The following is a 69675-nucleotide window of genomic DNA, read 5'->3' on the forward strand; positions in this document are numbered from 1 at the left end:
ATCAGTGACCCCATGAGCTGTGTCTGCCTCCCAGCCTGCCCAGCACTGCCCTGGGATGCCCCCGTGCTCCAGGGTCCACAGTGGTGCCCAACAACTGGGCACTCGCTCTGCAGAGCAGCACTGCCAGCTGGGGCTGGGGCTGGGGCTGGGAGGGTGCTTCCCCTGAGTGTCTTCTAGGCCAGCTTCAGGCACATGGCTTCTGGACGTGAGTGTGATCTTCACTGTGCACAAGGAGCTGAGAGACCACAAACAGGCACAGGGCTGGAACATTGCCTGCAAGGTCCCTCCTGGTCTAGCACCTCACAGGACTGGCACAGAACTGGCTGCTGTGTGTCAGAGAGGCTGGGAGTCCAGCAGCAGTGCCATGGGCTTGAAGGATCACAACCAGCTCACTTCTACCTGGGCAGATTCTGGCCCAAGAAGGGGGTGTTTTGTAGGTATGGTATTAGGAGGGCAGTGGTGCCTCAGAAGCTCTAAGTCCAGGAGGAAGCAAATGGCTGTTAAACTGCCTGTGAGTTGACCTCTTTCTGAAGTAGCTGACAGGTCATCCCTTGACTCCTGGCTGGGATCTGTGCCTTTAGGGTCACATCTACGGGTCTTAATGACAGGCCAGCAGATGCACCTGCTTTGCACATAGTTTGTGAGATCCTCTCTCCCTAAGTACCTGGTAGGCCCCATTGAGGAAGAGGTCTTGAACAGGTGTTGTCATGTCAGAGGTTTCAGCTTTTGCCTCATTCATCCTTCAGGGCTGCTTTCAGTTTTCTACACAGAGGGCGGCCACTGCCTCCCAGATGCCTGGGGGAACACAAAGCCTTCATGAGGCCATAAAAAAGTTACTCTGGGTCCATAGGAGCCATTCTGGAACCAAAACGTGTAGGCAGGAAGCGCACTTTTGTGGTGTTGCAGAGCTGCTGGGCACATTGTGCAGGGTGCTCCGACAGCCTTTGTGTCCTTCTCCATGCTGGCTTAGGAGCTGCTTCTTTCTCAGGAACAGAGGAGCCAACAGAGGTGAGACACATACTCTGAGTTCATGAAAGCCATCAGAAAGCTGCCCCTAAGACGATGATTGATATGGGGGAAAAGGAGGAGCCTGGCCAGGAGAGATGTGAGATTTGGGGGAGGAAAGAGGAGCTTGGACAGCAGAAGCTAACGATTTTGGAGAGGTAAGAATATTCAGGTAATGTTGATCACACCATAAAGCTGACTTAAAGCAGTCATGTGAGGCCCTTACCCTATTTTAACCTGTTATGTTAATACCTAAATCTAAATGCCACTCCACACCCTGACAGGAATCCACTGCTCTAACTTTTGACCACAATATCCCTTGAAGCCAAAATTAGTCCATAACCTCTTTCCATTACCTTTACTCTCTCGCTCACCCTGATCCCTGCCATTAACACTAGCATTGAAGTGCTCTATTTAACCCTAGTCTTCTTGCAGACCTAAACAAAACCCTCAGCCAAAGAGCTTGCCCATACCCTAACCACAGACCTGACACCCCAAGCAGAACACTAAACCCTCCCACTAAACATCTGCTTAATCTCTCACCCAGAAAGGTTCGCATAGTCCCTAATGCCATACATGAAAAACTATCATCCAAAGCCTGTCTTCCTGTGCATTAACCTTCTCACCTTTAACCCTTTTCCTGACCCTTAACTTTAGGTTCTTGTTCCCTTGGGGGAGGGCAGGAACCGTGAGATCGCGGTGCAGTCACAGGGCATTCAAAGATGAATGTGAAGGGCCATGGATCTGAGCAGCTTGTAGGTCACAAGGAGGAGATGGGTGGGAATGCTCTGATGAGCTCAGCTCTGCCTCAGGATCTCCTGCCCCAGCAGGAAGAATGTGACTGTGGAAGGGACTGTGAGGTCACCTCTGTCTCTGCAGTTGATAGGGCAGCAGCAGCAACGTGTCACGGAAAGGGACTGTGAGGTCACTTCTGTCTGAAGTAGCTGACAGGTCACACTTCTACCTAGGATCTGTACTTTTCAGCTGACATCTGACAGTGGTCCTGCTAGGCCAGCAGAAGGCACCTGGTTGGCATGCTGACTGTGGGATCCCCTCTGCCTCCATCCCCAAGAGGACCCAGACAGAAAGAAGGCCTGAATGTGGGTTGTCCTGTCCCCTCTGCTTGAGTACCGGACAGCAGCTGGCGCAAGGCTTGGTTGTGTCTACACAAGAAGCTTCAAGGCCAGCAGCAGGACCACGGTTTGGAAGATGCTGGTGAGGTGACTTCTGTCTGGTTGGCTGACAGGCCACTAGAAGGCCGATGGGTTGGGATGCCTATTTCAGGAGTGGTTTCCACCCTGGTGGAGCTTTCTTTGGTAGTAGGAAAGAGCAGGAGTGAAAAAACTGCCAGAAAGTGCACCTTGGAAGGTTGGCGCTGGCCATGAAGAGGAAGAAATGTCCCTCAAAGGGTTGTGCTGTGGTGCTAGAGATCACTCAAAGAGTGTCTATGATCAGACCATGGCTTTGTGTTTTAAGGAACAGCTGGTGAGGGTTGACAAGACATTGGTGAAGCGACGGAAATGCCGGGATGAGAGCAAGGTGGTGAACAGAGATGGGTGTCTGCAGCCTTCAAGGAAATAGGGCAAGGTGTGGGGCAGCATAGGGAAGCCTGGAGAGGACAAAGAGGTGGGTGCTGGCAAGAAGAGAAGGCCCCAACAGCCCTGACATTTTTGTCCCCTTGGATAGAGCTTCTGAGGAGATGAGATATAGTCATTGCAAGGGGGCTCATTGCTTTCTTGAGACCCTGTGCAGAGGCAGGGAAGTGTCATGCCATTGTTCTTCTCCTGGTATCACACTGCCCACCACATCCCACAGACCCCCAGCATGAGCCCTGAGCCAGACGTGGGGGTGCAGGATCTTCCCTCCCAGTCGCTTTTACTTCACCGCAACAACTTCCCTCCCAGTGGCTGGAGTCAGGACCTGGCCCTTTTACTTCACCACCACAAACCCACAGTTTTCTCAGCACAGTGCTTTGCCTATCTGTAAACATGGCCACCAATTATCTGCCCTAACAAGTCCCTGAGGAGAATCTCTTGGTAACGGCCCTCAGTGGGGCCCATTAATACTCCAAGTCACTTCAACTTTTCCTTCTGACTTTACTTTCTCAAGCAATTGCATCATTCTCCTCTCAGTACCTGAGGTTCACAGGCTGAGCACCAAAATCCACCATGGAATTCATTAAAATGCAGAAACACTTAAGGAAACAGGTCTCCCATAGTTTTATTCAGGTCTTCAAGACTTGGACAGCTAATTGGAGAGCTTTCATGGTGTAGTTAAGGAGGAAGATTTCAAAAAGCACCTAATAAAAATCTTTTCTCATTTTAAAGGGTGGAGTTTGTTGCATTTCAGCTTTGAGCATCTTTCTTCAATTGATATTAATCCAGGGCTTCTCCTGTGGAAACATCCATAGGGAGGAAAAGCAGACTCTTGAGGTCTGACAGTGCATGGACAACCTTGCTCCTCACCACCCCAACCCTGACATTTCTGTCATTGCCCACCTGGCACTTGCATCACTTTTCCTTACACCAGACTTCTGCACTGAAGTCTGCAGCTGGATGTTACAGCCCCTTTGCACCAGCTCCCACCTGCTTTCCTTAGAGACCTGGCTGCACACAGGCACAGAAGGGTTTTTCCTTATTTTAAAACAAACAGCAGGAATACATGCAGCAATTTTCCAAACAGCAAACAAGGTCCTCATCTTGTATGTCTCCAGTGAGGTTTACCTCACTGGTTTATCCTCACAAAAGGATGACTGTAAATTAAGTATTTTATACTGATTGATAGGAAATTAAAAGTATTAAGATTAGTATTATTCCATATGATCCTAATTCAATGATAAATGATGAGGAGCTTGCTACAGAAACAATTAGGCAGACTGCTAATAGATGGGCAAGCTTGAACTCAATGAAGCTCAAAGCAGCAGCTGGGTCAGTGAGAGCGGTCTGAATGATCAGAGTAAGAGGAGGGCAAAGCAGGAGAACCATGGGAAGTGCATAGATCCAGACAGGCAGCTGGAAAGGGGACATTCAACAGGGATTGTTTATTCAAGATGGGTGGAAGTACCTGGAAGATGAGGGAGTACACCATGATGGACAAAGCGATGACAGTGCAAGTACAGGTGACCATCAGTATTTCTTCTCCTGTGATGAATATAGATCCTGAAAATTCACCTGAAGAAGGATGTAGATCACTGGTGAAGGAACTGTCTTTTTGTGCCATCACCAATGCGGATTACAAAAACACTTCCACACAACAATAATATATCCCACCCCATCTTTGTCATCCTGTGGGGCAGGGGAGATAGAGCCAACAGCCAAGGGACATATTTGGGTGTCAAAGAGGGGGCCCAGCAGAGACAAGGAGTCAAGGCAGTGGGTGGGGGAGGCCAGGAGAAGCAGCCCAAGGGGTGGTGCTGCTTGTGAGCACACGTTTTTGCCAGTAGCCTGAGTGGGCAGCAGCTGTGCGGACATGAGAGGAGGCCAGGAAGCACATGCCAAGGGCGCTCCTGTCAGCAGAGATAAGCCTGGGGCCGAGGGCAAAGGGAGAGGCAGGTGCAGGGCAGGGGGCTGCAAAGGCACTGCTGACCTCCTTGCCCCTGCAGCAGCCATGCTGGGCCTCAGCAAATGTGCTGGCCAGCACACACTGGGAGGTACTGGCATGCATCAGAGAGCAGCAAGAAGGGCGCTGGAGAGGGCCAGGGCGACGTGGTTGGCAGAGCCCCATGCAGGGGCTGGCTGGGGGTCCCCTCTGCTGCAGCCACCGCACGGAGCATGGCAGGAGGAGGGCAGGCAGGGCTCGTGGCCAAGGGGCAGAGCCTGGCCCTGGACACTCCATGACCGCCTTGCAGGTCCTGACAGGCTGCGGTGAGGGGACGAATGCCCTGGGCCCCCTTCATGCTCTGCCCAGGCCAGCAAGGGCCCAGAGCAGCCTCCTCTCCCCTGCCCCTGCAGCTCTGGGCTCCCTTCCCCAGCCCTGGCTCTGCAGCACCAAGCCCTGCTGGGAGCCCTCCCCTGCATGCTCCCACCGCTCCCTGAAGCTGCTGTTGCCCTCTGCCAGGCAATGCCCAACCCAGCCCAACCCCTGCCCACCTCTCTCCACCTCCCTGCCCTCTCCCCAACACAGCCCAACCCAGCCCAGCCCAGCAGCCCAGGCTGAGCTGGCCCCAGGGCAGTGCCCACCGCAGGCTGCTGGCAGGGCTCTGGGCATGGCCACCACAGCCCAAAGCCCCTCGCAAGGCACCGCAGCTGCTGGGACAAAGGCGGCTCTGGGCCTCCCCAGAAGCCCCCGGGCTGGGACAGCCATGGCTCAGGAAATGGAGGTCCATGAAGCTGGAGGAGCCCTGGTCTCTTGCTTGGGAGATCCCCAGCACAGAGTCCCTGTGCCTCTCAGGACCAGCCCCGCTCCCCAGGCCAGCACAAGAGGCCTGCCCCAGGCACAGAGCAGCTCCAGATTCCTCTCCGGGATGTGATTTGCCCTCAGGCCCAGCAGCACTGGGACACTCCCAGGCCAGTGAAAGGCCAGCTACTATTTGCTAGGCTATGTACAACCAAGAAGGCATCCCACAGTCCTTCAGTGATCACTATGGGACTCTGATCAATGGTGAAGCCCAGAAAAACAAGAGGCCTGTCCAGGGAAGGTGTCCTTGGTCGTATTTCTGACACTGTCTTTGGCAGACGAGTGCAGAGATGTGGCAGAGATGCCACTGTAGAGACATCAGGACTGTCACCAAGGTACCTGTGATCTGAGGGCTAAGAGAAATGCAAGGGAACAAGAGAACAAAGTGGAAGCCAAAAGAGAGCAGCAGTGAAAAGGCCACGTCCTGCTGCTGGCCATGGCCATGGCTCCAGGGAAGCAGCAGCCCCGACCCGAAGGCAGCAGAGAGGCAGAGCCCAGCGGGCAGTGAGGGGCAGCCCTGAGGGCCACCGGGGCTGCTCCTCCATGTGGCAGCTGGGCTCTTGGTCCTGAGCTCCTCGTGCATGTTGGGGCTGCTCCCCCAGCTGCAGAAGAGATGGGAGGAGATGGGACATGAGACCAGTAAATTTCTACTCTCTTCTTTATTGGCATTATCTGCATGAGAAGCCCAGTTCTATAAGTACATTAGAGGATTGGGTCAAAACTAAAAAAAAAATACATATCGGACACCAAGAATAACATTAAGTCAAATTCACAAGCTTTAGACAATATTAAGAAAGAAATAAAATTAAAGAAGATTGTCCTAACAGTTTATTTCAGAAAATATCAGTGTCCTGATAGGATTATTGGCACATGACTTATGTTGAAGAAGAATGTGTGCAAATACTTGCTTGAAGCATGTATCCAAAGAGTTTCCTCACTGCATCCTTGAGCTCCTGGTTCCTCGTGCTGTAGATGAGGGGGTTCACTGCTGGAGGCACCACCGTGTACACAACTGCCACTAGCAGGTCCTTGGATGAGGTGGAGTACGAGGGGAGCTTCAGGTAGGTAGGCAAGCCAGTGCTCACAAACAGGGAGATCACGGCCAGGTGAGGGAGGCACGTGGAAATAGTGGCAGTGTCCACTCTGTTGGTCCTCCCTGCCTCTCCCAGGAGGCCAGTCCAGCCCAGACCCTCCCCAGCTCTCCACACCTCCTTGCCGTCTCCCCAGCCCAGCCCAGCCCAGTCCAGCCCAGCCCAGCCCAGCAATGCAGCCCAGGCTGGGCTGGCCCCAAAGCAGCAAATGGAGAAGTGGAGGTCAGTGGCAGTGTCCCTGCTGCTGCTGCCATCTGCAGGAGACCCCCCTGTATGCTACTCACCAGGGAAGCCAGCAACCACCAAGGCGAGCCCCGATCCCCAGCACAGCACACCAAAACACTGCTGGCCCTGGGCTCCTCAGGCAGCACCACTGCACATACACAGCACCCTGCTCTGCTTCCAGCACACCCCATGTCCCACACAGCCTTCCCCCAGGCCAGCACGTCTGGGCTGGCCTGAGCAGCCATTCCTGCAGCCCCTACTGACCATGTTGCCCACAGCCCCCGAGCTGGCGGTGCTGCTCTGCAGAGTGAGGGGGCTGTGGTTAGCGGGGCCGTGGGGGCACTCTGCAGGGCCGTGCTGGTCAGGCTGGGAAGGCAGAGCCAGGTGGTGGGGGGCGCTGCCACTGACTGCCTCCCACACAAGCTCTTCTGAGGCCATTGAGCACAACTGTAAGGAGACCAGCTTCATCCTCTTGACGGCCTCCCCTCAGGTATTTATATATACATTAATGAGGTCTCCCCGCAGTCTTCTCTTTTCCAGGATAAACAGGCCCAGTTCTCTCAGCCTGTCCTCGTGCGAGAGGTGCTCCAGGCCCCTCATCATCTTTGCAGCCCTCCTCTGAACTTGCTCCAGTAGTTCAACGTCCCTCTTGTACTGGGGAGCCCAGAACTGGACACAATACTCCAGGTGGGGCCTCACCAGGGCTGAGCAGAGGAGGAGGATCACTTCCCTTGACCTGCTGGCAACACTCTTCCGAATGCAGCCCAAGATACCGTTGCCCTTCTTGGCCACAAGGGCACATTGCTGACTCATGGGCAGCCTGCTGTCCACCAGGATTCCCAGGTCCCTCTCTGCAGAGCTGCACTCCAGCAGGACCCCCCCCAAGCCTGTACTGGTTCATGGGGTTTTTCATACCTATGTGCAGGACCCTGCACTTGCCCTTGTTGAACTTCATGGGATTCCTCTTGGCCCAACCCTCCAGACTGTTGAGGTCCCTCTGAATGGCAGCACAGCCCTGTGGGGTATCAGCCACTCCTCCCTGCTTTGTGTCATCAGCAAACTTGCTGGGGGTGCCCTCCGTTCCATCGTCCAAGTTGCTGATGAATGAGTTGAACAAGACTGGACCCAGTACTGACTGCTGGGGGACACCACTAGCTACAGGCCGCCAACTAGATTCTGCACCACTAAGCACAACTCTCTGAGCTCTGTTGTCCAGCCAATTGTCTGTCCACATCACCGTCCACTCATCTAGGCTGCACTTCCTGAGCTTGTTAATGAGGATGTTATGGGAGACAGTGTCAAGAGCCTTACTGAAGTCAAGGTAGAAAACATCCACTGCTCTCCCCTCATCTACCCAGCTAGTCATCTCATCATAGAAGGATATCAGACTGCTGAAACATGACTTCCCCTTGGTGAATCCATGCTGACTATTTCTGATCACCGTCTTCTCCTCCACATGCTTGGAGATGACCTCCAGCATGAGCTGCTCCATCACCTTTCCAGGGATGTCAGTGAGGCTGGCTGCAGTTGCCAGAGTCCTCCTTACCCTTTCTGAAGACTGGCATGATATTGGCTCTCCTCCAGTCCTCAGACACCTCTTCTGTTCTCCAAAACCTTTCAAAGATGATGGAGAGTGGTCTAGCAATAACATCGGCCAGCTCCCTCAGCACCAGTGGGTGCATTCCTTCAGGGCCCATGGATTTGTGGATGTCAGGTTTGCTTAGCTGACCTCTGACCTGATCTTCTTCAACCAAGGGAAAGTCCTCTTTTCTGCAGACTTCCTCTCTTGTCTCCAGGATCTGCGATTCCTGAGGGCTGATCTGAGCAGTAAATACTGAAGCAAAAAAGGCATTTAGTAACTCTGCCTTCTCCGTATCGTTTGTCAACAGGGCACCCACCCCATTCAGCAGCGGGCTGACATTTTCAAGTCTTTCATTTTCAACTGATGTATTTGAAGAAGCCCTTCTTGTTGACCTTGACATTCCTTGCCAGATCTATTTCTAAATGGGCCTTGGCCTTCCTTGTCACATTCCTGCATACTCTGACAACATCCCTATCTTCCTCCCAAGTGACCTGCCCCTTTTTCCACATACTGTAAACTTCCTTCTTCTGTCTGAGCTTCACCAGGAGCTCCCTGCTCATCCATGCAGGTCTCCTGCCCCCTTTGCTTGCCCTCTTGCTCATGGGGAGGCACCCAGCTTGACCTTGGAGGTAGTGATGTTTGAATACTGACCAGCTGTCTTGGAACGCCCTTCCGTCCAGGGCACTAACCCATGGAATTCTTCCAAGTAGATACCTGAAGAGGCCAAAATTTGCTCTCATGAAACCCAGGGTCGCAATCCTACTTTATACCCTGCTTCCTTCTCGCAAGATCCTGAATTCTGGCATATCATGGTCGCTGCAGTCAGGGCTGCCTCTGACCCTCATATCTCCAACTAGTCTTTCCTCATTCATCAGTACAAGGTCCAGCAGCACAACTCTCCTTGTTGGCTCTCAACTCGCTCTTCATTCACCCCTAGGCAGAGCTCCACGTATTCCAGTTGCTCTCTCACATAAAGAGCAACTCCACCACCTCGCCTTCCTGGCTGGTCTTTCCTAAAAAGCACGTAGCCTTCCATGACAGCATTCCAGTCATGCAAGCTATCCCACCATGTCTCTGTGATTGCAGTGAGATCATAGCCTTGTGACCGCATGCAGATCTCCAGTTCTTCCTGTTTGTTTCCCATAGTAGGCGCATTAGTATACAAGCGTTTCAGGGAGCTGAAATGCTTATCTCTCGTGCTGTGTGTGTATGTATAGAAACACTTGAGATGTCTTTCACTCAACTCAGCCCCTTGTAGGGCAGACCCTGCTGTCCCTGGTATTCCTCACCAAAAGATGAGGGTGCAGAGCTTACCAAGAAGGCTTGCCTGTCACTGTCCTCTGCTGCCTTGGATTTCGGGTCTGCTTCCTTCCTGGTTTGCTTCCTCTTCTGGGTCCCCAGATTCTTCTTCCTCCCACCCCCCCTTCTTTTTCCTCACTCTTCCTTTTATTTTCCCTATCTCTAGCTTATGTTCCTAACGCTAACACTTTCATATCCTACTGTTATCTGTTACACGCCCTCCCCTTCCCCCAAAGTGACATTTAGCATGATTTGGGTGCAGAGTTGACTACTATAGTCACATGTTTATCACGTACTTCATTGAGCTCATTATCATATTCAGAGGTGTTAACATCAACATTAATTTTACAAATAATCATGCAAAAGCTTTCACTCTGGGCACTATAGCTGTCAATGTTTTGTTTTGTCACCAAACAGGGTCATCCTGCCACTAGAACACTCCCTCCTTCAGCCACCTCTCACACCAAGCTTGTGGCTCACCATCTTTAAGTTTATATAAGAGAAAGTAGGAACAAGCAGTTCAACTCCCCTTTGCCCAGTGTTGGTGCTTATCAGTGACACAAACAAGTCTAACTACTCTCCACACATGGAATATCCTGAGTTGGAAGGGATTCTGAAGAATCACAGAATCTATGGATCATATGGATCATAGAGTCCACACCATTTCCAAAGCCTTTTGGGGTGATTCACTAGATCCACTAATTTCACTAGAGGAATAGCAAATAATTCACCAGACTCCTTTCTCTATGCCTGATGTGCTACCTGGTACAGCAGAGCTCTTATTTGCCTGTAGAAGGGAATGAATAATGTCATATCTTTGTGGAAAACACTATCACAACTACAGCAAAGGAATAAGAAATAAAAACAAAATAAAAATAAATAAAAATAAAAATAAAAATAAAAATAAAAATAAAAATAAAAATTAAAATTAAAATTAAAATTAAAATTAAAAATAGAACATCAGGGCTAGTAACAAGTTACATTATGAGTGATATGCAGAAGAAACCAGGAAGTTCAATGCCTCTGAAAAACATCTCATCATCAGTTTCCACACTGCATCCTTGAGCTCCTGGTTCCTCATGCTGTAGATGAGGGGGTTCACTGCTGGAGGCACCACTGAGTACAGAACTGCAAGCAAAAGATTCAGGGATGAGGAGGACATGGAGAAGGGTTTCAGGTAGGCAAATGTGCCAGTGCTGATGAACAGGGAGACCACAGCCAGGTGAGGGAGGCACGTGGAAAAGGCTTTGTGCCATCCCTGCTCTGAGGGCATCCTCAGCACAGCCCTGAATATCTACACATAGGACAGCACAAGGAAAACAAAACACAAAAAGAGTAAACATAAAGTAATCACAACAAGCCCAGCTTCTCTGAGGTAGGCATCTGAGCAGGAGAGCTTGAGGATCTGGGGAATTTCACAGAAGAACTGGTCCACTGCATTGCCTTGGCAGAGGGGGAGGGAAAATGTATTGGCAGTGTGCAGCACAGCATAGAGAAAAGTACTGCCCCAGGGAGCTGCTGCCATGTTGACACAAGTTCTGCTGTCCATTATTGTCCCGTAGTGCAGGGGTTTGCAGATGGCAACGTAGCGGTCATAGGCCATGATGGTGAGAAGAGAAAACTCTGCTGCGACAAAGAAAGCAAACATAAAGACCTGGGTAGCACAACCAAAGAAGGAAATGGCCCTGTTGTCCCACAGGGAATTGGCCATGGCTTTGGGGACAGTGGTGGTAATAGTGCCCAGGTCGAGGAGGGCGAGGTTGAGGAGGAAGAAGTACATGGGATGTGGAGGCGGTGGTCGCAGGCTACGGCTGTGAGGATGAGGCCGTTGCCCAGGAGGGCAGCCAGGTAGATGCCCAGGAAGAGCCCGAAGTGCAGGAGCTGCAGCTCGCGTGTGTCTGCGAATGGCAGGAGGAGGAACTCCGTGGGGAAGCTGCTGTTGGACATTTGCTTCCTCTGGGCATGCTTGGCTGTCCATGGAGGAAAAGACAGACACAAGTTAGGTAGACTTATGTGAGCAAAACCTCTAACACGTTTCACAGAACCCTCCTCAGCAACTGCCTCTTCCCTGTGAGGTCTGTTTTTTCTTTCTAAGGGTGCCTCAGGGACCAGGCAGATTCTCTGTGAGATCAGAAGTCAGTCCTACTTTACAGCATCTGGTAAAGAGCACCAGGGATGGATCTCACGTGCACACTGGCCAGAGGTATCTCCCTATTTGCAGATCCTGAGTAGAACATCTTTCAATAAACAACGACGGTGGTTTTGGTGCTCTCTCAAGGTGAAAGGGTGTGGAGCAAAACTGTGAGTTTCCTCAAGGACCGACAGACCTTTCAGTGTAATGTTCTCTGATCTTCAGTCATTCATTTAAACCTGACAACTCCATTACCATCCCCCTAGCTACTCTTTAAAGCAGGAAAGTGAAAGCAGAAACCCCAGAGAGTGCCTTCCCTTCAGGTACAGCAGATGTTGGTCTTCCTTGTGAAGAATCTGCCCCGGACATGCAGTGCGGGTGCTGTAGAACAGTGAGCAGCCTGATCTACGGAGCAGCCTCTGGGCAGCAGCAGGACCCTGCCCTCCTCTGTCACAGCTCCTTCCTTTCCTTCCACCCTCAGCTTCTCCCCTCAGTGCCCTAGGCAGCTCCCCAGGCAGGCTGAGTGCTGAGGCTGAGTGCTGAGCCTAGCAGGCAGCAGAGGCCCTGCCCCGGCACACAGCCCCTCGGGCACAGCAGGGACCCTGCTCTGCACCACAGCCCTGGCCACCCCTGCCTGCACCCCGGATGCACAGCCTGAAGCTAGAAATGCAAGAAGAAATCCTCATGTCCTGTCCCTCTGACAGGTTTGGCAGCTAATCATTGATCGAGGGAACAGCTTTGTCTTCCACACTAAAGAAGCCAGGGCAGCCCCTGTGACATGTCCTACCAGCCATGGGAAGTGGCAGCTGTAGAAGAACGCTCTAGGATACTGCATTTCCTGCCCTCACACAGACATTCACCATGTTAGAGCTGTGAAGATTTCTCCCGCAGTGAGCTCTCAGCAGACCCCCTCCACACTGCCTTTAACATCTCCCTCCCTTCTCTCAGCCGCCCTTGTCCCCTGCAGGTAGTGCCCCCAGCCCTGCTGCGCTGTGCAGGGGAGCTGCTCCTGGGCAGAGCTGTCTCTCTGCAGGGCTGCCTGCTTGGCAGGAGCTCCCCTTGGGCCCAGAAGCCTGGCCCAGCTCAGCAGCACAGCTTCAGACCAAGGCCTCGCTGTCTCTGCCCTCTCTTGTGTCCTTTGAGATGTCCCTGGGCCTCCAGGGGAACCAACTTTGAAACAGACTGAAGCAATCCCTGAAGTTCCCTCCCACAGCTGAGGAGCAACACTTACTTCCAGCAGTGTCATTTCTCATACTGGGAGAAGTTTCATCAAAGAATCACCTTGTCCTCTTCCAATTTAAAGGCAGGGCACCCAGACTGTGACTCACAGGGATCATATTTTCCCAAGTTGAGGGAAGTGATCACAGTGAGTCAACTGATGCATCTCATTCTGAGTTTGATGTCCTGGCCTGAAATAGGGCCCAGGACCTTCCTTATCAGCCACAAACCCACACGGTTTGGGATTTCTCTCGCCTCTGTTCAGATATGTACAAAATACTCTAGGCTAAGCTCCCTCCGTAATTACAGGAGATAGAGAAGAGCAGTGAGTTGTTCAAATGCAAACACCATTTGACATTTGAGGTGCCAGAGGATGTCTGAGTTAGCAGTAATCCTTAAAGTTAGGACTTTAGAGACTGAGAATATAGGTATTAGAGTTTTGTCAGTGTATACTGCCTAAAAATGTTGCCTCCCTTTGTGCCTCGTCACTAACCTGGGAGCTGTCCCTTGGCAGTTAGCTAAATAATATAAACCTCCCCTATAACATCTCACTCTCCTCCCCAAAAGTGGGAGAAAATTAATGGAGAAGAGGTAATTTAGAGACGGTACTTTCTAAAAGGTGTTTGGGAGCTTAGGCACATGAGTGGACTGCCCTACATTCACTAAATTAGGAGGCTCTATCAATTTCCTTGAGGGTAGAGGGGCCTTACAGCGATGTCTTGATAGACTGGAACATTGGTCAGTCACCTACAATATCAAATTCAACAAGAACTAGTGTCAGATTCTGCACATCAGACCGTGTATTCCTGGATGTACATATAGATTGAGGGACAAGTGGATGGAGCATAACTCTGCAGAAAGGGATCTGGGGGCTGTGCTTCATGGTAAGCTCTGGGTGAGTCAACAATATTCCCTGCAGTGACCACGGTGGAGTTGATCCTGCAGGAGGGCAGCATAGCTGACAAATAGCAAGCTCACAACTCTGGTCTTTGGGAGAGCAGTCTTTGGCCTCTTCAATATCTACTTGGAAGAGTCCTGTGGGATAAGGCCCTGGAGAGAAGAGCGGTCCAAGAAAGGTCGTTAATATTCCAGGATCACCTCCTCCAACATCAAGAGCAGTCCATCCCAGGAAAGATGAAATCAGGCAAAAATGGCAAGTGGCCTGCATGGATGAACCAGGATATCCTGGCAAAACTCCAACACAGAAAAGAAGCATAGAGACAGTTGAAACAAGAACAGATAACCTAAGAGGATTACAGAGGCCTTGTCTGAGCATGTAGGGAAGAATTCCGGAAAGCTAATGCCCGACTCCAATGGAATTTGGCCAAGGATGTCCAAGGCAGTAAGAAGAGCTTCTAGAAACACATAGATGGCAAAAGGGAGGTTTGGGAATATGTGGACCCACTGCTGAATGAGGCCCAGGATCTGTTGACACAGGACAGGGAAAAGGCTGAAGTGTTGAATTCCTTCTTCACGTCGGTCCCTACTGTCAGGACTGTCCTTTTGGAATCCCAGGTCATAGAGAACTGGGGAAAGTCAGAGGCAAGGAAGATGTACACTTGGTGGGAGTGGGTCAGGTCAGGGCATACTAGAACAAATGGGATACACATGTCCATGGGACCTGATGGGATTCACCCATGAGAGCAGAGGGAGCTGGCTGATGATCTTGCAAGGTCACTCTTGGTTATCTGGGATCAATCCTGGTGACCAACAGAAGTGCCCCAAGACTGGAGGAAAGCAAATGTCCCTCCTAGCTGCAAGAAGGGCAAGGATGAGGGCCCAGGGAAGTACGGGGTGTTCAGGCTCCACTTCATCCCTGGGAAGGCGATGGAACAGCTCCTTCTGGAACCCTTTTCCAGGCTCTGGAATGACAAGAAAATCATCCGGAGCAGTTGGGACATCTTCAGGTAGGGGAAGCCACATCTAATCAATTTGGGCATGAAATGTCCATGATGAAATGACTGGCCTGGCAGATGAGGGCAGAGCTGTGGTTATAGATCTACCCTGACTTTAGTAAGGTTTTGTTGTGTATTAACCTGGAAGTAGGTAAGCACCACACAGCAGCCAGCTTGGTCCTCCCACCCAGTGGGTCTAAAAGTGAGAAACTTTGTGGGCTGAGATAAAGACAGTTTAGTAAGTAAAGCAAGAGCTGTGCACACATGCAAAATAAAATAAAATAAAATAAAATAAAATAAAATAAAATAAAAGAACTCATTATTCACTATTTGCCATTGGCGAACAGTTCAGCCATTTGCAGGAAAACCGTGTTTCATCAAGTGTAACCATTAGTTGCAAAGGAAGATGCAATATGACCCAATATTCCTCACACCACGAATAAAAGAAAAATACAGAATTTTTTAGTGTTTCTTCTAAAGCTTAATAAATACCTATCATTTAATTTCTGTCTCAGCTCAGCATAAGAGACACATCAACTTAGTAGAGCAGGTCCAGAGCATGGCCACAAAATCATTCAGAGGGCTGGAGCAGGTCTGTTATGAAGAGAGGCTGGGAGAATTGGGGTTTGTCAAGATGGAAAGGAGAAGGCCCTGGGGAGACCTTACAGCAACCTTCCAGTACCTAAAGGGGGCCTGCAGGAAAGCTGGGGAGGGACACTTTATCAAGGAATTTGGTGATAGGACAAGGGGCAATGGCTATAAAACTAAAAGAGGGTAGTTTTAGATTAGATATTAGACGTTCACTTAGTGCTGACCCATGTAAGCACAGCATCAAGGGTTTCTGTTTCTCATACTGCCCCCCATGACATGTGGGTTGAGAGTGTGCAAGACATTGTGATGGGACACAGCCAGAAGAGCTGACCCAAAGTGATCAAATTGATATTCCTCACCATCCAGCACCCTGTGCAGCCTACCACCCCACTACCAAAAGCATGCCATGCACACCAAGTACACCTCCTGTGAAGAGTGGCTGAGAGAGTTGGGATTGCTTAGTATCGAGAAGACAAGATTCCATGAGAAATTATTGAAGCCTTCCAGTACTTAAATGGGACATGCCCATGTCTGCAGGAAGCGAAGCGAAGCGAAGCGAAGCGAGAAGAGAGAAGCGAAGCGAAGCGAAGAGAGAAGAGAGAAAAGCGAAGCGAAGCGGAGAAGATAAGAGAAGAGAAGCAAAGAGAGAAGCGAAGTGAAGAGAGAAGCGAAGTGAAGCGAAGAGAGAAGCGGAGAGGAGAGGAGAGGAGAGGAGAGGAGAGGAGAGGAGAGGAGAGGAGAGGAGAGGAGAGGAGAGGAGAGGAGAGGAGAGGAGAGGAGAGGAGAGGAGAGGAGAGGAGAGGAGAGGAGAGGAGAGGAGAGGAGAGGAGAGGAGAGGAGAGGAGAGGAGAAAGAAGAGAAGAGAAGAGACGAGAAGAGAAGAGACGAGAAGAGACGAGAAGAGACGAGAAGAGAAGAGAAGAGAAGAGAAGAGAAGAGAAGAGAAGAGAAGAGAAGAGAAGAGAAGAGAAGAGAAGAGAAGAGAAGAGAAGAGAAGAGAAGAGAAGAGAAGAGACGAGAAGAGAAGAGAAGAGACGAGAAGAGAAGAGACGAGAAGAGACGAGAAGAGAAGAGAAGAGAAGAGAAGAGAAGAGAAGAGAAGAGAAGAGAAGAGAAGAGAAGAGAAGAGAAGAGAAGAGAAGAGAAGAGAAGAGAAGAGAAGAGAAGAGAAGAGAAGAGTTCATTTAGAAGGGACCTTCAAAGATCATCTAGTCCAACTGCCTGACCTCTCCAGGGCTAAACAAAAGTTACAGCATATTAATGAGGGCAATGTCCAAATGCTTCTTGAACATTGACAGGCCTGGAACAACAACAAGGTCTCAAGGAAGTCTGTTCCAGTGTTTGACCACCCTCACAGTAAAGAAAATATGTCCTGCTGTCCACTCGGAATATCCCCTGATGCAGCTATGTTTCATTCCCACATGTTCTGTGATCAGTTACCAGGGAGAAAAGATCATCACCTCCCTCTCCACTTGCCCTGCTGAGGAAGTTGCTGAGAGCAATGAGGTCTCCCCTCAGCCTTCTTTTCTCCAGACTAGACAACCCAAAGTGTCCACAGCCTCTCCTCATAGGACATCCCCTATGACCAGTATTCCCCCTTTCCCTTGGTTTCCCAACTGACAAGGTTCCTGGTCAGATAACCTTGCTGGAAGAAAAATTTTGTCTCTCTCTCATGCTCTCACCAGGCAGTGTGACTGACCAGGTCTGGCTCCCTCACTGCCTCCTTTATCACTTGTTGGTCAGGTTTCTGTTCCCAGATGTGTTGTGGTTTATCCCCAGGAGGCAGTCAAGCACCACACAGCCGCTCTCTCCCTCCCCATTCTTAACAGAACAGAGGGAGAAAAAGAGAAGAAAGATGTGGAGAGACCCTATCAGGGAGTGTAGTGATAGGACAAGGGGCAGTGCTTTGAAGCTAAAAGAGAGTAGATTTAGATCAGGTCTAAAGAAGAAATTCTTCACGTAGTGGGTGGTGAGGCCCTGGAACAGGTTGCCCAGAGAAGTGGTGTATGCCTCATCCCTGGTAGCATCCAAGGTCAGGTCGGATGGGACCTTGAGCAAAGCGGTCTAGTGGGAAGTGACTCTGCCCATTTCACAGGGACTGGAAGTAGACCTTAAGGTCCTTTCCAGCCCCAAATATTCAGTGATTCTATGAGTTCACTGGGTTGTGTAGTCTGTGTAGACAGAGGGATATCATTTACTGTGAAAAAATTCCTTCTCCTGAATATTAACAGGTTCTTGAAAGAACTGGAATACAATTTTTGGGTGTCCTAAGTGATAACAGGACAGGAAAAGATGATTCCCATAATGAACACTTATTTTGATTGAGGGGAAGAGATAGTACTGGAAATAGGTGTCTCTCTCTAGTGGAAAGAAGGAAGAACAATGATTGCATCAGTTCGATTCAAAGTTGATTCCCTTGGAGGCCCAGGGACTTATTGAGAGCTCCCTGTGCTGCTGAGCTGGGCTGGGCTCCTGGGTCCAACGGGAGCTCCTGGCAAGCGGGCAGTGCTGCAGAGAGACAGCTCTGCCCACGAGCAGCTCCTCTGCACAGCGCAGCAGGGCTGGGGGCACTGCCTGCAGGGGACAAGGGTGGCTGAGAGAAGGGAGGGAGATGTTAAAGGCAGTGTGGAGGGGGGATGCTGAGAGCTCAGTGTTGGAGAAGTCTTCCCAGCCCTGAACAGGGTAAGTCTCTGGCTGCAGGGCAACACAGCTGTTGTTCCTGGTGCCATCTCCAGAATTCATAGCAAATCCCACAGCCTGTGGTAGCTTTCAGGAGGACTCTCTACTTTCTCTACTGTATGAATGACAAGCTTCAGAACAGGAATTACCTGTCAAAGCTGTCAGAGGGACAGGACATGAGGGTTCCTTGAAGCAGGGCCAGCTGCAGGCAGTGCAGCCGGGGTGCAGGCAGGGGTGCCCAGGGCTGTGGTGCAGAGCAGGGTCCCTGCTGTGCCCCAGGGGCTGTGTGCCGGGGCAGGGCCTCTGCCGCCTGCCGGGCTCAGCACTCAGCCTGCCCAGGGAGCTGTCCTGGGCGCTTCAGGGAGAAGCTGTAGGTGGAAGGATTCCGCCCCCCTCCCCAGCAGGGCAGGGCAGGGTCCTGCTAGTGCCCAGAGGCTGCTGCCTGGGTCAGGCTGCTTACAGCTCCACAGCACCCCCAGGGCATCTCTGGGGGATATTCTTGAAAAGGAAAAGAAATGCCTACACTACCAGAAGGAAAGGAATTCTGGTGTCTCATCTTTCACTTGCCTGCCCTGAAGGGCTCTCAGGACAGGTCAGAGCTGCTCCTCAGCCACTGAAGACAGGAATATGTCCGTGAAAAGTGCCTTGGGTCCGGATGTGTCTGCAGGGCAGAGCTGAGCACACAGAAGGTGGGACGGGGTCTGTGAGCAATGGCAGGGAGGAGATGTGGGGACAGGGAAGCAGCTGCCAGCAGGGACAGCTCCAGGCAGCAGAGACTTGGGCAGGGAGGGAGAGGAAGCTACTGCCTGAAACACGAAGGAAGGGGGGATTCAGGCACTGCCTGCCAGGTCTGCAGTACAGGTACCTTCTCTGCAGCAACCCCCTGCTCTCCTCTGCCACCCAGCACAGCCTCTGCCCTCAGGAGCTTTAGGGCATGAGTCACCTCCTCCTCAGCTGGACCTGCAGAGGAGGAGAGGAGCCTGTGTCCTGCAAGGTGATACATAACGAGGAGGCTAAGAGTACCTCCCCTGCAGTGTCACTTCCATAGGTGGCATGCAAGCTTGGTAAGATTTCCTTACGTGCCCACTGTGGTGGTTTCAGTTGGGTGGGTGGCCAAATTCCACCACTGCTACTCTCTCACTCCCCCTCCTCAAAGAGGAAGGGGGAGAAAAAACAATACAAAGGGCTCAAGGGTTGAGATAAGGATGGGGAGATTGCTCAACAATTATCCTGATGGGCAAAACAGTCTCAGAGCAGGGAGATAGATCTATTGCCTATTACGAACAAGCTAGAGAAGTGAGAAACAAAGGAAAGAAACCAAAAACACCCTCCCCATCTGCCCTCTTCCACCTCCTCCCCCAGAGTAGCACAGGTGAACAGGGGAATGGGGGTTGTGGTCAGTCTATAGCACTTCGTTTCTGCCGCTCCTTCTCGGTCACTCTCATCCCCTGCTCCTACATGGTGTCCCTCCCACAGGATGCCGTCCTTCCTGAATTGATCCTGAGTGGGCTTCCCACAGGAATCAGCTCTTCAAGAACTGATCCAGATATGGGTCCATACCATGGGGTCCACCCATCAGGAGCACACTGCTCCAACCTGGGTCCCCCACGGGCAGCAGCTCCTGCAAGGTGACCTGCTCCTGTGTGGGCACCTCCCCACAGGCTACAGCTCTGTCCCAGAATCTGCTCTGGTGGGGGTCCTCCACAGGCTGAAACCTCCATCAGTGAAGGTCCATTTGCTCCACTGTGGGCTCCCTCCACGGTTCCACTGTGGAACCCTGTTTCACCATGGTACTCCATGGGCTGCACAGGGACAACCTGCTTCACCATGGTCCTCACCACAGGGGACTTCTGCTCCGGTGCCTGGAGCACCTCTCCCCCTCCTTCTTCACTGACCTTGGAGCCTGCAAGGCTGTTTCTCACTCCTCTCACTCTCTTAGCTGCTGTGCAGCCGTGTTTTTAATTTATTTTTATTTCTTTCCCTTTCTTAAATCTGCTCTCACAGAGGCACAAACAACATTGCTTATTGGCTCGGATGTGGTCAGCAGCGGGGCCCTTATCTAACATGGGGCACCTTCTAGATTCTTCTCACAGAAGCCACCCCTACGCGCCCCTGCTACCAAAACATTACAACATAAACCCACTACACCCATCTGCCTTTCGCTGTGTCAGCCGGCTGGAGCATTGTGGTATTCTTTCTTATTTCTCCACCTGTGTGTGGTTCTCCTACTGTCTGGGGTGCAGGTGGGTGTAAGCTTCTGTTCTGAACTGGACTGATGGGCCCTGCTCTGAGCATGTCTTCTAGGGAACAAAGTACCCAAAACACATTTTAAACTCTCAGTCCTACTGTCATTTAATTGGGAGAGTTGTTGAATGAGCTGACTCATTCCTCATTCACCTCAGGGAACGGTCATTTCTGTGAGAGGAGGACTGCGTTTTGCTCAGAGATATCTGCCTAAGTGTCACTTTTTTCTTCTCCTAGACGAGGTCTGCATGCCCTGAGGCAGCAAATGTCCAACACCACCTTCCCCACAGAGTTCCTCCTCCTGCCATTTGCAGACACACGCAAGCTGCAGCTCCTGCACTTCGGGCTCTTCCTGGGCATCTACCTGGCTGCCCTCCTGGGCAACGGCCTCATCCTCACAGCCGTAGCCTGCGACCACCACCTCCACACCCCCATGTACTTCTTCCTCCTCAACCTCGCCCTCCTTGACCTGAGCACTATTACCACCACTGTCCCCAAAGCCATGGCCAATTCCCTGTGGGGCACCAGAGTCATTTCTTACTCAAGTTGTGCTACTCAAGTCTTTATGTTTGTTGCCTTCCTTGCAGCAGAGTTTTCTCTTCTCCCCATCATGGCCTATGACCGCTACATTGCCATCTGCAAACCCCTGCACTACGGGACAATAATGGACAGCAGAACTTGTGTCAACATGGCAGCAGCTGCCTGGGGCAGTGGCTTTCTCTATGCTGTGCTACACACTGCCAATACCTTTTCCCTCCCCCTCTGCCAAGGCAATGCCCTGGACCAGTTCTTCTGTGAAATTCCCCAGATCCTCAAGCTCTCCTGCTCAGATGCCTACCTCAGAGAGGTTGGGCTTCTTGTGGTTTGTGTCTGTATAGTATTTGGGTGTTTTGTTTTCATTCTTTTCTCCTATGTGCAAATCTTCAAGGCCGTGCTGAGGATGCCCTCAGAGCAGGGATGGCACAAAGCCTTTTCCACATGCCTCCCTCACCTGGCCGTGATCTCCCTGTTTATCAGCACGGGCACATTTTCCTACCTGAAGCCCCCCTCCATGTCCTCCTCCTCCCTGAATCTTTTGCTTGCAGTTCTGTACCCGGTGGTACCTCCAGCAATGAACCCCTTCATCTACAGCATGACGAACAAGGAGCTGAAGGATGCAGTGTGGAAATTGATGACTGGATGTTTTTCAGAAGAATAACTCTCTTCTTCAGCATATCACTCTTAATATAACTAAACGCTCAGATGTTTTTTCTTTATTTGTCATAGTGTTTTACACAAAGAAATATCACTGTTCATCCCCTTCCATATCGGTATCTACCTGTCTTGTGTGACTCCGAGACTTGGTGTAAACAACGTCTATTTTAAGTGTGTTTAGGATGTATTTAAATAAAAGGAAGGGCTCTACAAAGGTCTCTTCTTACAGTCTTTGGCATCCTCAGCAAAATTCAATTACTGCTGGACTTTGGCTTTCCTAAACTCACAGAACTCTTCTAAACAGATCACTGAAGAGGCCAAAGACAGCTTTCCTGAAGATCAGGGTTTTGAGCTTGCTATTTCTGAGTTATGCTGTCCTCCCACAGGATCAACTCCACCATCTCATGGTCACTGCAGGGAATATTGTTGACTCATCCTGAGCTTGCCATGAACCATATCCCCCAGATCCCTTTCTGCAGGGTTATGCTCCATACACTTGTCTCCCAATCTATATGTACATCCAGGAATACATGGTCTGATGTGCAGAATCTGGCATTAGTTCTTGTTAATTTTTAAATGGTAGATGATTGACTAGCTTTCAGATTTATCAAGACGTCTCTGTAAGGCCCATCTACCCTCAGGGGAATTGAAAGAGCCTCCTAATTTAGTAAATGTAGGGCAGTCCACTCATGTGCCTATGCTCTCAAACTCCTGTTTTTTCTCTCCTCCATCCTTTACTTATCCCTTGATACATCCATCAAGGAACAGACCAACCATTTTCAGAGTGTGCCTCTCAGCAGTACCTTGAGATTCTTGGAGAACAGCTTAACCACCACCAACAGCCCTCAGGGGCTGCAGAGATAGACTGAAATTAAACCCATCTCTTGCCAGAGCTGCTCGTCCCAGCTCTGCTTCTCATTGTCACTGCAGACAGCAGGCAGAGCTTGGCATGGTCCCACAGCTGAGGTGTGGCAGCCCAAAGATGTACCAACGCCCTCAGTCAGGTGCACAGACCAGAACAAGCTGGAGCCTGTGATTTCTGACATCCATGGAGTCACTGCCAAGGCATGGTGGGACAGGACATGCAGATCCTTCAGTGGGTGGGTACAGACTTCAGGACAGACAGGCTGGAATGATCCAGAGTTAGATTTCCTCACTGAAGTTGCCTGGATATATGGAGCTCCTCTATGTGACATGTGAAACATTCCGTGAGCCCTTGTGTGTGCCAATCAGAGGAGGGGTCACTAAGGGTGCAATCATGGTGGGAGAAAAAGAACCTGCAGCCAGGGTGAGGAAGTGGACAGAGTCATTGTTAAGCACCCCAAAGAAGTCTCTGGATGTATGAGTCTGGGTCTCCCTGAGGGCTTTTTAATGTCCCTGCCATTTTCCAGAAGGGGAACAGAGCTGAGTGCAAACAGTCCAGGTGGTTTCTGGAGCATCTTGGAATAGCTTCTTGGTCCAGCTGCCAGATGGTCCAACAGAGGTAATACAAACCTGGATCTGATACCTGCATGCCAGAAAGAGTTGGTCAGGGCTCATAGAATCATTAAGATTTTAAAAGACCTTCAAGATCATCTGGTCCAGCCATCACCCTACTGCTAATGTGGCTGTCGTGCCCCTGAAATTGTTGGGTCACAGATCCCAAGGGGCATGAGGAAAGAGAGTAGAAGACAGCAGATGTCACACCTTTTGAGGAGCAGACTTGGGCCTATTCTGGGGATGTGTAGTGAGGAGCTCAGGTATGAGAAACGATCCATAGCCAATAACACAGGCTCTGGAGAGGATCTCAGTGAAGCAGCATTTTTATTCATGACTGCAATGGCAGGCATCCTGTAAGCAGGAGCTCAAAGAAAAAGTATATCGTAACCTTATGTTCCCTATTACCTGATGCTTGATTCCTCCCCTGTTTCCTCATTGGCTGAGTACTACAGGTTCACAAACTACTGATGCTTATTACTGTATCATATATGAACAATTTTATTTGACTGACTGTTAATTTCTCCTTTTTTTTTTTTTCTTCTTCTCTCATGACTAGAGGGCCTGTGATTTATTGTTTTACCAATTTCACACTGCTCATCTTGTTTTTCTTAGCTATCCTCCTTATTTGGGGAGACTGGGACTTTCCACTGTCCCCTTATCTGCCAAACATACTCCCCACTGTTATGCCACTGTTATGCCTGCACAGTAACTTTTGAATATGCAAGGTTAGTGGAGTTTTCCACTGCAAAAACATAACCTGAATTCCCACAGAGGTGAGCAGCACACAAGAGCAGCAGAGCTCAGTACAGCTGTTCTTCAAGGACAGCATCTTCCAAGCACAGCACTAGTCCAAATCATAACGAGTTGCAACTTGAAAGGGAATTCAAGAGCACCAGAATGTATTGTTGCTCTTTCTAGTGCCAAGATCCTGAACAGCAGAGGCTGAAGGATTGAATAAACCTCTGAAAAAGTAAAAGTCAGGAGCAATCCTCCAAGTTTCTGAGGCTGTTAGCAGGCCTGACTGAAGCCCATCACCAAAGAGAGCATGAGGAGAACAAGCAGACCAGGTGCCTACCCCTGAGAATGAAGGAGGAAGTTGGATGTACTAAATCCAAGTGGAAAACAAAAACATTGAGGTGGCTCTGATGCCACCAGAGCCCTTGCTGAGTTTCAACAAGGGCTGGATCATGACCAAGCCCTGCTCCCCATCCCCTGGGAAGGGGGAGCCTTTCCCTCACAGGAGTCTCAGGGCTCTTGCTGGAGGCAGTGTGATGTGGGGGTGTGCAACGGCAAGTGCAGAACAGTGGATGGACACCTCATGAGTTCTGTGCAGGGGTGAGGATTCGAGGAGGCCCTGGGGCTGGTGTCTCCTCATGGTCCTCAGTGGAAGAGATGGCAGCCCTAGAGGATCACATCCAGGCGGATTTTGAATATCTCTAGAGAAAGAGACTCCCCAGTCTGTCATGGCCACCTGTTCCAGTGCTCTCTTACCCTCACAGTAAAGAAGTGTTTTCTCATATTCAGATGGAACTCCCTGTTTTTCAGTTTGTGCCCATTGCCTCTTGTCCTGTCACTGGGCTCCACTGAAAAGAGTCTGATTCCATCATCTTGACACCCTCCTTCAGATACTTATACACATGGATGAGATCCTCTCTCTGTCTTCTCCGCTGAAGAAAGCCAACGTCACCACTGTCTTCTGAAAGGACAAGAAGCAGGGTGCAAAAATCCTACAGGCCAGTCAGCCTCACCTCCATCCCTGGAAAGGGGATGGAGCAGCTCATCCTGGAGGTCAGCTCCAAGCACGTGCAGGGCTAAGAAGGTGATCAGGAATAGTCATCATGGAGTCGTCAAGGGGAAATCATAGAATGACTTGGGTTGGAAAGGGACCTTTAAGAGCATCTAGTTCCAAGCCCCCTGCCATGGGCAGGGACGCCACCCATTAGATCAGGTTGCCAGGGCCTCAGCCAACATGGTTTTGAACATATCCGGGGATGGGACATCCAGAGCCTCTCTGGGCAACCTGTTCCAGTGCCTCACCACCTTCTGAGGGAAGAATTTCCTCCTTACCTACCTAAATCTCCCCTCTTTTAATTTAGAACCATTCCCGCTTCTCCTGTCATTAACTGATTGAGAAAAAAAAAAAAAAAAAAAAAAGAAAAAAGTAGTTTCTCTCCATCTTTTTTATAAGCCTTCTTTAAGTACTGAAAATTTGCAATGAGGTCACCCCAGAGCGTTCTCTTCTCCAGGCTGAACATCCCCAGCTGTCCCCCAGGGGTCAGTACCGGGTCCAGTCTTGTTCAACTTACTCATCCTAGAGAATGCAACAGAGTGCACCCTTAGCAAATGTGCTGAAGACACAAAACCGTGAGGAGTGGCTGATACTGCAGAGGTCTGTGCCGCCATTCGGAGGGACCTCGGTAGGCTGTAGAGCTGGGCAGTGAGGAACCTCATGAATTTCAACAAAGGCAATGCAAGGTCCTTCTCCTAGGAAGGAATAACCCCATGCACCAGGACAAGTTGGGGGGTGATCTGCTATAAAGCAGCTCTGCAGAGAAGGACAAGACAGTCCTGGTAGACAGCATGTTAGCCGTGAGTCAGCAATGTTCCCTTGTGGCCAAGAAGGCCCACGGTATCCTGGGGTGCATTTGGAAGAGTGTTGCCCGCAGGTCAAGGGAGGTGATCCTCCCCCTCTACTCAGCCCTGGTGAGGCCTCAGCTGGAGTATTATGTCCAGTTCTGGGCCTCCCAGTACAGGAGGGACATGGAACTACTGGAGAGAGTGCAGAGGAGGGCTACAAAGATGATGAGGAGACTGGAACATCTCTTATACGAGGATAGGATGAGAGAGCTGGGCTTGTTTAGCTTGGAGAAGAGAAGTCAGAGAGGGGATCTCCCTTAGAGAGGGATGAGAGAGATATGTTAAAGGGGAGTTTTATATATATTTTTTTTAGCTAAAGGTATAGGGAAAGATCCCATGTTAGAGAAAAGGCAAAAAGGAAGGCAATATTTTTAGGAGGCATACCCTGACAAAATGCTAATACTTACCTTTCCAATCTCTGAAGTTCTCATGGAATCTATCTTACACAACGTCTGGCACCTCAGAGGTGCTGGACCTGAGAAGACGTTAGAGAAATCCCAACTTGTGTGAGTTTGTGACTGGTATTGAAGGTTCTGGGCCCCATTTCAGCCCTAGGACATCAAACTCAGGATGAGATGCCTCAGTTGAATCCTTGTGATTTCTAGCCTCAGCTTGGGAAAAATGTGATTCCTGCCAGTCACAGTCTGGGTGTCCTGCCTAAAACTGAAAGAGGACAACGTGATTCTTTGATGAAATTTCTCCTGATAGGAGAAATGACACTGCTAGAAGTGTCTCTCCCCAGCTGTGGGAGGGAACTTCAGGGATTGCATCAGTCTGTTTCAAAGTTGGTTCCCTGGAGGCCCAGTGACAGACATGTCAAGGGACACAAGAGAGGGCAGAGACAGAGAGGCCTTGGGCTGGAGCTGTGCTGCTGAGCTGGGCCAGGCTCCTGGGCCCAAGGGGAGCTCCTGGCAAGTGGGCAGCGCTGCAGAGAGACAGCTCTGCCCACGAGCAGCTCCTCTGCACAGCGCAGCAGGGCTGGGGGCACTGCCTGCAGGGGACAAGGGTGGCTGGGAGAAGAGAGGGAGATGTTAAAGGCAGTGTGGAGGGGGGCTGCTGAGAGCTCACTGCAGGACAAATCTTCACAGCCCTGAACAGGGTAAGTCTAAGGCTGCAGGGCAAGGCAGATGAAAGTATCCTAGGGGTCTCTTCTACAGTTGCCAGTTCCATGGCTGGTAGTCACCGGGGATGTGTGGCTCTAAAATGGAAGAATATAGGTTTCCTAGTTTATATACTGGCTTGTCCAGTGCAGAGGATGGGGATGTTTCCTGAATCAATGATTTCCTGCCAAAGCTGTCAGAGGGACAGGACATGAGGGTTCCTTCTCACAGGGCTGGCTGCAGGCTGTGCAGCCAGGGTGCAGGCAGGGGTGGCCAGGGCTGTGGTGCAGAGCAGGGTCCCTGCTGTGCCCCAGGGGCTGTGTGCTGGGGCAGGGCCTCTGCCGCCTGCCAGGCTCAGCACTCAGCCTGCCCAGGGAGCTGCCCAGGGAGATATGGGGAGAAGCTGTGGGTGGAAGGAGCCCCCCCCAGCAGGGCAGGGTCCTGCTGGTGTCCAGAGGCTTCTGCCTGGGGCAGTTTGCTCACAGATCCACAGCACCCCAGGGACAACTTTAGGGGAGAATGAAAGGAAAGACCAGGCTTTCACTGAGGCTTTCAGAGAATGACACTGAAAGAGAGCTGTAGGTCTGTGAAAAGCCTCAGATTTTCTCTTCACACTCCTCTGCCTACAGAGAACACCAAAACCACCTTCAGTGTTTCTCATGGGATTGTTGGATGTCCTTGGAGCCTGAAAACAGTGATGCCTCTGGCCTTTGGGCACTGTAGATCCATCCCCAGTGCTCTTCACTGGATATTGTAGGGCAGTACTGACTTCTGCTGAGCCCACAGAGGGATCTGCCTGGACATTAAGGCACCTCAGACAGAATAAAACAGTGGTCATAAGGAAGACACAGTGTGTCTTGTTGAGGAGGAATCTGTGAAACACAGTAGCGGTTTTGCTCAGAGAAGTCTTGCTAACTTGACTCTTTTTCCTCCATGGACAGCCAACCATGCCCGGAGGCAGCAAATGTCCAACAGCACCTTCACCAACGAGTTCCTCCTCCTGCCATTTGCAGACATACGCGAGCTGCAACTCCTGTACTTCGGGCTCTTCCTGGCCATCTACCTGGCTGCCCTCCTGGGTAACGGCCTCATCCTCACAGCCGTAGCCTGCGACCACCACCTCCACACCCCCATGTACTTCTTCCTCCTCAACCTCGCCCTCATCGACCTGGGTACTATTACCACCACTGTTCCCAAAGCCATGGCCAATTCCCTCTGGGACACCAGGACCATTTCCTATGCAGGCTGTCCTACCCAGGTCTTTTTCTTTGTTGTCTTTGTCACAGAAGAATTTTACCTTCTCACCATCATGGCTTATGACCGCTACATTGCCATCTGCAAACCCCTGCACTATTGGACAATAATGGCCAGGCAGAACTTGTGTCAACCTGGCAGCAGCTGCCTGGGGCAGTGGCTTTCTCTATGCTATGCTGCACACTGCCAATAGCTTTTCCCTCCCCCTCTGCCAAGGCAATGCCCTGGACCAGTTTTTCTGTGAAATTCCCCAGATCCTCAAGCTCTCCTGCTCAGATGCCTACCTCAGAGAAGTCGGGGTTCTTGTGGTTAGTGTCTGTTTATTATTTGGGTGTTTTGTCTTCCTTGTGCTGTCCTATGTGCAGATCTTCATGGCAATGCTGAGGATCCCCTCCCATGAGGGCAGGCACAAAGCCTTTTCCACATGCCTCCCTCACCTGGCTGTGGTCTCCCTGTTCATCAGCACTGGCACATTTGCCTACATGAAGCCCCCCTCCATGTCCTCCTCATCCATGAATCTTTTGCTGGCAGTTCAGTACTCGGTGGTGCCTCCAGCAGTGAACCCCCTCATCTACAGCATGAGGAACAAGGAGCTGAAAGATGCAGTGTGGAAAGTGATGACTGGAGGTTTTTGAAAAGCAATTAACTGCATGTCCATTGCATATCACTCATAATGTAACTCATTAAAGGCCAAGACATATATTATGGTTATTATTTTGTTTGTTTGTTTGTTTTACTTTTTGCTTTACTCATGTAGTGATATATTTGTCAAAAAAAAAAATATTCTTCTTTCTTCCCCTTCCAGTTCACTACCTAATGTCTCGTCTGACTCTGAGACTTGGTGTAAACAGGGTGTATTTACAGGCCAAATTAAATATTTACTGTGTATTTAAATAAAAATATGGTTCCTGCAGTGACTTGTTTGCCAGAGATCCATCCTCAGAGAAATGTCATGGCACTTGGCTGTGTGCAGAGGTTGAGGGGAAAAGAGTCCTGGCACAGCAGCAATGCCAGGGAGCCCCAGGGCTTGGTCTGTCCCTAGCTGCTCTCCCTTTCACCTCCCACACTCTCCTACAGAGCCCTTATCTTGCTGTGAGGAGTAATTGCTCTTGTCACTTGCTCACTGTGCTGCTGTGGGGCAGTCCTGTGTCCACAGGCAGGGACAGGCCAGGGGCACTTCTCTAACACAGCTGGCTCTGTACCAGCATCTCCAGCATAAAAGGAGATCTGTTTGGGGCAGTGCCTGAAGACTCAGGTCTTCTCCCAGACCTGCTGTCATGGATATTTCAAAGGAACTGACTTGAAAGAGGCTCCTTGCTTTGCTTGTTTCTCTGTGGGCTCAGGCAGATAAGATAGGAGTCCCAGGATCATATTTTTTGCAGGGAGGGATGATTCCATTCCTGCCTGTTGGTGCCCAGCACCTATGAGATTTTGACTTCACTGGCCTGTGTCCACAGCATTCAAGGCTGTCCTCCTGGGAGAGTCAGGGAGGACCAGCAGAGCAGGGGCAGGGCTTGGACCTTGTACTCTGGACACCCTGGCAGATGCTGCCCCAGGGCAATGGTCCAAGAGCAGCCCCTTGCAACCACTCTTCCCAGCACTGGGCTCTCACCCCAGTTCACACAGGTGGTTTCTTCCTCTGGATATGGACACTAAATGACTACATCGGGAGTCCATGTTTCCCTTGTCCATATGAGACTGCACACAGTGTGGTTGTGGTGAGATGAACCTGAGTAAGTCCAAGTGCCAGAAACTGTTCCCTAAGGGTGCCATAAATTCCAGTGGGACAGAGAGAGTCTAAAGTTCACTTGCCATTGGAGGTATGGTCCCCTAGAATAGCAGATGAATAAAGCAATCCTAGTCATCATAACTGTCACAACAACTCCTTCTCTGCAGAGTTTGCCTAAAACGTATATTTTCCTAAAGTATATATTCAGTTCTTGAATCACTTTTCTACACATGGGTGGGCATTTCCTTCAGGATGCCCTGGAGTTGCTAAAGGCTGCATGAGGAAACCTGAGTCGGGACATGTGGGAGGCCTTCTGAAGCATGAGCTGGTTGGCAGGCAGAGTACCTGAGGGATTGTCCAGGGCATCCCTTGCACCCACTGCTCCTGGACGGGGCTGGGAAGAGGACTCCCGAGCACAACAGCTCCTTGTAGCCCTGTGGATGCTGGCTGTGAGGTCACTTCTGTCCCAGCCCCTGGCTGGCCAACAGCAGGGAGGCAGAGCCTCTGAGGTCATAAAGGCCATCAGAAAGCTGTCCCCAACACGGTGACACATTTGGGGAGCTCAGGGGAAATCTGGGAGAATAAAGGTGGGAGATTTGGGGGAGAGAAGAGGGACTTGGCTAACAGACGGAAAGATCTGGAAGAGGTGAGAGGAGTTCGTGTAAGGCTGTGCTGCTGCAACACTGACTAGGAAAACATTCATGTCAAGCCCTGGCAATATTTCTAAGCAGTAACCGTAAGCCCTATCCCTACATCTAAATGCTATCCCTCTCTCTGCAAGGAATCCACTACTCTTATCCCTAACCTCAAACCTCACCTGGCATGGGTTAGCCAAGTCCCAAACCCATAAGGCCTTACCATACACTCTTAGCTCAGTTCTCACCCTATTCCTCAGCCTTTTGTCCCTAGCACTGAATTCCAGCCTTAACATGATTCCTCAACAGAGCCCTGAAGAAAATCCCAACAAATAACCTAGTCTCTACAATAGACACAGACTAGAAACCAAGGCAGAAAACACAAGCCTCCCTCTAATACCCTGCCCAACCACTAACTGTGGAAGGCAAGATCTAATCCAGAAACCCTAACCTGATCACCTGATCCCCAAATCCTGCATTGTTGTGGTCTAGTCCCTTACTGAAGCAGTCTGGCCTCATGAAGCTGAGAGAAACAACCCTGCAGACACCAAGGTCAGTGAAGAAAGAGGGTGAGGTGGTGCTGCAGGTGCTGGAGAAGAAGTTCCCCTGCAGCCCATGGTGCACCAAGTTGGAGCAGATCTCCACACTGCAGCTGATGGAAGACCCCATGTGGGAGCAGGTGGATGTGGCCTGAAGGAGGCTGCAGTCCGGGGAGAGTTCCTGCAGGAGGAGACTGCGTCAGAACTGTGGAGAGGAGCCCAGCTCTAGGCAGGCTCATGGTGGGGCCTTTCTTCTGAGGAGAAACTTATATCGACCCTTTGACAGGTGCTGCACAGGCAAGGACAAGACTCAGGATGGCATCGCCCTTGAAGAAGGAACTACCTTTGCGATTCCCTTAAAGTGTGCAACTCCTGGCTGTGTCACAGCATGAGTCACTGCACTGTGAATGCTGACCAAAGTCCCACCATGACAGATGCAACCTCATGCTTCCCCTGCAGCCACTCCATCTGGTCTTCCTGAACTACCATTGACAATGCAGACTCAAGCAAACAGAGACAAAAGGGAATGTAAGAATGCCCATGCTGTACAAACTCAACGACAACGATACATGCTAGCAAGTAACTGGAATACGAGCTGAGCACCAGCTCATCACAAGCACCAGATTCATGCTTAGTTGGTTTGAAAGGACTGAGAACAGGGCATTAGAAAAAAAACATAAAAGAAGGAGCTACATCTTCTCCATGTGGACTCAGCAGCAGCAGCCCTGCAGAATGACAACCCATCTGGCCGCTCATGGCTTGGACAAGTGTAGAGTTTGCTGCTTGAAGAACTGTCTGGAAGGCCATGCTCAAAGAGCCTGAGTGAAGAGAGATCAGTCCAGTTGGTGGACGGTCACCGGTGGCACTCCCCAGGCCTCAGTACTAGGTCCAGTTTTGTTTACTATTTTGATGGATGATCTGAATGAGAGGAAAAAATGCACCCTCAGTACATTTGCAGATGATAACAAGTTAGGTGGGACAGTTGATCTTCTTGTGGGTAGGAAAGGTTTGCAGAGGGATCTGGAAAGGCTGGATTGATGGACTGAGTCTAATCACATGACATTCAACAATGATTAAGTGCCAGCTCCTGCACTTGGATCATAACAACCCCATGCAGCAGCACAGGCTTGGGGAAGAGTGGCTGGAAAGCTGCCCAGCAGAAAAGCACCTGGGGATGTTGGTCAACAGCCAGCTGAACATGAGCACCCACCCCCTGTCATGGCCAGGGACACCGACATCTTCCAATAGATCATCTGTGCTTATGAGGTCACTGTCAGCTGAAGATCTGATAGGCCAGGAGCAGGCCCATGGCAGGTGAATGTTCCTGTGATGCCAGTGGTGCCTGAGTAGCTGATAGGCCGAGAGCAAACATGGCCTGTGCTAGACACTGTGAGGACCCTGGTGCCTGAGAAGCTTGTAGGCCAGGAATAAGCACGTGGCTTGTGTGGGTCTTTGGGAGCTTATGATATCATGTTGGCGATGGCACCCCATGCTTGATTACTCCTGCAATCCAACAGAAACCCCAGGCACCTGTCTACTGGTGCATCACACTTGTTCATAGGTGAGCAGAAAGCAAAGAGGTGTCTATGTGGTGCTCAGGTCAGTGGCTGCACGGATGTCAGAGAATCACAGAATCATGGAATGGTTTGGGTTGTAAGAACCCTAGTGACCATCTAGTCCCACCCCCCCTGCTACAGGCAGGGACACCTTCCATTAGGCAACATGTGCTTATGAGGTCATGGTCAGCTGAGGAGTTGATAGGCCAGGAGCAGGCCCCTGGCCTGTGAATGCCATCTGGATGCCAGTGGTGCCTGTGCAACTAACTGGCTGAGAGCAAACATGGCCTGTGCTAGATGCTGTGAGGACCCTGGTGCCTGAGAAGCTTGTAGGCCAGGAATAAGCACCTGGCTTGTGTGGGTCTGCGGGGAGCTCATTGGTGATCAATTAGCTGATAGGTCAGGGCAAGGCGCATGGATTGTCCAGGTACCTGTGAGGTCACTGGTGCCTGAGGAGCTGGCAGGCCTGGAACAGGCCAAGAACTTGTGTAGGTGTTTGTGAGGTCATTGCTGTCTGAATACAGGCCAGGAGCAGGCCCATGGCGGGTGAGGATGCTATGGCATCACCCGGAGCTGGGTTGGACAGAATCATGACATATCCCGTGCTGGAAAGAATTGAAGATCAGTGAGTCCAGCTTCATCTTCCAGACTAAAAAATAAACTATTTGTATCTAAAAACCTATAAAAACTATATATATATTACAAATATTAAAATATTAAAAATATAATATATATTTAAAAAACATTATATATATGTATAAATATATGTATATATATGTATATATATATACATAATATATGTATAAATAATATAATAAAATATATAATATAACATAATATAATATAATATATATTATTATATAATATAATATATATTATATATATTGTATTATAATATATATTATATATATTATATAATATAATATATATATAATATTATTATAATATAATATAATATAATATAAATATAATATAATATAAATGTAATATAAATATATATCATATAGAGTCATATATATCATATAGAGTAATATATAAATTAATATAATATATATAATATATATAATATAATATTATATATTATATTATATATAATATATATAATATTATATATATAATATATTATAATATATTTATATTAATATTATAATATAATATTATATATTATATTATATATAATATATATAATATAATATATATAATATATAGTAATATAATAGTATATATGTAAAATATATATTTTCTATATATTTATATGATATATTTTTTAGTTAAGACTAATATATATATATACACATACAGGCCCATGACAGGTGAGGATGCTGTGGAATCACCTGGAGCTGGGTTGGACAGAAAAATGAAATATCCCGCACTGGAAAGAACTGAAGATCAGTGAATCCATCTCCAGCCTCCAGAATAAAAAATAAATTAGATGTATCTAAAAAACTTTAAAACCTATAAATATATGTTAAAAATATTTAAAAATATAAAATATACATTTATAAAAAATAAACGTTTTTAATATATGTATAAAAATAATAATATTTATAAAATAAACTATATGTCTAAGAGCATTGTCCAAAGATTTACTGGACCCTGCCAGGCTTGGTGCTGCGAGGAGGCTGGGAGGCACCGCAGGGCCAGGCCTGGGCACGGGGCCAGGAGGAAACCACCGCCTTCCTGCCCGGGCGCCATGTCACGTGGGCTGCGGTTTGTGCACCTGCAGTGGCAGGCGGGCTCCAGCTCCCGACCCGCCGCGGGGAATAACGGCCCCTGGGTGACACGCTGAGAGCCAGGGAGACGCCTGAGGCTCTGGGCTGCAGCTCTGCTGCCAGGGCAGGCCCTGGACCAGCTCTGGCTGCTGCCAGGACCCCACAGGAGGCTCCCTGGGGAGGGACGGGCCAGCCAGCGCTCCCGGCATGGGGCTCGGGCCCTGCCCAAGGGCCTTTCCCAGCTGCTGCTGCCAGCACAGCGGGGGCTGTAGCAGGGGCAGGGGCTGGGCCCTTCCCAGCCTGACACAGCCCCGCTGCAGGCCCAGCCCCGTGGATCCCATGGCGCAGGGACGGCCGGACAATCGCACCTTGGGCTCTTGGACGCTACAGCTCAGGAGATGCTCCCTGCTCCCGGTCCCCACAGCGGGCTGCAAGGGGTGTCAGACCCATCTGCCCCCACACCCAGCCCTACCCCACGATGATCTCCCACCGCAGTGACGTGAGACCCGCAGCGGAGCCGTCCCTCATATATGGTCATGAAGAGCGCTGGAGAAGTTCATTGGAGAGCTGGGCTGCGTCGGAGGGGAGATAAGTGCCGATAACGTCTAAAAAGGTGCCTGCTGTTTCGATTGGCTCCTCCTGCAGCTGGGACAGCATCTGCACAGATATATTGCCCTCCCTTCATCGCCATTGCCTTGTGGGTCCCCAGGAACTCCAGCAGCAGGGCCGTGCTGTGAGGGCAGGAGCCTCAGGATGGGGACAGAGGGACTCCTGTCCCCTTGGGTGCTGTGGCTGCTCCTCTGGGTGCAGCTTTCCAGAGGTAAGTGCCAGCTGCTTTTTTCAACAGCCTGGGGCCAGCGGGCAGCAACAGGGTCATTGGGATCCCCCTGGGAGTGGGATTGCTTTCCAGGCACCACTGAAATGAGAGGCAGAAGGTTCTCAGTCCCTTAGCCCTGTCCTTTAATCTGTGCCTGTCTGGGTGGGAGAGGGTAATCCATTTCCACAGCTCCCATGATTATGGCAGCCCATGCCTGGCTCCATTTCCAGACACCGTGTCCTCGTGTACCCTTTTAGGACCCCTTGTTCCCCAGCACTGTCCCTCCGGAGATGGAGAAGTCCCAGACAGTGACAGCAGTCCTCAGCGATCTTGTGGGCACAGCCTATGTCTGGGGTGTCCTGGAGGGGTTGTGTGCTGCTCCCTGCCCCTGGGATTTGGGGAAACAGTGATCCCAGGAGGGCTGGTTGTGCCCCCCAGACAGAAGGGCACTGTGGCTTCTGCACCAGAGGTGACAGAGAGGTGTCCCTCCTGGGGGCCCTGGCCAAGCTTAGAGGCTGGGCTGACAGCAGGGATGAAGAGGGGACACAGGTTGGGGGGGAACCTTGTAATTTTTTCTTTGTGCCCCCTGGACAGACTGGAAGCCCCAGGGTTTTGGTACATTTGGGAGGTGCCTGGGGCAGGTGGGACAGGGAGAAGTATGGGTCAAGGAACATGGGGCTGTTCAGGGACTCCTGGTCTGGGGAGGAGTGGGAGCCCTGTGCAGGGCTGGGGGTGGTATGCAGGTGGGCATGGGCATGGGCAGGGAGCCACTGGTGTGGGAGGAGATGCTGAGGGTTGTGTGGCAGTGAATGGTGCAAGAGGGCTGAAGCTGGGCACCCCCAGCCCAGTTCTGCCCATGGGGAGAGGAAAGACCCCCACACCACCCCAGGGACAGGCCATGCAGGACAGGGCTCCCACCCTGGGGTCTGTGACTGTGCCTGATCCAGGGACAATCTCAGACCCTCAGTGTGGGGCTCGAAGCTCTCCTGACCCTTCCCCTGTTGGTGTTTGAAGGGGCTGCGGAGGTGAGGCTGGCGGATGGCGGCAGGCGCTGTGCTGGGAGAGTGGAGGTGAAACACCAGGGCCAGTGGGGGACCGTGTGCGATGACTACTGGGACATCTTCGATGCTGCAGTGGTTTGTAGGCAGCTGGGCTGTGGGGTTGCTCTTGAAGCTCTTCAGAAAGCACACTTTGGGCCAGGATCTGGTTCCATTTGGATGGATGATGTTCACTGTAATGGCACTGAGTCTGCCCTGTCTGACTGCACACACAAAGGATGGGGTCAAACAAACTGCGATCACGGGGAGGACGCTGGAGTGACATGCTCAGGTAAGGGCTGAACTTGTTCCCTACCTCTGGGACGAGGACACTTCTAAGGGACCTGGCTGTGACCTCAGGAAGCAACAAGTGGACACCAGAACATGGCTCTGGGTGTCAAGTTGCACTCTGAGCTGGGTCTGTCACTGCTGGTGTCCCTTGTCCCTGGGGAAAGCCCAGTGGGAGCGCACCCAGCCTGGCCCTGAAGCTGGAGCAGCCAACCCTGGGAAGGTGCCCGGGGCTGGGAGAGGAAAGCCCCCACCCTTCCCCATTGTGCTGGCTGGTTCCCATCTTCCTCCTCCCATTCGCCCAGGCCCTCTCTGGCAGGCTGGTCCCTATGCCAGGGGAATCTAGAGCAACTGCCCCAGCCACCAGCAGCCTCAGGGAAGGGTGTGCAATGACCCAGGCCTTTTGGGTTGTACCCCCAGCAGACAAGAGAACCTCGGCCAAAGCAGGGGGGCTGCTCAGAGGGCAGGAACACTGGGCTTGAGCAGAGGAGCAGGGTGGCAAGTGGCACCTTGTTCCTGTCCCAGGGTCACCCTACGAGAGCCAGTCCCTGGAGACATGGCCCCTCCAGGCCATGCTGACCCACTGCCCAGCGTCTCCTGCCTGCCCTGTGCCCCGGGAGCTGTGCCAGCACCTCCTGGCTCTCCTCGGTGCCTGCCTTTGCTCCAGGAGCTCGTGTCAGCCCAGGACTGCTCTCTGCCTGCTCTTTTGCCCCATGTCTGGCTGGTGGCTGGGGACGTGCATACCTGATACCACACTCTGTCCCTGCCTGAGGACCCCCCTTTACCTGCTCCCCAGATGTGCCCCATCTAACAGCAGCTCCCCAAGAGCCCCAGCAGCCCCTGGGAACAGGGGGCTTTTCTGGCAGCTCCAAGGGGTTCCTCAGCCTGGCCTGAGCCCGGTGGGGCAGAGCAGGCTGCAGCAGCTCCCAGTGCCTGGGCCCATTTCCCTGGGCCCACATGCTGCGGGTGCTGCAGTGCTGGGCCCGGTGCTGGTCAGCCCAGGGGCTCCGGGCAGCAGCAGTTTCCCTGAGTGATGCCTGCGGGTGGGGGCTTGGGAGAGAGGGCAGCCCATGGGTGCTGGGCTGGTTTCTGAGGAGCAGCAGGGGGACCCTGACCTGTTTGTGCCATCGGCACCCACTGAGAGCTGCTGGGATGGCCGTGGGGCTCTGCAGGTGGCTGCCTTAGGGATGAGGTGGGAGGTGGGCACGGAAGTGCCAGAGGGCTCTGGGAACTCACAGGTCTCCTTGGTTGCTCCAGGATTTGTCCGGCTGGTCGGAGGGGACAGCCCCTGCTCAGGAAGTGTGGAGGTCTACGACAGGGACCAGTGGAAAGCTGTCTGTGACTCCCACTTTGGTGCCAAAGCTGCCGAGGTCATCTGCAGGGAGCTGCAGTGTGGCACAGCCCTGTCCGTGCATGGGGCAGCTCACCTGGGAGAAGGGGCTGGTCCTGTCTGGGACAGAGAGCTGCAGTGTGTGGGGAATGAATCCACCATCCTCTTCTGCCCCTGGGGGGCCCCCAGGGACCAGCCCTGCACCCACGGCAACAGCACTCATGTCACCTGCACACGTAAGGACCGGGGTGCGATGGTACAGATGGGGTCTGTGGTGGGGGCAGGAGAGCAGGGTGGGCACTGGGCTGTGCTGGGTGGGGGGCAGGTGGGGTGAGGTGGTGGTCTGCAGCCCTGAAAGAGTGCTGCAGGAGGAGAAAGGCACGTTGTCCCTTTGGCCTCTCCTGCAGCTCCTGAGGGAGCAAAAGCACAAATGTGGCCTCTCTCACCCTCCTTTGTCCCCAGAGTACACAGGGTTCAGGCTGGTGAATGGCAGCACAGCGTGTGCGGGCAGGGTGGAGGTCAAGGTGCTGGGGACGTGGGGGACCCTCTGTGCCTCCCGCTGGGACCTCTCGGACGCCCACGTTCTCTGTCGGCACCTCGGCTGTGGCTTTGCTGAGTCCATTCCTGGAGGAGGGCATTTTGGGAGAGGAACCGGCCCCGTCTGGAGAGACTCGTTCCACTGTGACGGGACTGAAGCCCACCTGGGGCAGTGCCCGGTGACTGCCCTGGGGGCCTCGCCGTGCTCCCACGAGAACGCTGCTGCTGTCATTTGCTCAGGTGAGTGCTGGGCAGTGCTGCAAAGCCCATTTGCCCCTGGTGTGTGACACGGCCACCCAGAGCTGGGGACCCCATGGCAGCGCCTGGCTGAATTTCTCCTCTCACCAGGCGCGGCTCGCCCCATGTCCCTGCGGCTGGTGGGCGGAGGGAGCCGGTGCGACGGGCGCGTGGAGGTCTTCCAGCACGGGACGTGGGGCAGAGTCCTGGATGAGCAGTGGGACATGCAGGAGGCCAGCGTGGTGTGCCGGCAGCTGCAGTGCGGAGAGGCAGAGGCAGCCTACACCCCTGCGAGAGCCGAGCAAGGACTGGGCCCCGTGGGGCTGCACGGGGTGAGGTGCACAGGGCATGAGAATAACCTGAGCCTCTGCAACACCTCCCTGCCCGAGAGCCCACCCTCAGCAGGAATCATGGAGGACGTGGGGGCCGTGTGCCGGGGTGAGTGGTGCTGCACGTCCTCCAGGTGTGGGGCTTAGCAGGCAGCCAGCCCCTGATCGCTGGGACTTCTCTCCGCTGCAGGGAGCCGGCGGGTCCGGCTGGCGGATGGGGCCGGGCGCTGTGCCGGGAGAGTGGAGATCTACTACCAGGGGCGCTGGGGCACCGTCTGCGACGGCGCCTGGGACCTGGCCGATGCCAGCGTCGTTTGCCGCCAGCTGGGCTGTGGAGGGGCCGTGGAGGCAGCCGGCTCCGCTTGGTTCGGGGAGGGCTCCGGGCAGATCTGGCTGGATGGCGTCAACTGCTCCGGGGCCGAAGCTGCTCTCTGGGACTGCCCTGCTGAGGCCTGGGGGCAGCATGACTGTGGGCACAAGGAGGACGTGGGAGTTGTCTGCTCAGGTCTGTGCTGGGAGTGGAGCTGGGAGCAGGGCCCGTGAGGCTGTGGTGAGGGCAGAGCCAGTTAGGGCCAAGGCCATCAGTGGCTGACATCCAAGGACATTGCTGGTGCCTTTCCTCCTTCCAGAGTTCATGGCCCTGAGGCTGGAGAACAGCGACGGCTGCTCTGGGCGCCTGCAGGTTTTCTACAACGGGACGTGGGGCAGCGTTTGCTCCAACTCGATGACTACCGAGACGGTGTCGCTGGTGTGCAAGGAGCTGGGCTGTGGGAATGAATGGTACCAGGAAATCACCTCAAACTATGCCAAGCAGTCTGGCACCGTGTGGCTGGATCATGTGGAGTGTGGGAAGAGCAACAGCTCCTTCTGGCAGTGTCCCTCTGCTCCCTGGCATCCGCAGTCGTGTGATGACCTCCGAGAAGAGACCCACATCACCTGCAATGGTAAATCTGAGCCATCAGGGCACCAAGTCCTGCTCCCCACTGGATGTGGCCAAATGCAGAGAAGGAACCCAGAGGGGCTTTGACTTCCTGCATTAGATGCTGTTGCTGCTGGTGGCACAAAGGTGACTTCAGCTCTCAGAGCCACCCATGTCCACCAGCAGCAGTCAACAGGTGGGCTGCCAGTAACCTCTGGGGTTTTGGTGCATTTGAGAGGTGCCTGGGGCAGGTGATGGACAGGAGGAAGTAGGGGCCTAGTTTCGTGGAGCTTTTCAGGGGGTGCTGGTCAGGGGAGGAGTGGTAGGCCTGTGCAGGGCTGGGGGTGGTGTGTGGATGGGCATGGGCAGGGGCAAGGGGCCACTGGGAGGGAAAGAGAGGGTTATGAGGGCTGTGGGCAGCAAATGGCCCAGGAGGGATAGAGCTGGGCACTCCCAGACCAGTGCAGCCCATGGGCAGAGGAAGGACCCCCCCAACACCCCAGTGACAGTCCGTGGGGACAGGGCTCCCACCCTAGGAACTGTGAGTCTGCCTGGGCAAGGGGGCACTCACAGACCCGCAGTGTGGGGCTCGAAGCTCTCCTGACCCTTCCTGTGTTGGTGTTTGAAGGGTCTGTGGAGGTGAGGCTGGCAGATGGCGGCAGGCGCTGTGCTGGGAGAGTGGAGGTGAAACACCAGGGCCAGTGGGGGACCGTGTGCGATGACCACTGGGACATGTCCGATGCTGCAGTGGTTTGTAGGCAGCTGGACTGTGGGGTTGCTCTTGAAGCTCTTCAGAAAGCACACTTTGGGCCAGGATCTGGTTCCATTTGGATGGATGATGTTCACTGTAATGGCACTGAGTCTGCCCTGTCTGACTGCACACACAATGGATGGGGTCAAACAGACTGCGATCACGGGGAGGACGCTGGAGTGACATGCTCAGGTAAGGACTGAACTTGTTCCCTACCTCTGGGACGAGGACACTTCTAAGGGACCTGGCTGTGACCTCAGGAAGCAACAAGTGGACACCAGAACATGGCTCTGGGTGTCAAGTTGCACTCTGAGCTGGCTCTGTCACTGCTGGTGTCCCTTGTCCCTGGGGAAAGCCCAGTGGGAGCGCACCCAGCCTGGCCCTGAAGCTGGAGCAGGCAACCCTGGGGAGGTGCCCAGGGCTGGGAGAGGAAAGCCCCCACCCTTCCCCATTGTGCTGGCTGGTTCCCATCTTCCTCCTCCCATTCGCCCAGGCCCTGTCTGGCAGGCTGGTCCCTATGCCAGGGGAATCTAGAGCAATTGCCCCAGCCACCAGCAGCCTCAGGGAAGGGCGTGCAATGGCCCAGGACCTTTGGGTTGTACCCCCAGCAGACAAGAGAACCTCGGCCAAAGCAGGGGGGCTGCTCAGAGGGCAGGAGCACTGGGCTTGAGCAGAGGAGCAAGGTGGCAAGCGGCACCTAGTTCGTGTCCCAGGGTCACACCATGAGAGCCAGCTCCAAGGGACACAGCCCCTCCAGGCCGTGCTGACCTACTGCCCAGCGTCTCCTGCCTGCCCTGTGCCCCATGGGCTGTGCCAGCACCGCCTGGCTCTCCTCGGTGCCTGCCTTTGCACCGGGAGCTCGTGTCAGCCCAGGGCTGCTCTCTGCCTGCTCTCCTGCCCTCTGCCCAGCTGGTGGCTGGGGACGTGCATACCTGATACCACACTCCATCCCTGCCTGAGGACCCCCCTTTACCTGCTCCCCAGATGTGCCCCATCTAACAGCAGCTCCCCAAGAGCCCCAGCAGCCCCTGGGAACAGGGGGCTTTTCTGGCAGCTCCAAGGGGTTCCTCAGCCTGGCCTGAGCCCGGTGGGGCAGAGCAGGCTGCAGCAGCTCCCAGTGCCTGGGCCCATTTCCCTGGGCCCACATGCTGCGGGTGCTGCAGTGCTGGGTCTGGGGCCGGGCAGCCCAGGGGCTCTGGGCAGCAGCAGTTTCCCTGAGTGATGCCTGCGGCTGGGGGCTTGGGAGAGAGGGCAGCCCATGGGTGCTGGGCTGGTTTCTGAGGAGCAGCAGGGCTGCCTAAGCTGTTTGTGCCATCAGCACCCCCTGAGAGCTGCTGGGCTGGCCGTGGGGCTCTGCATGTGGCCACCTTAGGGATGAGGTGGGAGGTGGGCACGGAAGTGCCAGAGGGCTCTGGGAACTCACAGGTCTCCTTGGTTGCTCCAGGATTTGTCCGGCTGGTCGGAGGGGACAGCCCCTGCTCAGGAAGTGTGGAGGTCTATGAGAAGGACCAGTGGAAAGCTGTCTGTGACTCCCACTTTGGTGCCAAAGCTGCCGAGGTCATCTGCAGGGAGCTGCAGTGTGGCACAGCCCTGTCCGTGCATGGGGCAGCTCACCTGGGAGAAGGGGCTGGTCCTGTTTGGGACAGAGAGCTGCAGTGTGTGGGGAATGAATCCACCATCCTCTTCTGCCCCTGGGGGGCCCCCAGGGACCAGCCCTGCACCCACGGCAACAGCACTCATGTCACCTGCACACGTAAGGACTCGGTGTGGGATGGTGCCCACGGGGTCTGTGGTGGGGGCAGGAGAGCAGGGTGGGCACTGGGCTGTGCTGGGTGGGGGACAGTTGGGGGGAGGTGGTGGTCTGCAGCCCTGAAAGAGTGCTGCAGGAGGAGAAAGGCACGTTGTCCCTTTGGCCTCTCCTGCAGCTCCTGTGGGATTAGGAGCACAAATGCAACCTCCCTCACCCTCCTTTGTCCTTGAGTACACAGGGTTCAGGCTGGTGAACGGCAGCACAGCGTGTGCGGGCAGGGTGGAGGTCAAGGTGCTGGGGACGTGGGGGACCCTCTGTGCCTCCCGCTGGGACCTCTCGGATGCCCACGTTCTCTGTCGGCACCTCGGCTGTGGCTTTGCTGAGTCCATTCCTGGAGGAGGGCATTTTGGGAGAGGAACCGGCCCCGTCTGGAGAGACTCGTTCCACTGTGATGGGACTGAAGCCCACCTGGGGCAGTGCCCGGTGACTGCCCTGGGGGCCTCACAGTGCTCCCACGAGAACGCTGCTGCTGTCATTTGCTCAGGTGAGTGCTGGGCAGTGCTGCGAAGCCCATTTGCCCCTGGTGTGTGACACGGCCACTCAGAGCTGTGGACCCCATGGCAGCGCCTGGCTGAATTTCTGCTCTCACCAGGCCCGGCTCGCCCCATGTCCCTGCGGCTGGTGGGCGGAGGGAGCCGGTGCGACGGGCGCGTGGAGGTCTTCCAGCACGGGACGTGGGGCAGAGTCCTGGATGAGCAGTGGGACATGCAGGAGGCCAGCGTGGTGTGCCGGCAGCTGCAGTGCGGAGAGGCAGAGGCAGCCTACACCCCTGTGAGGGCTGAGCGAGGACTGGGCCCCGTGGGGCTGCACGGGGTGCGGTGCACAGGGCATGAGGCTGACCTGAGCCTCTGCAACACCTCCCTGCCCGAGAGCCCACCCTCAGCAGGAATCATGGAGGACGTGGGGGCCGTGTGCCGGGGTGAGTGGTGGTTCATGTCCCCCAGGTGTGGGGCTGGGCAGGCAGCCAGCCCCTGATCGCTGGGGCTTCTCCCCGCTGCAGGGAGCCGGCGGGTGCGGCTGGCAGACGGGTCTGGGCGCTGTGCCGGGAGAGTGGAGATCTACTACCAGGGGCGCTGGGGCACCGTCTGCGACGACGCCTGGGACCTGGCCGATGCCAGCGTCGTTTGCCGCCAGCTGGGCTGTGGAGGGGCCGTGGAGGCAGCCGGCTCCGCTCGGTTCGGGGAGGGCTCCGGGCAGATCTGGCTGGATGGCGTCAACTGCTCCGGGGCCGAAGCTGCTCTCTGGGACTGCCCTGCTGAGGCCTGGGGGCAGCACGACTGCGGGCACAAGGAGGACGTGGGAGTCATCTGCTCAGGTCTGTGCTGGGAGTGGGGCTGGGAGCTGGGGACAATGAGACTGGAGTAAGGGTAGAGCCAGTTAGAGCCAAGGATGTCAGTGGCTGATGTCCAAGACCATCCTTGCGACCTTTCCTCCTTCCAGAGTTCATGGCCCTGAGGCTGGGGAACAGCGACGGCTGCTCCGGGCGCCTGCAGGTTTTCTACAACGGGACGTGGGGCAGCGTTTGCTCCAACTCGATGACTACCGAGACGGTGTCGCTGGTGTGCAAGGAGCTGGGCTGTGGGAATGAAGGGAACCAGGAAACAACCTCAAACTATGCCAAGCTGTCTGGCACCGCATGGCTGGATTATGTGGAGTGTGGGAAGAGCAACAGCTCCTTCTGGCAGTGTCCCTCTGCTCCCTGGCATCCGCAGTCGTGTGATGACCTCCGAGAAGAGGCCCACATCACCTGCAATGGTAAATCTGAGCCATCAGGGCACCAGGTCCTGCTCCCCACTGGGTATGGTCAAATGCAGAGAAGGAACCCAGAGGGGCTTTGACTTCCTGCATTAGATGCTGTTGCTGCTGGTGGCACGAGGGTGACTTCAGGTCTCAGAGCCACCCGCGTGCACCAGCAGCAGTTAACAGCCGGGTTGCCAGCAGCCCCTGGGGGATACAGAGGCATCTCCAGGCAAGGTCTCAGAGGAGACCATGCAGGGCTTGCAGGAGTCCTCCATCCACGGACAGCCTCCTGCTGCTCTGTGAAGCAGGGACCCTGTGGGGATGCGCATTCAGGTCCCCCTTCAGTGACGTTTGTGTCCCCTGCATGAACGGGGTTCTGCTGCTGCCCTGACCCAGGCAGCATGGGGACGTGCGAGCAGAGGTCAGCCCAGCTCTCTTCTGCACGACCCCCAAAGCAGTCCCTTCAGCCCAACTTCTCTTTCCTTTGGGACATGGACAGAAAGGCCACAGGTGGCTGCATGCCCCAACTCCACGAGGTGCACAGGTAGGGAGCTGCCCCTGCATGTGCCCCCCTCACCTGGCAGGGCTGTCCCAGCTGTCCCGGTGCAATGGGAGGTCACTGCCTCCCCAGACAGGGAGAAGATCCGCACCGTGGGAGGCGAGGGTGGCTGCTCGGGCAGAGTGGAGGTCTGGCAGCGCGGCGCCTGGGGGACGCTGTGTGACAATGCCTGGGACATGCGGGATGCCCAGGTGGCATGCAAGCAGCTGGGCTGTGGCCCCGCGGTCTACGCCCTGGGCCAGGCTGCCTTTGGAGAGGGGACGGGCCCCATCTGGCTGATGGAGTGCAGGGGGACGGAGCTGTCTCTGCAGGACTGCTGGGCCCAGCCAGGGGACAGCGGTGCCTGCCAGCATAAGGCAGATGCGGCTGTGCATTGCTCAGGTGAGCAGTGGGGCTGGGAGACATCGCTGGGGGCTTGGCAAAGAGCTGGCTTGGGCGTCTCCAATGCTGGAGCTTCCTCCCCACCAGCTCTGCCCATCCCAGAGGGGACAGCCCCTCTCTGCCTGGCCCTGCACCCTGGGGACATCCATGTCCCCAGTGCGGGCCTGAGCAAGGGTGTCCCTGCAGAGTGGGAGGCTGGTGGTGGGTGGGTAGCAGCCTCTGTGGGGCTGGATGTCCCCGCACATCCCCTGAGCTGCCTGCACATTCCTGTGAGCAGCCGAGAGCAGTGGTGCTGTGCCCTGTCCCTGCCACCCTGCCCAGCCCCGCAGGAGGGAAAATTCAGGTGGCACATGTTGGGGCCGTCTGCCAGGGAGGCTGCCTGGTACCGCAGCCCCAGCCTCTCAGCCTGGCTCTCCTTCTCCTCCCCTGAAGCTGCACCCAGGACAGCAACACCCCCCCCACAAGCAGGTAAGTTTTTCTTCCCCTGGGGCTGGGTCTGCCCATGGCCAGGCTGTGACCCACAGCCAAGGGAAGGGGCTCCCTGCTGGACTGTGAGACTCCCAGGAAATCGAGGGATCTGGGGGAAGTCTGTGATGTACCCAGCAGGGTGGGAGCTGCGCCATCACCCAGCCCTTTCCCCCCAGCACCTGCATCCCCTGCTGCCTTGTGTGGTCAGGAGTGGCATGTCCTGCCCTCAACCTCTCCCTTGCCTGATGCTGCCCCTGCCATGTTCCTGCCCATGCAGTTCCCCCCCGGGGCCCTCTGACCACCACCAGTGAGAGACTCTCGGTGCCTGTCATCATCTGCATCATCCTGGGGGCCCTCCTCTGCCTGCTCCTGGCCCTCCTGGTTGGGCAGGTGCGAAGTGCCAGGGCTCGGCGCAGAGGTGGGTCCTTCCCCAGTGGTCCTGGGGGGGAGATACCTCCTGGCAGGGCTGGGTGTGCTGGGGGTGTTGGTGTCCTGGGGCACAGAAACAGAGCTATGTGCTGCCTCCTGCCCCATGTGCTGCCCCACTGACTGACAGACCATGGGGCACTAGCAGCAAGGGGTGGAGAGAGCCCAGACCCTGGGGCATCAGTCCTGGGGTGAGAAGAGAAATGTGAGAGCTGGGCTGGGGGAGACGGGGAGGATGCACTGCTGGCAGTGCTCTGGGCAGCACTGGCAGGAGGAGCGTGGGGCAGCGGGGTCCATCAATGTGGTTCCAGCAACCCCCCATCAGGGCACGGGCTGTGCTATTGACGCGTGGGGCAGAGATGGAGCAGCTCCATGGGGAGGGGAAATGCGGGAGCTGGTGCAGGGTCTGTACTGGGACGTGACCCCGGGAACAAAGCGGCACAAGGGCTGTCTCCAGAAGGATGGTGCGAGGCTGACGCTGCCCCAGACCATCTCCATGGGGATGCTGCCATCCCCGGGGTTGTGGCTGCAGTGCCAACACAACACAGTGGGGCTGTGCTGTGGGGACAACCCTGTGCTGGCCCAGGGAATGGGGCTGGGGGATCCCAGTGGGGTCCCATCCCTCTCTGCCCATCCCCAGACCAGCCCTGCCTCTGTCCCCAGGCTCTGGGAGAACTGGGGAGCCCTTCCCTGAGGCCGTGTATGAGGAGATCGCTTACAGCCTGACATGGGAGAAGCAGCCAAGGTTCAGTCTCTCAGGTGGGTGCAGGTCCCTGAGGGGGCACATCTGCAGGGCCCTTTCTCCCTGCCCCAGACCAGGGTTGTCCCCTGAAGCTCCTGCTCATGGTTCCTGAAATGGTTGGGCCGTGAGGTCTGTGGGAGAGCATCCAGGTGCTGGTCCCCACAGAGGAGCTTCCTCCCCACCAGCTCTGCCCATCCCAGAGGGGACAGCCCCTCTCTGCCTGGCCCTGCACCCTGGGGACATCCAAGGGCTGAGTGAAGGGGCTGTCTTAGGGCAGGTCTGGGAGCCTCTCTGAAAAATGCCTCGTGCCAAGGGAACTGGTCTCCTCCCCACGGTGCCCATCCACAGCAGTGCTGACCACAAGTCAGGGCAGCAGGGCTCATCCCAGAGCACCGCTGCAGCTCTCTGCAGGCTCCTCTTCAGAGGCGTCCCTGACCTGGCTGCAGCCCTACCCCAGGCACAGTGAGGAGGAGGATGGTCTGGAGCCACCCCAGGGATCAGAGCTGGGATGGGGGGAGAAAGAGCTCCATCTCTCCTGCCTGCAGACCGACAGACAGCGGTGCCACTGAGTGCCATCATCAGAGCTGGAAGGACGAGGGCTCTGCTTTGGCCCTGACACCAGCAGCATGTCAGCCCTGTGACCCCGCACACCCTCCCATCCTCTGCTCTGCACGACATCCCTTCTCACTGCCACCACCTACTCTCGTTTCAGATGTCCCTGTCCTGCCCGGAGGTGACCCAGCAGATGGCTACGATGATGCTGGGGAGGTGTCTGACCCTGGGGAGGATCCTGTCCCTGGGCAGGGGGACTGGGAAGTGCCCAGGATACCAGAGGAAGGAGATGGGCCCAGGGATGCAGCCACAGGTGAGAGGGCAATGCAGCGCTGCCGCTTCCTAGGTGACAACCCCACGGCCAGACAGGTCCATGCTGTATCGAGAGCCTGATCACCCGACATGGAGAACCTGCCCTGGGATATTTCCGGGGGCCTGGAGAATGGGCTGAATGTCTCAGAGCTGGCGAGGAGGAGGAAGGTGATGTACAGCCCCGAGGGGCACCCTACAGACCCAACCACAGCAGCCTGCCTTGATGCTTACAGGGGGAAGTCTGCGCTCCCAGAGAAGTGCTGGGGACCCTGGAGCTGAGGGAGACACCTCGTCCCCCTTCCCGGGAAGCATGGGCTATGACGACGCTGAAGAGGTGTCTCTGGCATGTCCCCACGAGGACACCCAGGATGTGTCACCAGAGCCCCATGCACAAGGGTCCCAGAGCCCCAGGCCAGCAGAGCCCAGCCCTGCCCAGCAGCTGGGTGCAGCCGGGAGGGAGGAGAGCTCAGTGCCACTGGGAGAGCTGTGAGCACCAGGGAACGGTCTCCCTTTTCCAGCAGGTAGCAGACACACATGGGTATTTCCCCTCTTGGTATTCCTCTGTTTTTATGCTGTGTGTTGGCAAATGTTAATATTAAAACCCTCTGGGGGCTTTGCCCCAGATCCAGTGCTTCCTTGCCCAGGTGTCGGGGTGTCTCTCTGAGGTTAACCAATTGGAGTAGAGCTCAAAGCTGTAATCGTGGGGAACGGGCATGTCTTGGGACCAACGGGATAGGGGTCTGGCTGTGGGGATGCCAGAACCCCCAGTCCCTGGACAATATTCCTGCTGACGGAGACATTTCCATCCCGCCAGCCACAGGCAGTTTCCAGCAAAAGTGGCTCTGTGTGATGCCTCATGATGTACTCGCTGGTAGCACCCATCTTCTACAGCCTTGGGCCCCCAAGGAGCCCAAGGATGCCTGCCCAGCACCCACAGACAGAGTAACCTCTCCTGCAGGATCTAAGTGGAGAGAAGGGTTGGACCCCTGGGCAGGAATTGGCACCCAAACTGCCCTCCCTGATCCTGCTGGTAGGTCCTCCCCAGCTCTTCCCCAGCAGACTCCTCTGCTGCAGCCTGAGAGATGCTTTTGGTAGTGGGGTGGTGGGCTGCAGGGGCTGCTGGATGGTCTGGAACATCTGTTTAATCCCTTTGGGTCAGCTGTCCTGGCTGTGTCAGGGACACCTTCCTCAAAATCAGGTTGCTCAAAGCCCCATCCAGCCTGGCCTTGAAGGCTTCCAGGGATGGGGCACCATCCGACAACCTTTCTGGGCAACCTGCTCCAGTGCCGCACCACCCTCAGAGTAAATGATTTCTTCTGAATATCTAATTTCAATCTACCTTCTTTGAGTTTAAAGCCATTACCCCTTGTCCTATTACTACATCTTCTAATAAATTGCCTCTCCAGCTTTCCTTTAGGCCCCCTGTAGCTACTGGAAGGTTACTCTAAGTTCTTCCCAGGGCCTTCTGTTCTTAATTCCCCACTTCTCCCTCTTCATAGGAGAGATGCTCCAGCCCTCTTACCGTTTTTGTGGCCATCCTCCGGACTTTCTCCAACATGTTCATGTCTTTCTAATGTTGGGGGCCCCAGAGTTGAACACAGTATTTTAAGTGGGGTCTCACAAGTGCAGAAGAGAGAGTGAGAATCACCTCCCCTGACCTGCTGGCTATGCTTATTCTGATGCAGTCCAGGATTTTGCTTTCAGGGCTACAAGTGCATATTGCCTGTTCGTGTTGAGTTTTTCAAGCACCAACACCCCCAGGATCCTCTCCACGAGGCTGCTCTCACTCCCTTCTCCACCCAGCTTGTATTTATGCACAGGACTGCTTCAACCCATGTGTGGGACTTTACACTCAGCCTTGTTGAAGTTCATGGGTTTCACACAGGCCTGTCATGGCCCCTCTAGATGACACCCCTTCCCTCCAGCATGTCAACCTCACCACACTGCTTGCTGTCATCAGCAAATTTGCTGAGGGTGCACTTGATCCCACTGCCCATGTCACCAACAAAGATGTGAAATAGTGCCGGTCCCAGTACCAACCCCTGAAGAACACCTTTTGTAACTGATCTCCATTTGGACATTGGTCTGTTGACCACAACCCTTTGAGTGTGACCATCCAGACAATTCCTTATATCCACTGAGTGGACAACTGTCAGATCCATGTCTCTCCAGTTTAGAGACAGGAATGCCACATAGGATGTGTCAAATACTTTGCACAAATCAGGCAGATGGCGTCAGTTACTCTTCTCTTACCCACAAACAATGTAACCTTATTGCAGTAGGCCAACAGATTTGTCAGGCACGATCTGCCCTTAGTGAAGACATGTTGGCTGTCACCAATCACCTCTTTGTCATGTGCCTTAGCAGAGTTTCCAGAAGGATCTGTTCCATGATCTTGATGGGCTCAGAGGTGGGTCTGACTGGGCTAGAGTTCCCTGGGCCTACTTTTATTTCCTTTTAAAAAGTGGGGGTTATGTTCTCTGTTTTACAGTCAGTAGAAACTTCACCAGACAGCCACCACTTTTCAAATATTATGAGTAGTGTCTTTGCAACTTCATCTGCCAGTTCCCTTAAGACTCTGGGATTCATCTCACCTGGTCCCATGGACTTGTGCACCTTCAGATTCCTTAGATACTCCCGAACCTGATCTTCTGCAATAAGTGGTTCTTCTCTCTCCCAGTCCCTGCCTTTGCTTTCTGGGATTTGGATGGTGTGGCTAGAGCTCTTCCAGTGAAGACCGAGGCAAAGAAGTCATTGCGTACCTCAGTCTTCTCCATACCCTGGGTAACCAGGTCTCCTGTTTCCTTCTGGAGAGGGTCCATGTTTTCCCTAGTCTTCCTTTCATTACTGACATACTTATGGAAACCCTTCTTGTAGCCCTTGAACTTCCTGTCTAGATTCAATTCTACCAGGGCCTTAGCTTTCCTGATTTGATCCCTGGCAGCTCAGGCAATGTCCCTGTATTCCTCTCAGTTTACCTGTCCTTGCTTCCACTTTCTGCAGCCTTCTGTGGTGGTTTTACTCAGGTGGGCATCTGAGCTCCAGCACAGCTGCTCTATCACTCCCCCTCCTCAAAGGCAAAGGGGGAGAAAATATGATGAAACCGGCTCAAAGGTTGTGATAAGGACAGGGAGATCGCTCAATAATTATCATCATGGGCAAAACAGACTCAGAGTAGGAAGATATTAAAATTTACTGTCTATTACTAACAAGCTAGAAAAATGAGAAACAAAGGAAAGAAACACAAAACATCTTCCCCCCATCCACCCTCTTTTATCTCCTCTGCTTAAGCGGCGCAGAGGAATGGGGGAATGGGGCCTATGGTCAGTCTATAGCACTTCGTCTCCACCGCTCCTTCTCAGTCACTCTCTGCCCGTGCTCTAAAGTTGGGTCCCTCCCATGGGATGCTGTCCTTGTTGAACTGATCCTGAGTGGGCTTCCCACAGGAAGCGGCTCTTCAAGAACTGCTCCAGGTATGGGTCCGTACCACAGGGTCCAGTCATCAGGAGCAAATTGCCCCAACCTGGGTCCCCCGTGGGCAGCAGCTCCTGCCAGGTCACCTGCTCCTGCATGGGCTCCTCTCCACAGGCTACAGCTCCGGCCTGGAATCTGCTCCAGTGGAAGTCTTCCACAGGCCGCAGCATCCTTCAGTGCAGGTCCATCTGCTCGACCGTGGTCTCCTCCATAGGCTGCAGCATGGAGATCTGCTCCATCATGGTACATATGGAGCCCCAGGGGGACAACCTGCTCCACCACGGTCCTCGAGACAGGCTGCAAGAGAACTTCTGCAGAAGGGGGAGAACATCCTCCCCCTCCTTCTTTGCTGACCTTGGCCTCTGCAAGGCTCTTTCTCACTCCTCTCTCTCCCAGCTGCTGTTGAGCAGCAGGTTTTTTGTTTGTTTGTTTGTTTGTTTTGTTTTTGTTTGTTTGTTTGTTTGTTTTTCCCTTTCTTAAGCATGACCTCAGAAAGGAGCAAACAACATCACTTATTGTCTTGGCTCTGGACAGTGGCAAGCCCCTTATCTAACGTGGGACAGCTTCTGGCTTCTCCTCACAGAAGCCCCTCCTGAAGCCCCCCACTAAAAAAAAAAACAACCTTGCCATGTAAACCCACTACACCTTCTTTTTTGTGTTTGAGTTTGGCCAGCTTCTCCTTGATCATCCATGCAGATCACCTGTCATTTTTGCCTGACTTCCTCTTTGCTGGGATGCATCACTCCTGAGCTTGGAGGAGGTGATTCTTGAAGAATAGCCAGCATTCCCGGACCCCTTTTCTCTCCAGGGCTTTGTCCCATGATACTCCACAAAACAGATCAATGAAGAGGCCATAATCTGTCCAGGGTTGGGAGCTTATTCTGTGCCCTCTGACCTGCCTGAGAGATGCTGGACTCCACCAGTTCATGGTCACTGCAGCCAAGGCTGCCCTTCAGCTTCACATTCCCCACCAGCTTCTCATTGCTGCTGAGAATGAGGTCCAGCATAGCACTGGGTACTTCAGAGTAAATGAAATCTATCCAAATGAACTCCAAATGAGCCGGGTCCAGCCAGACCAAGTATACTGGGTAAAATCTTGAGATGCTGCCAGAGGAGCACAGCTGGAGCTGGGACGTAGAAAGCTTCAGCTCATTTGAGACAGTGGGGCCTGTCTTGTTGGAGGCTGAGGGGAGCAGAGAAATCCGCATGTCCTTCCAGACACGATTCCTCCTTCCAGCATGGGAGGTGCACAGGGGCCTCTTCTGGTAGCCAAGGGCAGCAAGTGTCCATGACTCCTCCCGCATGTTGGACTTCCACTGCAGGAGAAGCATTTCTTCTGCCTCTGCCCTAGCTGGAAATGCAGAAGAGGGCAACCCAGTGGACACAGCTGTTTGTGCTTGTGCTGCTGAGGACAAGAGATATGCATCCCGGTCTACCTTAGGAGCCTCACACTGAAACATAGGTGCAAGAGGTCTATGTCCAAGCCTGATACATGGACTCCTCATCCTGGTGGTGATGTTCAAGGAAGAGGAGCACTCTTTTGTCTTTACCCTGCAAGGCAGTGCATAGCAGCTGTCCCAGTTCATGTCTTTTCTACCTCCTGTAGCCACTGCCAATGGAGGACAGCCACCTTGAAGGACTATGTCATGCTCTTCTGATCCATGCAGAGGTTTCAGATACCCAGAAGTATCGGAAATAGCCCCAGAAACCAATATCCAGGTTAACCCATCCATTTTTATTCACAGACTGTCATCCACATCGTATTTCTCCTCCAGCTGGAGTTCACCCTTCCCACATCATTGTTTTGCCAAGGACCCCCCTGTACAGTGGGCTACATCAGCTCAGTACTTTGGCAACTTGATTGTACACGTTTGTGGTGGTTTTACTCGGGTGAGCGGCCGAGCTCCACCACAACCGCGCACTCACTCCCCCTCCTCAAAGAGGAATGGGGAGCAAATACGATGAAAAGGGCTCAAGGGTTGAGATAAGGACAGGGAGATCACGCAGTAATTATTGTGACGGGCAAAACAGACTCAGCATAGGGAGATAGTAAGATTTATTGCCTATTACTAACAAGCTAGAGAAGTGAGAAACAAAGGAAAGAAACCAAAAGCACCTTCCCCCCCATCCACCTTCTTCCACCTCCTCCCCCCGAGCAGCGAAGGGGAACGGGGGAATGGGGGTTATGGTCAGTCTATAGCGCTTCTTCTCCACTGCTCCTTCTCGGTCACTCTCGTCCCCTGTGCTGCGGGGTCCCTTCCATGGGATGCAGTCCTTGCTGAACTGATCCGGCGTGGGCTTCCCACAGGCAGCAGCTCTTCAAGAACTGCTCCAGGTATGAGTCCGTACCACGGGGTCCATCACTCAGGAGCAAATTGCTCCAACCTGGATCCCCCACGGTCAGCAGCTCCTGCCAGGTCACCTGCTCCTGCGTGGGCTCCTCTCCACGGGCAGCAGGTCCGGCCCAGAATCTGCTCTGGCAGGGGTCTTCCACAGGCCTCAGCCTCCTTCAGTGCAGGTCCACCTGCTCCACCGTGGTCTCCTCCACGGGCTGCAGGGTGGAACCCTGCTCCACCGTGGTAGTCCATGGACTGCAGGGGGACAGCCTGCTTCACCATGGTCCTCACCACAGGCCACAGGGGACTTCTGCTCCGGCGCCTGGAGCACCTCTCCCCCTCCTTCTTCACTGACCTTGGCAACTGCAAGGCTGTTCCTCACTCCTCTCACTCTCCCAGCTGCTGTGTGGCACAGCATTTTTTTTTTTCGCTGTCTTAAATATGCTCTCACAGAGGCGCAAAACAACATCAGTTATTGGCTCAGCTCTGGTCAGCAGTGGGGCCCTTACCTAACATGGGGCGGCTTCTAGATCCTTCTCACAGAAGCCACCCCTATGGCCCCCTGCTACCAAAACCTTGCCACGTAAACCCACTGCAATGTTGCACCTGGGCCACGTCCGTGGTGAGTGAGGATGGACAGAAGTTCCTTTCCTCTTCTTGCCTCCCACAAGGCTGTCTCATCTGGAGAACATATCAGTTGATGAGCTAGTGCCTTCAGAAAAATTTGACTCTCCAGAAACCTTCAGAGAAGTATCCCCATCAGTCAAAGATTTCATGCAGCGAAGATCTGCATAGGTTGTGTTTGCTGGAATTTGGGATGCAGACAGTCCTATAATTGTGATCCCTGGTGAACTAAAGCAGCCCTGTGTTTCAATTCTCTTCTCCTGTGTTGAGGAAGGATGTAGGCAGCTGGCACTGAGCAAACCAGAATCTTTGTAAGGAAGCCTCAGAAACCTAGGGTACAAAAAGGATTAAAAGCTTTATTTAATCACCCCTGGAGATTTTATTTCACTTAATTGCTTTGATTAAGGTACTCATTCATGGTGCCAATTTATTCCTTCAATGTGAGAATGTTGTTTGATATGTTACACCAAGGGTATATGATACTCTTCAATATACTAGAAATATAGAGAAATTTGTTATATATATTCTTTAGAGGCCTTGACATGATAGCATGCAATATATATATAACTACAAACTTTTTAATAAACTTTTATAGCTATAATTTTGTTGTTGTTTTTATACACATAAAGGATTTCATTTGTCATGTTCTGTTCTTTGATATTCCTCATCACACAAGGGAAGAGCTACTAATGTCATCTACCTGGACTTCTGTAAAGCCTTTGACGTGGTTTCCTGCGACATTCCTACCACTTCCCTGAGGAACGTGGTTTTGAAGGATTTACTGTTATTTGGACAAAAGATAGAAACATCCAACAAGTTGCAGTCAACAGCTTATGGTCCAAGTAGAAATCAGTAAGGAGTGTCTGTGTTGAGACCTATACATTAATATCTTCATTAACAAAGTGGAGAGTAAGTGTAAGTACGCCCTAAGCTAGCTTGCTGATGACACCAAGCTGAGTGGTGCAGTTGGTATGCCAGTGGGAGGGGATGTCATTCAGAAGAACCTGGAAAGATTGGAGAGGTGGGCCTGTGTCAACCTCCTGAAGTTCAACAAGGAGAAGTGCAAGGTGCTGCACCTGGGTCAGGGAAATAAAAAGTATCATTATGGTTTGGGGGATGAATGGATTGAGAACAGCCGTGCTGAGAAGTACATGGGTGTATTGGTGTTTGAACACTTGGACGTGAGCTGGCAGGGTGCGCTTGAAGCCCAGAAAACCAAACATATCATGGGCTGCATGAAAAGAAGAGGGAACAGCAGGTCGAGGCAGGTGATCCCCCCTCAACTCTGCTCTTGTGAGACCCCACCTGCCTTGCTGCATCCTGTTCTGGGGCCCACCGTGCAAGAAAGACATAGACCTTTTAGAGTGGCTACAGTGGAGGGCAATGATCAGAGGGAAGAAATAGCTCTCCTACAAAAAAAGGCTGTGAGTGATGCAGTTGTTCAACCTGGAGAAGAGAAGGCTTCAGACAGACTTATTGATTCCTTTCAGTATTTCAAGGGAGCTTATGAGAATGACAGGGTTTGTATTTATTTATTTATTATTATTATTTTTTTAATCATGGCCCAGAGTGACAGGACAAGTTTGGAAAAGTCTGGTGTCAGGAGAAATGATGCAAGTCCTAGGGGATCAATGAGAGAAATGGTGTGAGGTTGGGAAGTGAGGAGCAAGGTTGTCTGTACAGCGTCAAACTTCTACCTGTCCAGACCTCCTTGAGAGACTCTTAGGGCTTTCTGTGTCTTAATAAGCCCCAAGGTGTAGTTGGTGACAATTTTATCACCTTCAGCTCCTGAGAGCAGACTGATGAAATCTCTCAGAAAACCCAAGTCAGAAGCCAAAGTCCAAAGTTCTTCAAAGCACTGATTGGTCCCACTGAGGGTATTACTAACAAAGCCCCATGGACTCCTTAGGGCAGGTAATTGGAGGCCATGATTACAGGTAGGCCAAGGCCCTGTGCAGGTGGTTCTGAGGCTAAGAAAATCTTGTGTTTGTTTCATATAGCAGAAAGGTGAAGTCCTGCTTCCAGGCCTGGGCAGAGAGCTCCTGTCCTCATATGGGGCTCTGGGCTCTTCCGCAGGCAGTGGGATGTGGGGTATGCAGTGACAAGTGAAAGACAATGGTTTGATATCTGGCCTCCGTCACGAGGTGCAAAGAGGAGATGAGGCCCCAGTTGTACTGTCTTGTTACAGTACAATGTCTCCTCACTGGCCTTGGTGGCAGAGAGCTGCCGTAGCCAAAGGGACAAGACCTTTGTTTTCTTGCTAACTCTCTCCTTGCCAGTGCCCTTGTCCATCTCCACCGCTGGCTGTCCTATGCTGTCCCACACCTGTCCCTGTATCCCTGCAGGCTGCAAACATCCATCTTGCTTTCCTACCTTGCTCTAAGCTTGGCATTTCCATAGCTTCATTGATATCTCTACCATCCCTAGTGTTTCTCTCACATGCTGTTTCCAACTAACAAGAAAAGCTCCATCATCTTTCAAACTATCCTTCACAGAGGCACGCTAAATCATCCTTCTTGTTTCCTGTCATCTGACTAGACAGAAAGAACTTCACCATGATCTTCCAAGCCATGCGGCCTTCCTGCTGGCCTTTCAGCTCTTCAGAAAGACACAACTAAGCCACACGCCTGCTATTCCCCAGTCATGTACTCAGGCACAAGACACTTGACAACCCACAGCCAAGGCTGTTACTGCGTGGGCCGTTCAGGTACTTGGGCAGAAGGCATCACACAAGCATGCCAGCCAGGTGCCTTCTGCTGGCCTGTGAGAGATGCTGGGAGATGTGAGCCATCTCACATCTGCCTCACATCATGGGAGAAAAGCCCATCTGCCAGCCAGGAGGTGAGGGATGAACTGGCAGACACTTCAGAAAGATGGGACCTCCCAGTGCCTTGCCCAGCCATGCTCCTGCTGCTGGCCTATCAGCTCCAGAGGCAGAAGTTACCTCACAGTCCCCACCAAAACCACATCTTTCCTACTGGATTCAAAGTTTCTTATGCACAATCAACACCTTATAGGAACGTACCTACCGGGCAGCCTCCTTGACGCCCAATACCCACCAGATAAAAGCAGGTTTTTTTTTTTTTTTTTTTTAATTGTTTTCATCCTACAAGGCCATGCATCTCCTGATGGCCTTTCAGCTTCTCTGATGGGCAGGAGAGAGCGTTCTGCAACCTCTATTTGGTAGTAGAGCAGAAATGACCTCAAAATAAATAATCATGCCATCTTCATGTCAGAGCGTTATCAGTTCCTTCTGCACTACTAAAATGACACACGCATACACCAGCCATGTGCCTGAAGGGGGCCTATCAGGCCCTCAGGCAGAAGTGCCCTGACACCCACCTGTAGAGCCATGGGCCTCCTGCTGCCTCCTGAGATCCTGAGGCACAGCTGACCTCAGCAGAGCATCCCCACCCATCACCTCCTTGAGTCCTGTGACCTGACCAGATCCATGTCACCTCACCTGCCTCCTCCAAGACCAAGTGACGGCCGCAGGACCTCTCAAGCCCTTCTCAGCCTCATGGGGTCAAGCCACTTCAGTTTTGTGATAAGAGTGCAGGAACGAGGGATTTGAGGATTAGGAGTTCTTTTTGCATTCCATGTTTACAGATCAGACAGAGTCTTAGAGGGAGGCTTTCGTGTTCTGCTTTGGGTGGCCAGTCAGTGTTTAGTGTAAGGGCTAGATTTTTGGTTAGATTTTTTGTTTGTTTATTTGTTTTTCTGGTGTATTACTGGGTGAGGGCTGGTGTTAAGGCTGGCAATCTAATGCTAGTGATTAAAGGCTAGGGATTAGTGAGAGTTAAGACTAACGGTTACAGGTAACATGTCTGGGGTTTGACTTCAAGGTAGGATTTGAGGATGGGGATTAGAGCAATGGAATCCTTCCAGGCTGAGGGATAGTATTTAGAGTAGCTGTAGGTTTTAAGGTTATTGGTTAGAAATATTAGCAGGACATAACATGAATATTTTCCCAGTGAGTGTTGCAGAAGCAGCAGCCTTACCTGAACCTCTCTCACCTCCTCCTAATCTTTTCTTTCTCTTAGCAAAGCCCCTCTTCTCTGTCCCAAATCTCTCACCGTTATTCACCCAGCTTCCCCCTGGCCTCCCCTAATGTGTCAGCCTGTTGGGGGCAGCTTTCTGATGGCCTTTATGACCTCAGAGGCTCTGCCTCCCTGCTGTTGGCCAGTCAGGTGCTGGGACAGAAGTGACCTCACAACCAGCATCCACAGGGCTACAAGGAGCTGTTGTGCTCGGGAGTCCTCTTCCCAGCCCAAAAGCAGCAAATGGAGAAGTGAAGGAGTGGAGGTCAGTGGCAGTGTCTCTGCTGCTGCCATCTGCAAATTACCTCACCTCTGCACCTGCTCCTTGTGGAAGGGACACACAAGGCTCACTGTGTCAAACTTATTTCCAATGTCAGGAGATGTTTTGGGCTGATTCACTCGAGACAGTTTATGAAATTTCACCAGAGGTGTAATAACTACTTCAGAAGACTGCTTCCCGATGCCTTGTGCTTTCCTTGGAGCTGTAGAGCTCTCCTTTGCCTGTTCCCAGCCAGATTTAGTACTTTATCTCTGGGTTGCTCCACCTTGGACATGCTCGTGCACTGTGGGTGGGCTCCATGCCCTGCTGACTCTCTGACACACACTGTCCCTGCCAATCCCCTGGCCTCTCCTGACAGCTCCTGCTTCCTTCCAGAAAGAAGCCCGCCTGCCATCAGCCCAGTTGCATGCTGTGGACACAGGCTGGTGAAGTCACGATATCCATGGGTGCAGGGCAGCAGCAGGCAATTCCAGAATCAACCCTCCTGAATCAACCCTGACTAAATCCTGATCCTGGGACTCTAATCTCATCCCCATGAGCCCACAGAGAAACAAGCAAAGCAAGGAGCCTCCTTTGAGTCCATCCCTTTGAAATATCCATGAGAGCAGCTCTGGGAGAAGAGCTGAGCCTTCAGGCACTGCCCTCAGCACATCCCCTTTTATACTGGAGATGCTGGTGTGGAGCCAGCTGTGTTAGAGAAGTGCCCCTGGCCTGTCCCTGCCTGTGGACACAGGACTGCCACACAGCAGCACGGTGAGCAAGCGACAAGAGCAATCAGCCGTCACAGCAACACAAGGACTCTGAAGGAGAACGAGAAGTGAAATGGAGAGCAGCTTGGGAAAGACCGAGACCTGGGGCTCCCTGGAAGTGCTGCTGTGCCAGGATTCTTTTTCCCTCCACCTCTGTATACAGCCAAGAGCCCCTGCAGCTCTACCACAGGTCTCTGAGGAAGAATCTCAGGCAAGCAAGTCACTGCAGGCGTCTTTCTTATATTTAAATACAAAGAGAGCCTGCTTCTTCATTTACACCAAGCCTCTGAGTCAAACAAAACAGAAAAACTTTTAAATAGAAGGGGATGAAGAAAAAACATACTTTGGAGAAAACACTACTGGAAGAAAATAAAGAAGAAATACACACACACCCCAAAAATAAAATAAAATAAAATAAAATAAAATAAAATAAAATAAAATAATAACAAAATCTGGACTTATAATGAGTTACATTATGATTAATATGCAGAAGATAATACGCAATTTATTTGTTCTGAAAATCATCCAGTCATCAATTTCCACACTGAACCTTTTAGCTCCTGATTCCTCATGCTGTAGATGAGGGGGTTCACTGATGGAGGTACCACCGAGTACAGAACTGCCAACAAAATATTCAGGGATGAGGAGGACATGGAGGGAGGCTTCAGGTAGGCAAATATGTCAGTGATGATGAACAGCGAGACCACGGCCAGGTGAGGGAGGCATGTGGAAAAGGCTTTGTGCCGTCCACGCTGTGAGGGGATCCTCAGCACGGCCCTGAAGATCTGCACGTAGGACACCACAAGGAAAACAAAACAGCCAGATGCTAAAACAGCACTAACCACAAGAAGCCCAGCTTCTCTGAGGTAGGCATCGGAGCAGGAGAGCTTGAGGATCTGGGGAATTTCACAGAAGAACTGGTCCAGGGCATTGCCTTGGCAGAGGGGGAGGGAAAAGGTATTGGCAGTGTGCAGCACAGCATAGAGAAAAGTACTGCCCCAGGCAGCTGCTGCCATATTGACACAAGTTCTACTGTCCATTATTGTCCCGTAGTGCAGGGGTTTGCAGATGGCAACATAGCGGTCATAAGCCATGACGGTGAGAATATAAAACTCTGCTGCTACAAACATAACAAAGAAGAAGACCTGGGTAGTGCAACCTGCATAGGAGATGGTCCTGGTGTCCCAGAGGGAATTGGCCATGGCTTTGGGGACAATGGTTGAGATGGAGCCCATGTCGAGGAGGGCGAGGTTGAGGAGGAAGAAGTACATGGGGGTGTGGAGGTGGTGGTCGCAGGCAACGGCTATGAGGATGAGGCCGTTGCCCAGGAGGGCAGCCAGATAGATGCCCAGAAAGATCCCAAAGTGCAGGAGCTGCAGCTTGCGCGTGTCTGCGAATGGCAGGAGGAGGAACTCATTGGGGAAGCTGCTGTTGGACATTTGCTGCCTCAGGGCATAGTTGGCTGTCCATGGTGGGAAAGACAGGGAAAAGTTAGAGAGACATCTCTGAGCTAAACCAATATGTATTCTGTTTTATCGAAACCTCCTCAGCAAGACAGACTCCTACTTCCCTTTGAGGAAGATGTTCTTTTGCCTCGAGTTTCCCGTTTTACTTCCTAAGGGCAAATAGGAACCAGAGAGATCTTCTCTGGGCTCATCCAGAATCAGTACTGCCCTAGACCAGCTGCTAAATACCACTGGGGATAGATCTCAGGTGCCCACTGGCCAGAGGCATCTGCCTATTTTGGGTGCTGAGCAGGACATCCAACAAACCTTCAGGAAAAAACGAAGGTGTTGTTGGTGTTGTATGCAGGCTAAAGAGCGTAGAGTAAAAATGTGAGGTTCCTCACAGACCTACAGATCCCTTTGAGTGTCATGGTCTAACAGCCTCAGTGACTGACACAACCTGACAACTCCATTAGCATTCCCCTGACTGCTATTCAGGGCAGGAAAGCGAAAGCAGAGACCCCAGATGGTGCCTTCCCTGGAGGTAATGCAGGAGTTGGCCTTCTCTGTCAAGAATCACACCCAGACTTATCTTGTGGGTGCTGTGGAGCTGTGAGCTGCCTACACCAGGCAGCAGCCTCTGGGCACCAGCAGGACCCTGCCCTGCCCTGCCCTGATGGGGAGGATCCTTCCACCACAGCTTCTCCCCACAGTGACCTGGGCAGCTCCCTGGGCAGGCTGAGTGCTGAGCCTGGCAGGCGGCAGAGGCCCTGCCCCGGCACACAGCCCCTGGGGCACAGCAGGGACCCTGCTCTGCACCACAGCCCTGGGCACTCCTGCCTGCACCCCAGCTGCACAGCCTGCAGCTGGCCCCATGAGGAGGAACCTTCATGTCCTGTCCTTCTGACAGCTTTAGCAGGTAATCCCTGCTCTGGAGGTTTTCATTTCTCTACAGCAGAGAAAGCAGAGTCCTCCTGAAAGATCCCAGAGGCTGTGGGATTTGCCTGCAAATCCGAATATGGCAACAGGAACAACAGCTGCGCTGCCCTGCAGCCAGAGACTTACCCTGTTCAGGGCTGGGAAGATTTCTCCAACACTGAGCTCTCAGCAGTCCCCCTCCACACTGCCTTTAATATCTCCCTCCCTTCTCTCAGCCGCCCTTGTCCCCTGCAGGCAGTGCCCCCAGCCCTGCTGCGCTGTGCAGAGGAGCTGCTCCTGGGCAGAGCTGTCTCTCTGCAGTGCTGCCTGCTTGCCAGGAGCTCCCATTGGGCCCGGGAACCCGGCCCAGCTCAGCAGCACAGGGAGCTCTTGACAAGTCCCTGGGCCTCCAGGGGAATGGACTTTGAAACAGACTGAAGCAATCACTGATTGTCCTTTTGTCAGCTACGGAGAGACACCTACTTCCAGTGTTATCTTTTCTCCTAGTTCAAAGAAAGAGTTCGTTATGAGAATCATCTTTTCCTGTGCTGTTAGAGAGGACCCCCACAAATTGCCAGGCAGGTGCATCCCATCTCTTCCAGGCACTTGTTATCCAGGGGGAAGAAAGATTTCACAGCAACTGAAATCCTTCTGTCTACACCAACTGCATTACCAATTGTTGGCCTGCAGGCTCATACAGTCATGGATTCTCCTCATCTTTCTCCTGTTTTTCTGTTAAGACGACGGGGTGTGGGGTGGTGGGGATTGGGGCGTTGTCAGGGAGGTAGAGAAGGGGGAAGCAGACCTCACCAGTTACACTGATTAATGATCACAGAATCACAGAATCATCTAGGTTGGAAGAGACCTCCAAGATCACCTAGTCCAACCTATGACCTAACACTGACAAGTCCTCCACTAAACCATATCTCTAAGCTCTATATCTGAACATCTTTTAAAGACCTCCAGGGATGGTGAGTCAACCACTTCCCTGGGCAGCCCATTCCAATACCTAACAACCCTTTCAGTAAAGCAGTTCTTCCTAATATCCAACCTAAACCTCCCCTGGCACAGCTTTTGCCCATTCCCCCTCATCCTGTCACCAGGCACATGGGAGAATAGACCAACCTCCACCTTGCTACAGCCTCCTTTAAGGTATCTGTAGAGTGTGACAAGGTCGCCCCTGAGCCTCCTCTTCTCCAGACTGAACAATCCCAACTCCCTCAGCTGCTCTCGTAAGACTTGTTCTCCAGACCCGTCACCAGCTTTGTTTCCCTTCTCTGGACTTGCTCGAGCACTTCAATGTCCCTCTTGCAGCGAGGGGCCCAAAACTGAACACAGTACTCAAGGGGTGGCCTCACCAGAGCCGCGTACAGGGGGACAATCACTTCCCTAGTCCTGCTGACCACAGTGTTTCTGATACAAGCCAGGATGCTGTTGGCCTTCTTGGCCACCTGAGCACACTGCTGGCTCATATTCAGCTGACTACCAATACTCCCAGATTCTTCTCTGCCAGGCAGCTTTCCAACCATTCATCTCCCAGCCTGTAGCGCTGCTTGGGGTTGTTGTGCCTCAAGTGCAGGACCCAGAACTTGGCCTTTTTGAACTTCATACAGTTGGCCTCAGCCCATCGGTCCAGCCTATCCAGATCCTCCCGCAGAGCCTTCCTACCCTCGAGCAGATCAACACATGCACCTAACTTGGTGTCATCTTCAAACTTACTGAGGGTGTACTCGATCCCCTCATCCAGTTCATCGATAAAGATATTAAAGAGAACTGGCCCTAATACTGAGCCCTGGGGGACTCCACTAGTGACCGGCCTGCAACTGGATTTGACTCCATTCACCACGGCTCTTTGGGCCCGGCTACCGAGCCAGTTTCTAACCCAATGAAGTATACACCAGTCCAAGCCAAGAACAGGCAGTTTCTTGAGGAGAATGCTGTGGGAAAGGGTGTCAAAAGCCTTACTGAAGTCAAGGTAGATCACATCCACAGCCTTTCCCTCATCCACTAAGCGCGTCACTTTGTCATAAAAGGAGATCAGGTTCGTCAAGCAGGACCTGCCTTTCATAAACCCATGCTGACTGGGCCTGATCGCCTGGTTGCCCTGCAAGTGCCACGTGATATCACCCAAGATAACCTGTTCCATGAGCTTCCTTGGCACTGAGGTCAAACTAACAGGTCTATATTTTCCCAGGTCTACCCTCCAGTCCTTCTTGTAGATGGGCATGACATTTGCTAGCCACCAGTCAACTGGGACCTCCCCTGATAGCCAGGAATGCTGATAAAAGATTGAAAGCGGCTTGGCCAGCTCTTCCGCCACTTCTCTCAGCACCCTCGGGTGGATTCCATCCAGCCCCATCAACTTGTGTACATCTAAGTGCTCTAGCAGGTCACCAACCATTTCCTCGTGGGTTGTGAGGGCCACATTCTGCTCCCCATCCCCTTCCACCAGCGCAGGGTACTGGGTATTCAGAGAACAACTGGTTTTGCTGCTAAAGACTGAGGCAAAAAAGGCATTAAGCACCTCAGCCTTTTCCTCATCTCTTGCCGCTAAGTTTCCCCCTGCATCCAGTAAAGGATGGAGATTCTCCTTAGTCCTCCTTTTTGTGTTTATGTATTTATAAAAACATTTTCTGTTGTCTTTAACAGCAGCAGCCAGACTGAGCTCCAGATGAGCTTTGGCCTTTCTAATTTTGTCCCTACATATCCTTACAACATCCTTATAATCCTTCTGAGTGGCCTGCCCCCTTTTCCAAAGATCATAAACCCTCCTTTTTTCCCTAAGCTCTAGCCACAGCTCTCTGATCAGCCAGGCCGGTCTTCTTCCACACCCTCTCGTCTCTGGGCATGTGGGGACAGTCTGCTCCTGAACCTTTAAGATTTCCTTCTTGAGGAGTGCCCAGCCTTGCTGGACTCCTCTGCCCTTCAGAACTGCCTCCCAAGGCACTCTGCCAACCGGCGTCCTGAACAGCTTGAAGTCTGCTCTCCGGAAGTCCAAGACAGCAGTTTTATTGGTCCCCCTCCTGACTTCGCCAAGAATAGAGAATTCTACCATTTCGTGATCACTCTGCCCAAGACAGCTCCCACCCACCACATCTCCCACCAGTCCTTCTCTGTTTGTGAACAGCAGGTCTAGCTGGACACCTCCCCTGGTAGGCTCACTAACCAGCTGCATCAGGAAACTATCTTCCACGCTCTCCAGAAACCTCCTAGACTGTTTACTCTGAGCTGTATTGCATGTCCAGGATACGTCTGGGAAGTCCCCCATGAGGGCAAGAGCCGACGATTTTGCAACTTTTGCCGGCTGCCTGTAGAACTACTCATCCGTCTCCTCATCCTGGTTCGGCGGTCTGTAACAGACCCCCACCTGGATGCTTGCTTTGTTGGCCTTCCCACTGATCCTATCCCATAGGGACTCAACCTTACCATTCCCAGACTCAGTCTCAAGTTCCACAACGTCAAAACACTCTCTAATATAGAGAACCATACCACCACCCCTTTTGTGCTGGCTGTCCTTTCTGAAGAGCCTATAGCCTGTCATTGCCGCACACTAGTCATGGGATTGGTCCCACCCTGTTTCAGTGACAGCAACCAACTCAGACCTAGCCTGGTGCACAATGGCTTCCAGCTCCTCCTGTTTGTTGCCCATGCTGTGCGCATTAGTGTAGATGCACTTCATCTGGGCCATTGCTTTCTCCCCCAGCCCAGACATTGTTCTCTCTGACACACCTCTAATGATTCTTATTCCCTCCCTGTCTCCCTTCCTACCTAGTTTAAAGCCCTCTCAATGAGCCCTGCCAGCTCCTGCACTAGTGTCTGTTTTCCCCTTCGAGACAGGTGGGACCCATCTGCAGTTAGTGGGCCAGGTGCCGAGTAAAGTGTCCTGTGGTCAAAAAAACCAAAATTTCTGTGTTGGCACCAGCCTCTGAGCCACCTGTTCAGGTGGGCTTTCCGGGTCCTCTCTGTACCCCTCCCTGCCACTGTAGGGATGGAGGAAAGTATGACCTGTACTCCCGCTCCATCTATTAATCATTGCAGTCCCCTAAAGTCCCGTTTGATAGCCCTCAAGCTTCTCTCTTCAGTATCACCTCTTCCAGCCTGGACTATCAAAAGAGGATAGTAATCAAAGGGGCGAACCAGGTTAGGAAGCTTTCTGGCAATGTCCCTGACCCTGGCCCCAGGGAGGCAACAGACTTCTCTACGGGTAGGGTCAGGCTGACAAATAGGGCCCTCTGTTCCACTGAGAAGGGGTCAGCCTCTTCTCTCAGATAACTAATGATAGGACTCAAGGAACTGGCCACTAGTTGCACCTGGGAAGATTTAGATTAGATATCAGGAAAACCTTTTTCTCTCAAAGAGTGGTCAGGCACTGGAACGGCCTTCCCAGGGAGGTGGTGGAGTCCCCGTCCCTGGCGGTGTCCAAGAAGCACCTGTATGAATTGCTACGAGGTATGATTTAGTAGCTTAGGGGGCAGTATTAGTGATAGGAGGATGGTTGGAATAGATGACCTTGTAGGTTCTTTCCAACCCTGTGTTCTTATGATTCTATGATTAATGGTAAGAAGTAATGTGTTTGGGGTTTGACTTCAAGTTAGGAAATGAGGTTGGGAATTAGAGCAACAGATGCTTTTCAGGGTGAGAGAGAGCATTTAGGGTAGCACTAGATTTTCAGGTTGCTAGATAGAAATATTTCCAGGACATAACATAAATATTTTCCCAGTGAGTGTTGAAGAAGCATCAGCCTTACCCGAAAACCCTCTTACCTCTTCCAAATCTTTCCTTTCTCTTAGCAAAGCCCCTCTTCTCTGTCCCAAATCTCCCACCATTATTCACCCAGCTTTCCCCTGGCCTCCCCTAATGTGTCACCCTGTTGGGGGCAGCTTTCTGATGGCCTTTATGACCTCAGAGGCTCTGCCTCCCTGCTGTTGGCCAGCCAGGCTCTGGGACAGAAGTGACCTCATAGCCAGCATCCACAGGGCTACAAGGAGCTGTTGTGCTCAGAAGGCATCTTCCCAGCCCACCCAGGAGCAGTGGGTGCAGGGAATGCCCTGCACAATCCCTCAGGTACTCTGCCTGCCAACCAGCTCATGCTTCAGAAGGCCTTCCACATATGTAGACTCACATTTCCCCATGTAGCCTTTAGTAACTCAAGGGCATACTGAAGGCAATGGCCACCTCTGTGTGGAAAATTGAATCAAGAACTGAATACATATTTTAGGAAAATGTTGAGAACTCTGCAGAGAAGGAGTTGCTGTGAAAGTCATGATGACTAGCATTGGTCATATCCATATCCAGTGAACAAGGGCCCAGCCCAGACTGCTCTGTGATTCCGCCAAGCCTCTCCCAGGAGGCCAGCCCAGCCCAGCCCCTCCCCAGCTCTCCACACCTCCCTGTCCTCTCCCCAACCCAGCCCAGCCCAGCAGAGCAGCCCAGGCTGGGATGGCCCCAAAGCAGCAAATGGAGAAGCGGAGGTCAGTGGCAGTGCCTCTGCTGCTGCTATCTGCAGGGGACTCCCCACCCCCAGGCAGCCTGCAGTCCCCCAGGCCAGTCCCACTCCCCAGCACAGCACAGCACCACACTGCTGGCCCTGGGGCTCCTCAGGCAGCACCACTGCACACACACAGTGCCCTGCTCTGCTCCCGGGACACCCCATGTCCCACACAGACTTGCCCCAGGCCAGCACATCTGCTCAGGCCAGCCATTCCTACAGCCCCTGCCCATGCTGCCCACAGCCCCCGAGCTGGCGGTGCTGCTCTGCAGAGTGATGGGGCTGTGATGCACAGGGACGTGGGGGCACTCTGCAGGGCCGTGCTGGTCAGGCTGGGAAGGCAGAGCCAGGTGGTGGGGGGCACTGCCACTGACTGCCTCCCACACAAGTGGTTCTTTGGCCATGGAGGGTGCGCACAGATAGCCGGCCTTCTTCAGAGTCAAAGACTTATGGAATAGCCTGAGCTGGAAGGGACCCACCAGGATCATCTAGTCCAACTCATTTCCAATGTCAGGAGAAGTTTTGGGGTGATTCACTCGATCCAGACTATGAAATTTCACTGATTGAATAACTAATAATTTTCCCAGTGCTTTTCCCATTTCCTGGTGTTGCAGAGCTCTGCTTTGTCTGTGGAACGCAAATAATGATCATATTTCTCTCTGGACTACCTTATCATCAGTAAAAATGTAAAAGTAAAGATAAAAGGAAAACAAAACAAAAACAATATCTCGGTCTGTAATGAGTTGCATTATCAGTGATATGCGGAGGACAGGAATTTTATTGATTCTGAAAAACACGCAGACAACAGTTTCCACACTGCATCCTTCAGCACCTGATTCCTCATGCTGTAGATGAGGGGGTTCACTGCTGGAGTCAACACTGAGTACATAACTGCCAACAAAATATTCAGGGATGAGGAGGACATGGAGGGGGGTCTCAAGTAGGCAAATGTGCCAGTGCTGATGTACAGGGAGACTATGGCAAGGTGAGGGAGGCATGTGGAAAAGGCTTTGTGCCGTCCAGGCTCAGAAGATATCCTCAGCACAGCCCTGAAGATCTGCATGTAGGAGTACAGAATGAAAAGAAAACACGCTAAAAGTGAACATGCAGTAAAAACAATATGCCCAGGTTCTCTGAGGTAGGCATCTGAGGAGGAGAGCTTGAGGATCTGGGGAATTTCACAGAAGAACTGGTCCAGGGCATTGCCTTGGCAGAGGGGGAGGGAAAAGGTACTGGCAGTGTGCAGCACAACATGGAGAAACCCACTACCCCAAGCAGCTGCTGCCATGTTGACACAGGTTTTGCCACTTATGATGGTCCCGTATTGCAGGGGTTTGCAGATGGCAATGTAGCGGTCATAGGCCATGATGGTGAGAAGGTAAAACTCTGCTGGAATAAAGACAGCAAATATAAAGACCTGGGCAGCACATCCTGATAAGGAGATGGACTTGGTGTCCCAGAGGGAATTGGCCATGGCTTTGGGGAGTGTGATGGAGATGCAGCCGATGTCGATGAGGGCGAGAATGAGGAGGAAGAAGTACATGGGGGTGTGGAGGTGGTGGTCGCAGGCTACAGCTGTGAGGATGAGGCCGTTGCCCAGGAGGGCAGCCAGGTAGATGCCCAGGAAGAGCCCGAAGTGCAGGGGCTGCAGCTCACGTGTGTCTGCGAATGGGAGGAGGAGGAACTCGTTGGGGAAGGTGATGTTGGACATTTGCTTCCTCAGGGCATGGTTGGCTGTCCATGGGGGAATAGACGGTGACAAGATAGAGAGACTTTTCCGGGGAAAACCTAAACCATATTTCACAGAAACCTCCTCACCAAGACTGCATCCTCACTGCATCTTCATCTGAAGAAGACTTGCTCCTGCCTGGAGCTCTGGGTTTCTCTGCCTAAGGGTGCCACAGAGACCATGCAGATCCTCTGTAGACTCAGCAGGAGTCAGTACTGCCATACAGTATATGGTAAAGAGCACCAGGGATGGATCTCAGGCGTCCACTGGCCAGAGGCATCTCCCTACTTAAAGGTGCTGAGAGGGAGTTCCAACAATCCCACAAGAAACAATGAAGGTGGTGTTGGTGCTATCTGTAGGTTAAAGAGCGTGGAGCGAGTTTGTGAGGTTCCTCAAAGACCTACAGGTCTCTTTCAGTGAAATGCTCTTTGAGTTTCAGTCTCTTCTACAAACCTGACAACACCATTATCATCCCGACTGCCCTCCAGCAGCAGGAAGATTAAAGCAGAGACCTCAGAGACTGCCTTCCCTTCAGGTACAGGAGGTGTTGTTCTTGCCTTTCAAGAATCTCCCCCAGATATGCCCTGGGGGTGCTGTTGAGCTCTGAGCAGCCTGCCCCAGGCAGTAGCATCTGGGCTCCAGCAGGTCTCTGACCTGCCCTGCCCTGCCCTGCTGGGGGGCTCCTTCCACCCACAGCTTCTCCCCGCAGCCCCTGGGCTGCTCCCCGGGCAGGCTGAGTGCTGAGCCTGGCAGGCAGCAGAGGCCCTGCCCCTGGACACAGCCCCTGGGGCACAGCAGGGACCCTTCTCTGCACCACAGCCCTGGCCACCCCTGCCTGCACCCTGCCTGCACAGCCTGCGGCCAGCCTCGTGAGAAGGAACCCTCATGTCCTGTCCCTCTGACAGCTTTAGCAGGTAATCCCTGCTCTGGAGAATTTTCACTCCCCTCTTATACAAAGAAACTCTGAGGGTTCTTCTGAAAAATCCTGTAGGCTGTGGGATTTGCCAGGAAATCAGGAGATGGCATCAGGAACAACAGCTGCATTGCCCTGCAGCCAGAGACTTACTCTGTTCAGGGCTGGGAAGATTTCTCCTGCAGTGAGCTCCCAGCATCCCCCCTCCACACTGCCTTTAACATCTCCCTCCCTTCCCTCAGCTGCCATTGTCC

At 52.8% G+C, this 69675-nt stretch overlaps 4 protein-coding genes and 2 pseudogenes across 6 annotated transcripts; 3 read left to right on the forward strand and 3 right to left on the reverse strand.

The window, feature by feature from the left end:
* Positions 1-10579: 10579 nt before the first annotated feature.
* LOC310887769 (olfactory receptor 14A16-like) lies at positions 10580-12657 on the reverse strand (annotated as a pseudogene). Its single transcript has one exon. The product of its transcript is annotated as an olfactory receptor 14A16-like (transcript).
* Positions 12658-27729: 15072 nt separating this feature from the next.
* Positions 27730-28654, forward strand: LOC310887770 (olfactory receptor 14C36-like; annotated as a pseudogene). Its single transcript has one exon. The product of its transcript is annotated as an olfactory receptor 14C36-like (transcript).
* Positions 28655-37519: 8865 nt separating this feature from the next.
* Positions 37520-43610, forward strand: LOC310887771 (scavenger receptor cysteine-rich domain-containing protein DMBT1-like; the record flags this gene model as incomplete). Its single annotated transcript, XM_083813938.1, has 9 exons — positions 37520-37898; positions 38125-38439; positions 38548-38874; positions 38956-39270; positions 39395-39709; positions 41880-42188; positions 42424-42729; positions 42838-43164; positions 43246-43610. 9 exons carry the CDS (start codon positions 37520-37522, stop codon positions 43608-43610), a joined length of 2958 nt encoding a protein of 985 aa, XP_083670064.1.
* On the forward strand, positions 42237-45964 carry LOC310887772 (antigen WC1.1-like; the record flags this gene model as incomplete). Its single annotated transcript, XM_083813939.1, has 5 exons — positions 42237-44000; positions 44485-44529; positions 44617-45393; positions 45671-45783; positions 45950-45964. The coding sequence occupies exons 1-5, from the start codon at positions 43691-43693 to the stop codon at positions 45962-45964; spliced, it is 1260 nt and encodes a 419-aa protein (XP_083670065.1). The 5' UTR covers positions 42237-43690.
* A 13176-nt stretch (positions 45965-59140) lies between these two features.
* LOC310887881 (olfactory receptor 14C36-like) lies at positions 59141-60798 on the reverse strand. Its single transcript, XM_083814057.1, has one exon. The coding sequence runs from the start codon at positions 60365-60367 to the stop codon at positions 59450-59452; it is 918 nt and encodes a 305-aa protein (XP_083670183.1). The 5' UTR covers positions 60368-60798; the 3' UTR covers positions 59141-59449.
* A 6732-nt stretch (positions 60799-67530) lies between these two features.
* Positions 67531-68822, reverse strand: LOC310887773 (olfactory receptor 14I1-like; the record flags this gene model as incomplete). Its single annotated transcript, XM_083813940.1, has 2 exons — positions 68142-68822; positions 67531-68060 (listed from the first exon to the last, which is right to left on the reverse strand). The coding sequence occupies exons 1-2, from the start codon at positions 68488-68490 to the stop codon at positions 67531-67533; spliced, it is 879 nt and encodes a 292-aa protein (XP_083670066.1). The 5' UTR covers positions 68491-68822.
* Between the last annotated feature and the right edge of the window lie 853 nt (positions 68823-69675).

This window comes from Anser anser, assembly GCF_964211835.1.
Source record: "Anser anser genome assembly, chromosome: 29".
Lineage (NCBI taxonomy): Eukaryota > Metazoa > Chordata > Aves > Anseriformes > Anatidae > Anser > Anser anser.

What these genes read in the sequence shown, in the direction of transcription:
- LOC310887881 (XM_083814057.1), bottom strand. Translation starts at nt 60,367, where the DNA reads ATGTCCAACAGCAGCTTCCCCAATGAGTTCCTCCTCCTGCCATTCGCA.